The sequence below is a fragment of the Myodes glareolus genome, chromosome 1 (genome assembly GCF_982192425.1).
Source record: "Myodes glareolus chromosome 1, mMyoGla1.1, whole genome shotgun sequence".
Taxonomy (NCBI): domain Eukaryota; kingdom Metazoa; phylum Chordata; class Mammalia; order Rodentia; family Cricetidae; genus Myodes; species Myodes glareolus.
This window is the reverse complement of record NC_142026.1, coordinates 19,907,811-19,979,899: the sequence shown is the minus strand read 5'-3', so window position 1 is coordinate 19,979,899 and position 72,089 is coordinate 19,907,811. Positions and strand designations below refer to the sequence as shown.

The window sequence follows — 72,089 nt, the reverse complement described above, 5'->3', positions numbered from 1 at the left end:
ACAAATATTTTCAGTCTGCTTAAAAGCTGTCTGTGACTAGGCTAATATTGACAATGGAGGATGCTAGGTGTGTATTTGTTTAATGAATGGACAAGCCAATGAGCAAGCAAACAAAGGGGAACAATTGCAGTCAAATCAAGTAGGAAATGCTGCGCATTCATGCGCATTCCTCGAAGAAATCACTATGTTGCTAGCACCAGACGCACGATGGGAAGGATTAGAAAGAAATCAAGTTGTGTTTAGAAAGCAACAGAACATCCTGTTTAGAAAATTGATGCCTTATTTCGAAGAGAATAAAACTCTCCTAGCTCCTTAGTATATGAAACTTGAAGAAGGGAGCAAAAAAAAGAGAGAGACAGCGGTGTCTTTACATACAGTTTATTCATTATGCGAAGGGTCATGGAAATGAATTTGGGATTGATAATGTAGAACAAAGTCTTCTGTGCTGCTGTGCCTCTTGTGTGTGTGCATGTGTGCATTTGTGAGTGTGTGTGTATGTATTGTGTGTTTGTTTGTGTGTACGTTTTGAGGGGATTCGGGTAGAACCCAGAACCTTGCCCATGCCACACAGATCCCTGGCCACTAAGTAATATTCTGCAGCCCTACCTCTAATGTGAAGTCTCAAGTGAATTTTTTTCATCTATGTTACAAGAGCGTTTATCAATATTCTAGTGTTTTTAGAGTCTGTTCTCTGGATCGGAAAAGAGTTGGTATTGAGACTGCTAATGAAAACTGTAGAGATGGGACTGTTAAATTTTTCTGATCTTTGTTTCCAAATATATGGTTGAAAAGAATATACACGACTCGGTGGTGGTGATGCATGCCTTTAATTCCAGCACTCAGGGAGGTAGAGGCAGGCAGATCTCTGTGAGTTCGAGGCCCTCCTGGTATACAAAGTAAGTTCCAGGACAGCAAGCTCTACACAGAGAAACCCTGTCTTGAAAAACAAATGTATATTTATTTTTGAAGGAAAAAAACTACCTACGTCATAAAACTGTCATAGAAGCTAAATGAAGAGATTTTTACGTACTTGTACATATAATTTCTCAGCAAATTACGTCTGCTAAACTTATTAGTGTCATTGGTTCCAAAATTATATCATGTACAATTGTATGTCATGTCTAATCTATACAGTGGTTAGACCAAGGACAAATTCATTGCTATGAGAGACACAGGACCTCTACCCCTGTTCTAGGTTTGCTGCAGCAATCACTGACTCCTGACTCCTTGTTCTTCTGACAGGGGCATCAGAATCACCCTACTCTATGATACGCAGATAATTCACTGACCTCTTCCCGAAGCTACTGAATGCTAACGGCATCTGCCCTTTCACACTTCCCTGGGATATGCAGACACGGTGACATTAGAGAAGGGCTCTTCTCCTCAGCTCTCATCCCCCTTCCCACCCTTACTGATGGATGTTGCTGGGGGTAGGAGTGAGCTGTAATCATGGTAGGCTAGTCACATAATCCTTAATTCTTCGTAAGGCATCAGGTGCTTGCTTTTTCAGCTGGTGCACATGAACGTGTGTGCACGCACATGTGGATACCAGAGTCGAACATTGAGTGTTCTTCCTCAGGTTCCACCTGCCTTATTTTTTGAGCTAAGATCTCTCGCTGGACAGGAGCTCATCAGGTAGGCTAGTCTGGCTGACCAGAAAGCCCTAGACCTCTGTCTATCTCCACCTCCTCCACACAGGGATTACAAGTGCTCCCTGTGATGGGTATCTTTTGGACATGGGTCCTAGGAACCCAACACACACGTCCTTGTGCTTGAAAGGAAACCACTTTACCAATGAAGCCGTCTCTGAGCTCTGCCCACAGAGGCATTGTGAAGCTGGAGCGTTGCTTTTGCACTTCCCTCTAATCAGTGACCTAAGGGGACGTTTCTTGGGATGCTTCCAGAAACACTTTTTCACATCTCCCAACACTTCCACACTTTAGCTTCCTGCCTTTGAAAGCTCTGAGAAGCTTAGTCTCCAAAATGTGAGCTGCCTCATACAGGGAAAAAGAGTGAAGAAAGAACAATTCAATGCGGGATGGCCAAGGTCTTCCGGAATACTCCGGGGGGCGGGGGTGGGGGGGTGGACCTGGCCTGCCAGCACCTACTTCAAACGTCCTTGTTAAGGAGCCTCTGGAGTGGAAAAGGTACCTGACCCTTGACCTGGAGTGTTGGAAGGTGATCTGTAGGCACTCAAAACATGCTTGACGGAATGTCTCTATCGGATGGTGCTGGCCACCAGACAGTCCAACATTGTGATTTATATGGTAGGGCTTGGAGGTGCAGCAATAGCTGATGGGCACTAATGGTGTCTGTGCTGCCTTGCTAGGGACCGACACCAAAGATGTCAATCTAGCATCTGGAAGAGAGCGCAAGCCGTCATAAACCTCTGGATGTCAGTCACTGAGATTCCAGGAAGGTTACCTGCAACATTTCACCTCTCTCTCTCTCTCTCTCTCTCTCTCTCTCTCTCTCTCTCTCCATCTCTCTCTCTCCCCCACCCACACACTGTGGCTGGGAGAAGTTAACCCTATCAATGTCTCTGTAGGGAGAGGTTGGCTGGAAACTACACAGTTGCGAACTTCTGTACTTGGCCCCTGGCTGACTTTAATCTGAGACAAGCAGCAGTTGTGTTTGAACTACAAAACCAAGCGTGGTCTGGGGAAGTCCCTGAACTTGTCACTGCTCTCAGAGGAAAGTCTTGGGCAGAAGACCATTCCATCCAACACTTAGTTAGCAAGCAGTTCTCAGAGAGTAACATATTGAAACCCTCAAACGCTTCTCAGTTGGGCATTCTATTGTCTGGCCTAAGGCATAAAAGTGAGTTTTTTTTTTTAATGTTTTGATGCGCAGATCCCTTCACATTCTTTTTCCAAATCTAATTTTTTAATAATTAAAAATTTTTATAAAGAACTGGCGTATAATACATATCTTGCCGCAAGTCCAGCCGGACCCAAAGTCTGTCCATCTCAATGAATTTCTACAGTTAGAAGAGCCGTTCTGCAGCCGTGCAGCCTACACCGCACTTTACCCATTAGCCATAAATCATGTTTACATACTTGTGCACCACAAAAAAAAAAACCATAGAACAAAAGATCCATGACAGAGTTAAAACTAGAGAAAGACTTGGCTTCGTGTCCTCTTTTATGATCTTAAAAGTTAGTGATTTCAAGAAATAATCATGTGGGTCACGTCCACTGCTATTTACAGTGCTGAGAATTAAACTAACAAAAAAATTTAATTACACATTAAACCATTTGAAAATAATAGCAATAAATCCATTCTACATTAGCATAAACATTTATAACCATATCAACAGAAAATTTTCAGTTCTGCTCTCCCCATAAAACCTTGAGGGGAAAAAAAACAGTGTTTTGTAATTTTTAAAAACTCTGAATGGTTCCTGGCTCCACAAACCAGAGGTAGATTCTTGTACCTACGTCTCTTGGACATGGTAAAATCTTATTTTGGGTTGCACTATGAAGAAAATTCACCATCAACTATATAGTTTTTAAAAAGAAATGCTTTAATCTTTTTCAAATGGTTGTGGATTTTCTTTCATTTTTGATTTTCAATCTGTACTGAATTATATATATATTCTTGTACTGGAGTATTACATAAGGACATTCTCATTGACATCTGAATTACGCAACTCATCAGTAAAACTCAACAAGCTGCAGTAATGTAGAATCTGAAAACACATTAACTTTCTATAATTATATTGAAGCCAACTGGTCTAAGTAGCACTTTCTAGGGGCATTGTCTACACACACAGTTTGGTTATACCGTATAGCAATTATTTGTAAAGCTTTGGGCTACTGTGTTGCAAAGATTGCCCGATCTTGATGTGTTTCCTTATGGAATATTTCTAAAGCCTTATGTAATGGTTTTAATGAGAAGTGTCCCCCAGAGGTTCGGGTATTTGAACACTTGATCCCTGGTTAGTGGCACTGCTTGGGGGAAGGCAGGAATGTAGCTTTGCTGAGAGTATATCACTGGGGTGGGATTTGAGTGTGTATAGCCTCACCTCCCTTCCAGTTCACTCTCTGGACTCTGGTGTCATCCACCAGCTAGCTTCCTGTTCCATCTCTCACATCTGCCCCTATAAGCCATGGGTCAAAGTCAGTTCTTCCTTCTTCCAGTCGTCTTGTTCATGGTGCTCTGTTACAGCGACAGTAAAGAAACTAACGCACCCTTTATGTTAATGTCACCACGAATCTCAACAAGAAATTCTTTGAGAATTAAGAATCTCTGAGGATCAGTCACACAATCCTTCCCAGTATCCTTCTTTTGTCTTAGAGACTTGAATTTTATCAGTAATATTATCAATAGTTTTCCTAAGAATGGCAGGCTTATTTCAGATAACAGTTATAAAATATCCAATTTTGTCAATTAAAATGGTGCTCTGTGAAAAATGTGGCTGTTAACTATTTGTAATAGCCAGAACCTGGAAACAACCTAGGTGCACCTCAATGGAAGAATGGTTAAAGAATGTGTGGAACATATACACATTAAAGTTTTACTCAGCGGTAAAAAACAATGACATCTTGAATTTGCATGCAAATGGATGGAAATAGAAAACGCTTTGCTGAGTGAGGTAACCCAGACCCAAAAAGAGAAATATGGTATGTACTCACTCATAAGTGGATTCTAGCAATAATTAAAGGACATTGAGCCTATAATTCGTGATCCTAGAGAAGCTAAATAGGAAGGTGAACCCAAAGAAATTCATATAGCTATCCTCCTGGATATTGGAAGTAGACAAGATTGCCAGACAAAAGTTGGGTGCACGGGGGTGGGGGATGGATGTAAGGGAAGATGGGTAGAGAGAAGGGAGAAGGAGAGGATTCAAAAGAGCTTGGGGGAATGGGATGGGTGGGGTGGAGGAAGGGTGGATATGGGAGCAGGGAAGTAAATATCTTAATTAAGGGAGCCATTTTAGGGTTTGCAAGAGACTTGACTCTAGAGAGGTTCCCAGGTCCAAGGAGAGGTCCCCAAATTGTTCCCTGGGCAGCAGAGGAGAGGGTGCCTGAACTGGCCTTGTCCCATAGCCACACTGATGAATATCTTACATATCACCATAGAACCTTCATCCGACGATGGATGGAGATAGAGACAGAGACCCACATTGGAGCACTGGACTGAGCTCCCAAAGTCCAAATGAGGAGCAGAAGGAGGGAGAATATGAGCAAGGAAGTCAGGACCTTGAGGGGTACGTCCACCCACTGAGACGGTGGGACTGATCTAATGGGAGCTCACCAAGGCCAGCTGGACTGGGAGTGATGGAGCATGTGATCAAACTGGACCCTCTGAATGTGGCTGCCAATGAGCGCTGACTGAGAAGCCAAGGACAATGGCACTGGGTTTTGATTCTACTGCATGGACTGACTTTGTGGGAGCCTGGTTTGTTTAGATGCTCACCTTTATATACCTGGATGGAGCGGGGAGGACCCTGTACCTCCCACGAGGCAGGGAACCCTGACTGCTCTTAGGACTAGAGAGGGAGGGGGAGGTGGGAAGGGGGAGGAAAAAGGGAGGCGGGGAGGAGGTGGAAATTTTTAATAAATAAATAAATAAAAATTTTTTTTAAATGGCTGTTAATATAGCTATATATATACATACATACATACATACATACATACACGCACACACACACACACACACACACACGCACACATGTATATGATGACCTCGTGGGTGCTGTTCCTTCAGGAACTCATGGTGCTTTTATACACAGAAGTGGTTTTGGACAATTGCTTGACTTTATTATAAAAAAAAGTTATTAAGGGAGCTGGAGAGAGAGCTCAGAGCTTAAGAACACTGGCTGATCTTCTAGAGTTCCTAAGTTCAATTCCCCGGCAACCACATGGTGGCTCACAACCATCTGTAATGAGATCTGGTGCCCTCTTCTGGCCTGCAGGCATACATGCAGGCAGAACACTGTATACATAATAATAAACCTTCTTTAAAAAGTATTAGCTAGCTGGGATAAATGGCTCAGGATATGATGCTTACTTAGAATATATATATATATAAATATATATGTGTGTGTGTGGTATATGTATATATAGTATATGTTTATATATTGTGTATATATATGTATATATATAAATATGTTTGTGTATATGCACATGTAAAAATGGTTGAGATTTATCAAAATTTCTAGATTTTACTGCTGTGCTAAACTGCCCAATAAGTTTGTGGCAGAACTCAGTGCTATTCCTTTACTGATGGCTATCTGCCAACTGCTTGACCCATTCTTTGCTTTTATAACATCATAACCAAAGTACATGGTGAGATTACAGACAAAAGGTATTATAAAATAACTCTGACCTTGATGATGCCCTATGGAATATCAGTGTGGTGGGTTGTCAGGGGTTTGGGTGACATCAGTAGGTTTCCACCATCACACCCTCCATGACCCCAGGCTGAGCAATGAACTCTGAGGGACATGGGGAGCTCCTCAGACACCTCTGTCACACAGACCCATTATCCTGGACACCTCTGCTCCAATCAATGGGTCTGATACATATTATACTCTGGCAGGATTCAGGTACTGTTGTCTCTGCCATGTCAACTTCAGTCTTAGTCATTAACTTCTGCATCTCTGCCTTATTGAGTTTATAAAAGGATTGTGCTTGCCTGCTTATTGTGATACAGCATTCGATAATATCAAGGGCTTCCAAACTCTTCTGAGTGCTAAAACTCCCTATGCTAGCTGATATTGCTATTATGTAATAATATTCCTCTTACAGAGAGGTTTAAGTATTGACCAGGAAAATCTTGTATGGTGAAACTGAATGAGCCAGAATGGACTTTTAATCAACAGACGTCTTGTTGATTTAAAGATTTAAGGTGTGGTTTTGTGAAGCAATAGAAACTTAGAGCCCCCAAAATCTTTTAGGTAGTTCAGATTATTTATTTAGCAGTAATTGCATCTTGGATAAACCTCATTGACTACGATGTTGCCCATGTGCAGAGCTAATTTTGATTATTCATATTAAATGACCCCGGTAAGACATTATCTCTCAATGGTCTGCCAGTACTCTAATCCCAGGTGGTCTCACCGGGAGACAGCTGTGCTCTCTTTCAGTCTTTAAGTATGTGCCATATATGTCTCTACAATCAGTTAGTGATTGAAGTCTGATAAGTGTGTGTGTGTGTGTGTGTGTGTGTGTGTGTGTGGTGTGTGTGTTCCATTTACATGACAACTTCTTGGGGAAAGGCAGTCTAACAGGCATGGTTTCATAAATTTTACTGAATAAACCAAACTCTTACCACACAGGGAAAAAAATGATGATGGCTCTCACCCCCCAGAAGCACCAAGTGTGAGGGATGCTATCACTTCCCGACACCTTGGGAGACTGAAAAGGCAGCTGTTCATTGCATAATAAACATAATGGCTTAAAATGATTTCCCACAAAATACAGAGCAGGCTACAGTGTTTGTCACATTGGTCTCTCTTCCAGCGTGTATAATTGTATTGGGGGAACTCTTTTGTAGAGAGATTTATCTGTTTCTTTGCTTATCAAAGTCTATTTCTATTTTAAAATATAGACTCTCAGCAAGTGTCACCCTGAAGAACTGGGCCTACTCGATTATTTTGTTACATTTCAGAGGATAAGAAGCGTGCAGCAGTTACACTATTAAGCCCCAGCGATGGAACTGCCACTCTAAGCCACATTACTCAGTCTCTGTTTAGCTCAATTATACACCTTCACAGTGAAGGAAGACAGATGGAGGTCATTCGGGAGCTGTAAACCACGATGCCTTGAATGCAGAGCTGTGTTCTTAAACTGATTTACATCTTGTTCTCCAGCGTTCTGCAGCAGGGACTCAGGCTGAAACGCGGGGAGCCATGATTGAAAAGGCTCTTGGTTGCTTTCAGCATCATGGTCTATGCCGCTTGGCAATTATTACCTCTGCTAAATGGCAAGGGACGACAAGTATGGCCTTCAGTACTTTCATCAAAGAAGCAAAATCAAACCAAGCCACAAGGGGAAATAAACGTTCTTGGTCAGCAAATTCCTTGGGGGAACAGTAATGACAGTTCTGTCTCCTGTAAACTATAACCGATTGTGGGTATTGCTCCCACAGGAAAGACTCCGGTCACTTAAGGTAGCAAATTGCTTTTCTAAAAAATGACAAAAGCATGCTTGCAGTGTTCTGACTTAACTCACAGGAATCTCCTACTGAGGAGTATGTAAAAGGCACCAAAAGAAGTTAACTCACCATGCCTGGCGCCCCTCGCCTTTAGTTCCAGCATTCAGGAGGCAGAGATTGTTGGGTCTTTATGAGTTCAAGTCCAGCCTCATCTACATCTCAAACTCTAGGCCAACGAGGGCTACACAGTGAAACCCTATCTCAAAGCAAACAACAAAAATGAAACACAGCAATCCATATGCGATTTCTCATAGAGCAAGGACAGATTGCATATTTAAAGTAGGTGTGTTTCCCAGCTCTGCAGCTGCCAGGATTCTTCAATGCCCTGAGTTTGACTTTTGTAATCTCTGCCTTGGTTGTTTTTCCCTCTAGTGTCATTGCAGAAAATTGGCAGTGATGTATATTCAAAAACTCACTTTAAAAAGGAATTTAAAGGGGGTAGGGAGACAGCTCAAGCAGTGAAGTACTTGTGTTATGAGCCATAGGGCCTGACTTCAGTCCGTAAATCAACATTTAAAAAAACAATAAAAGTCATAGGGCTAGAGAGATGGTTCAACAGGTAAGAACACAAACTGCTCTTCCAGAGGGCCCAGGTTCTATTCCCAGCACCCACATGGTAGCTAAAAACCATCTGCAACTGCAGTCCTAAGAGACCTGATGCCCCCTTCTGGCCTCCTTTGCAACTGTACACAGATGGTGTATAGATATGCATGTACACACACACACACACACACACACACAGAGAGAGAGAGAGAGAGAGAGAGAGAGAGAGAGAGAGAGAGAGAAAGAGGTGATGGTATGTGCTTATTATCCCAATTCTGAGGAGGCAGAGTCATGTGAATGACCAGTCAATCTTGCCAACTTGGTAAGCTCCAGACCAATGAGACACTCTGTCACAATAATAATAATTAAAGTTTTTAAGCAGATCGTGCCTGAGAAACAAACCCAACTGCATCCTCTGGCTTCCACATTCACCTTCACACATGTGCAGATGTGCACACACGCACACACGTGCGTGCACACACACACACACACACACAAATGTACTTGCATGTGCACATGCAAAATAAAAACAAAAATAGACAGCAGAAAGTACATCTGATTTCCTCCCACATGTCTCAAATTGAAGGAGCAGAGAGCGTTGAGAAATATAATTTCTGCGCTCCCAGTTTTATCTGAATTGGTCACCAGGTGCTAACCAATCAAGATCTCCAGTTATAGATATTTCGGTTACACTCATGGCCGTAGTGCCAAGTGTTCCGTCAAAGTTCACTTCTGAATTACTGGTTTAAAAGAATTTTATTTCCATGAATATATTTTCGTTTGGAAAGAGAGATATTTCAAGAAAGTACTTGAGTACAGAATCCCACTCTCTTCTCACGAGAAAATAATGATTGAATTCAACTCAAATACCAGGTCTTCTGTGACTGACTTTCTCTGTGTAAATTAATCCAAAAGTTGGGCTTTTTTTTTTAATGAGATGGTATTTAAGAAGTTCCTTGAACTCCAAACAGCCTTAAAAATAGTGGACTTCTGAAGCATTTCATTAACATTTAAAGTCATGTCAGACAGGCTGCGGAACTGCTGAAAGTCTTTTTAAGAGCTAAACATTTTATGGGCATCTATCGGTGCCTTGTAAAAGAGTTAACATGCTCTAGGGGCCTCAGTCTTGAATTCAATACATCTTGTCAAATGCTGTATAAGTAGAAACTGAAATGGAGAAAACTGCACACATTCAGGTTTTTCTGTTAAAACTGTACTTACTGCTGAATAACAGAATTGACCTGTAATTATCTTTTAACATCTATTATGTGTCTCCCATTCTTTATCACGATCCTCTTCCATGACCATGGTTCAGCTATGCTAGTCATATGGCAAGCTTAGGGCAAGCTGTGTGCACCATTTGCACAGAATTCTCTTGGCAATGTATATTCATAACTCCTTCCTGGTTGTGTCTGGATCAATTTCGGAAGCCTCCAGGAAAGGACACCTGGTGTCTTCCACCCCTCTCACTTCCATTACATCACTGTGCTTGTAATTTCTTTTTCCTGTTTGTTTGGTTTTTGCTGTGCTATCTGAAATATACCTGTTTATTCATATTTGGTATCTGTATTTCAGAATTAACTTAATTTGGAGACAGGATCTCATTATGTAGCCTAGACTTCTTGGAACTCATGAGTCTCTTGCCTTAATATCCTGAGTGCTGGGACATTGTCTTAGTTGGGGTTTCTGTTGCTGTGAAGAGATACCACGACCACAGCAATCTTATTAAGGGAAACATTTGATTGGGGTGGCTTACAGTTTCAGAGGTTTAGTCCGTTATCATCACGGCAGGACATGGCAGCATGAAGGCAGACATGGTGCTGGAGAAAGAGCTGAGAGTGGAGAAGCAGTTACGTCTTGATCCTCCTGGCAGCAGGAAGTGAACTGAGACACTGGGTGTGACTTGATCATATATGAGACCTCAAAGTCCGCCCCCACAGTGACACACCTCTAACAAGGTCACACCTACTTCAGCAAGGTCACACCTCTGATAGTGCTACTGTCTATGGGTGTATTGGGTTCAATTACATTCAAACTACCAGAGACACCATACCCAGCTTATCTCTCAGAACTTTAACATGAACGTCTATATTTTCTCTTAATGGCAAATATCTAGATCACTGCATGCTAGGCATGCAACAAACATTAATAGAAATGAATAAATAACAGGTTTTGACCTTGAAGAAATCATGATGAATAAAAGGTAAACACTATTTAGTGGTCAAAAATGTAAACATTCTTTAAATGTTTTGAAACTTAGCATTGAAACTATCAATGGGAATATACATTATAAATTCTTTATTTGGAAAGGAATTCTGCCTTATTTTAAATGACATATTTATACACAAGTTAATATATGAACATAATATAGTTTAGAAAATGTGGAAACAATAATTACTAAAAGAAGCAATTGAGACTGTTTTTTATTAAATCATACTTATCTATCCTATTTCAATTTACTGTGATAAATATTTGCTTATTCAACTAATAGGTATCATCTATCCACTATGTTCCAAACTCTCATCTTGATATTAGGTTATATGTTAATGAACAAACCAAAGTCCCTTACTTCACAGGTATCCATTCTAAGTAAGGAAAGCAAACCAAACAAAAAATAAATAAACAAATACAGACTCACGTGTTTGAACACTGGTTGTTTCAAAAGGATAATCAGGAAAGACTTCTTTAATAAGACAAAATATTCAAGCAAATATCCAAATGGGATATATGCTTTGGGAGATCCTTGGCTATGATGTGACCACTCAGAACCACAAACTCTCTGTGCCTTAAACAGCAAAGAGTACCTTATTTCTTACTCACAGTGGTGTCCAATATGGGCTGGTGACCATGAAGTAACCATCATACAATAATAATAATAATAACAATATGTGCCTACTGTTTGTTCTATCATCTTCTGGCTTGTGGCCTTCCTGACCATAGTGATAAGCTGGTGAGCCAAACAGCAGTTCATCCTCACTAGGAGATGGCATAATCCTGCTGCTCACTGCACAATCACTAAAGAAACCCATCCTTAGCATAAGAAGAAGCAGGAATTATGAACTATTTATGAGATTTACCATCAGCAGTATAAATACATCTATAGAGGGAAAGGAATAGAGACAGAATCGCGAAACTATTGAGCTGTGTGTGAGCATCTTGTGCTCCCAGTGAGAAAGAAGGTAGCAGGATTACTGTAGAATAAGAAGAAAAGGGAAGGCGAGATAGGAGCGATACCCAAGTATCTGACCGTCTGGAATCTTTTGTCCATCACTCTCATCCCAAGTATGATGGCATGTGGTTTGAATGAGAAGGGTCCCCCACAAACTCACGTGTTTGAACACTTCTCCAGCTGATGGCTCTGTTTGGGGGAGGTTATGGAACTTTTAGGAGATAGAGCCTTGCTGGAGGGAGTGCACCACTGAGGGGTTGGACTTTAAAGGACTTTGAAACAGCCGGTCCCCACTTCCGGTTTGTACTCTCTGCTTCCTGTGTGAGGATGGAAAGAGATCTCTCAGCTTCCTTTTCCTATCACCTGCTGTAATGCCTTCCTTGCCATTGTGCTTGCTGCGCCTCGATCAGTGGGTCTCAATCTTTCTAACACTGTGACCCTTTAATACAGTTACCCATGTTATGGTGACCGCCAACCATAAAATTATTTTCATCGATACTTCATAACTGTAAGTTTGCTACTGTTATGAATCATAATTTAAATATCTGATATTTTGGGTGGTCTTAGGCAACTCCTGTGAAATGGTCACTGGAAACGTATCCTCCCAAGAGAAGTTGCTTTTAATCATGCTGCTTTACCATAGCAACAGAAAAGTGACTAATCCAGGTGAGGAACCACTGGGAGAAATCTGAGCTGGAGATAATACCTGGTTTATGAAAAACTGGTATCACGGAGAATGATGACTTTTCTCTTGCAGTGGTAAAACATCATGACCAGAGCAACATGTAGCCAGGGGGATTCATTTGGAATTATGGTTCCAGAGGGCTATAGTTCCTGATGATGCAGCAGAAGCAGCAGGTGGCAGGTATGGCTGATGAAGCAGGAACTAAGGACTCATGTCTCTAACCAGAGTCGCCAAGCAGAGAGAGCACACTGGGAATGGCAAACAGTTTTCAAACCTCAAAACTGCCCCCTCGTAACACACTTCCTCCAGCAAGGTCACAGCTCCTAAACCAACCTAAACAGGGCTACCAAGTAAGGATCAAATATTCAAACACCTGAGCCTGTGGGGGACATCTACGTTAAAACCACCACAGGCAGCAACATAGATACAGTTGTATAAACTAATGACAGAACATTAAAATGAATAGATTATAGGGGCAATAACAACTACTAATTCATTGCTAAATAGAAAGAAAAAAATGACCCAAATGTTTGCACGGTGCAGGAAGTTCCAAGAATTTGATTGTAGGTGAATAAATGGCTCAGGAGTACTTTTTTCTCTTTAAAACGTGGGCTGAAGCCCTAAAATGTCAAAAGGCATACCAAGGAGATGAGTTATTTTGCTATGTGTAAAGAAATTAATTGAATAAGCACAGCTGGCTGCCACGTGAAGCAGGAGGCCAGGCAGCTTCCGATTGAAGGGGCCCAGAAGCTGCTGTCATTGTCACTAGGGAAAGGAACTTGAAGGTCCTTTGAGAAGCTCTTTGCCATTTTAAAAGAATTTTGACAACACTAGGAAACACTCTGGTACATTTGCTGTATCCCTAGGTGTCTAAGTAAACCAGAACTCAATTTCCCAGGGTCATATTGCTAGATACCCTCCTTCACCAGTAGACCTTCAGGCCTACATAGGTCTAGTCTAGAAATAATTAAGAGAAATTGTAAAGGCCAGATTTTGTAATAGGAATATAAATGATCATACATGGAAGAAATCTGGCATCCTTTGGATCTGGCAGGATATGTATGGTACATTGAGAAGAAAAGCAAGAATTTCAGTATTTTAAACAGAGGTAAGAAGAATTCAACCTTGGTGTGTGAAGTGTAAGGTTGGGTTCTCTGGCTGGTTCTAGCATCTTTTCATTTCAGCACATTCTTCTTCTCCTTCCACACCCCAAAGCCAAGCCATCACCTAGTACTGAAAATTTACCTTCTAAACAATAGTCAAGAAAGTGGGTTCTTTTTAATCTCTACTCTCTCTCCTGCTGCTAAATCCTCTCCTCCTCCACTGCCAGATCTTCAAGAGACTCTGCCTCAATAGAAGGCGGGAGGTGAGAACCAGCTCCGGAAGGGTGTCCTGTGACTTTCACATAGACACTGTGGCTCGCATACACCTGTACATGCACATGCGCACACACACATGTACATGCATGCATACACACACATACATGCAGATATATATACACACACACACACAAACACAAACACAGTAGGCAAAATAAAAATACAAATGTGAATTTTTTAAAAAAAGGAATAAGTAAATAAGTGGAGAATTTGTTGTTGTGCTATTGATTTCTCCTTCCAATACTGTTTTCACTGTGATGACTTTGAGCCTGTGTTGTCAGCGTGAACAGGGAATTTCTTGTTAACAACCTGAACTGATTTTCCCAGTCTTTAACAGTGCTTCCTAAAAGATGATGCTTGTTGTTTAGCTGTAAACAACACCTGTAGGAAGCAGCTTTCTGGTCTTTTGTTGCATGAAGGATACATTTATTCTGAGAACTTAGTTTTATGTGAATAACTAAATTTCACATTGCTGCCTCAACTTCTGCTTTCGCAAGCAATCAAGAGTAAAAGAAACAACAACACCCATCCCCCTAGATCACAGATCCTGTGGCTCCTACCAGAATGCACATTCCAGAAGCAGCTGCAGTGGATTTGCATTTGCTAACAATTCTAGTGCTTAATTTTCTCTCCCTGTTGAGTACTTAGACATTTCTCTTTTCTTATTGGAAACTCATCTATATAGATAGACATATGCTCTTATGCTATGCTTCCATGTGGTCCTTTGACTATTAAAAAGAAAATCACCATGAACTAATATAAAAAGCTTTCTAAAATATATCATCAAATAATGCAATAAAGTATAAACACCCATAAAGATTACAGTATACTTTATGTAAGAAAGAAAAGAAAATTCGAACAGAAAATTTGTCTGTGTGCACCCTGCTCCTGAATATGCAAGAAGAAACACAGAAAAGTCGATTCAGATTTGAATTAAAAATGATTTGAGATAACGAGTGGTGGCCACAAGGAAACCGAGCACAGGGAGGAGGGGCGTGAGATGCCTCCGTTGACATTTTTATGGTTTTAACCTTCGAAATATGCAGATGTTTTACATGCTAAAATCTCGTAGTAAATAGGAAAAGATGAAAAGGATCAACTCAGTTGTGGTGGGCCAAACAGATCCTTGGAGCTCAGCCTTCAGCTTGAGTCATTAAGCCACTGTCCCTAGTGCCCTCCCACGAGTACAGGAGTACTGATGAAGGAAAAGGGAAGCCGACTTGAAAAACTCAGGCATACATAGACAAGCGAATCTAATTCCGTGCCAAATAATGAAAAGAAAAAAAAAGCACAGACCAACTCATTCAAATAAATTTTGCACACAATATGCAATTGCATAGCCCCGCTGAAAATCTATGCTCAAAAGGCATTACAAAACCCATCCCAGAACTTGAACCAGCAGGCCTGCATTGATAGTGTGTGAGATACTATCACCATTGTAATGTATGATAGATGAGGACATTGTGATATATATATATATAGAGAGAGAGAGAGAGAGAGATAGATATACATATCTTTGTACATATATATATATATATATATATATATATATATATATATATATTTGTTGATGATAATGACCTCTGACTCTGGTAAGTGATTGGATTTGGAATGAGGAATGAGGAAGTGAGAAAACCCCCCATGATACTAATCTAAAGGTCCCAACATGGGCTCATGATCCACGGCTGAGACTATGCTGGCTCTGTCTATAGGTAGCAACAAGATGTTCCCTAAAGGCCTCCTCACTGCTGCTTCCTGTGCTTGTCTGGATAGAGACCAAAGAGTTTGCGATGACAATGAACGAGAGAGCAGACAGTACAGTCACGAAAAGGAAGAGTCGTCTTTATTTGGTTCACTGATCCTCCCATAATGATTGAACTCAGTTTTACATTTAAGAAAAAAAAATTCAGATGAAGTTAAGTAAAAATTCTTCACACAAAATGAAAATACAAACACATATACTTTTTTTCAGCAACCATGTATAAGGAGTAAGTAAAATAAACCTTGTTCTAAGCTTATTTTAAATTTTCATTAACTCTATAACTAATATTTTAAAAAGCAATCATGTCACATATATGACAGCAGCCATTTCCCCCCTCCATTACCTTTATTCTTGTCTCTTTGAAAGCCAAGTCATAGAGCATAGCATATACCCCACATACTGTATATATGTATATACTGTATGTATAGCATATATCCCATATACTGTTGGGAGAAGCCACCCTGGTTCCTGCAGGCTGTTCTCTGTTCCCTACCCATGACATCTTACATGGTCAATTCATAACCTAACAGCTTACTTCCTCCAAGCCAGCAAGAGAAAAAAATCCGCTAGAGCCAATCTGTTAGCACACATTACCTCTATGGGGTCCTGTTTCATCACCTTTACCGTGTCCCGTTCATTAAAGGCAAATCATGGACTCTGCCCTTATTCTAAGGGAGCAGATCATTGAAAACTAGGAAAACCGTAAGTCAAGTAAGGGGCAGGCAAGACGATCGCCTTCGAGTAAGCCTGCCACACTTCCTATAGTATGATCATTTATGACCTCGATGTTTATCTTCTCACACTAATATTGGCTAACATGTCGATAAGCGGTTGACCCAGTCTGAGCTCTGGCTTATTCGGCTTTCTGCTTCAACATCCCCAACTTTGCATAACCTTAGGCAACATCCATAATGTCCGTGTCATATCGGTGATGAGTCTGGAAAGGTACGGCACAGTTCCCGTGGCATTCTTACGTTGAAGTCCCGAAGCATAGTCTTTGGCACATGTGAGGTGCTCCTAAATCTTAGTAGGTACAAAACGTAAATATATAATGGAGTCTTTAGACATATTTTAGAACGAGAATGAAGTCCTAGCAGGTATATTCCCCACCACAGAAAAATAGTTTTCTATGCTTCTTGCTTCTCACGGGCTCAACTTTGAAGACTGCCCTACAAAGCACCGCGCGTGCTGCAGAATCTTAATGAAAGTCCTATTTCTGCAGTTAAACTGACGTGCATTTACATGAAACCACAGTGCCAGAGCTAGAAGATGGCTGGGGAGCAAGTTTGCAGACCTCCCTCATCTGACAGAAAAGAAATCAGAAATTTAGAAACAGGTCAATGGTATGCCACAAGTTAAGGGGCTCCGGCACGCTAGACTGAGTCGGGGTTTAGACCTTCGATAAAAGGAATAAGGAAGACAAGACAGTCCTACTTCATCAAGAGTGCAGTGAAGCAGTCTATAACCAAGTCACAACCATCATTTTGTATCAAGGTATTCCCGACAATATTTAATCAACATTAATGATGGTCATTTTAGATACACTGCTTCTTTCATACTGGATACAGAAATTTTTTTCTAGAAAATCTAGAAAACCTATCGTGCAGAACATAAAATAAGACATGTTTATTGGGGATAATCCCCCAGAAAAGGGAATAATTAAATACTCCTTAATCATAGCGAGATGATGGATAATGTACTAATATTATGCAAGTCCGATGGGCATTGTCAGATGATTGGAGTCCCCGTTTAGGGTCCTACATAATTACCCTTCTTATCCTGGCAGAGGCTTTGGTGCCTTTTGTTAATCAGTAGCACTCCAAACCACTGTGGGACATTCAGCCAATCAGACTGCTCAATTACCCGGTTGAATGGTCTTGACCTCATGAATCTGAATAGAGGGTGTACACAATAGCGCAGTACTTTTAATAACAATGGAACTGCCATAAGGGATGAAAGAAAAGTGTGGTTTAAAAAAATAATTAAAATTGGAATGAGAAAAATCATAATTAGCTGTGAGGATTGCATATCTTTGTTCAAATGTTTCTCACTTGCCTTTTGGACAAAGAACTAGAGAGAATCCTTTTCATGTTTCCTTTCTTGCAGATCTGGATGTCCCGATTGTTGACAGCTGGACCTTGCTTGCATTTCAATAAAGTAAAGGCCCATGTAAATATTTGGGAAATAGAAGCAGGAGGAGGAGAGTTCGGAGACACTCTTACAGTGAGTGTGGTTGAGGCTCCCCTGGAGACGGGAAACGTGAAAAGGGATGAATAGGTGTGCATGGTTCAAAGGCAGCGCCAAGTGAAAGTTGTCAATCAGGACCTTCCCATCCTGGGGCTGCAGAGGATGGAGGAGGAGATTAGTGGAACATGCACTACTGACTATGGAGTTAGCAGTTTTGTTTCACACACACACACACACACACACAGAGCTATGCTGTTGCTGTACAAAAATGAAATAAAACGAAGCTTTCATAAACTAGAATCAATAAATATAAAATGAAAACTAGAGTAAGAAGGGTCATCAATGAAGACATGAATAATGTCATTTCTTCAATATGCATACTCTGGGATTATACAGGGTCCTTAGCAACTGAGTTTGTTAGCGGAACCCCAGGACTTGAAAGGGTCGTAGGAGGAGACAAGGTCTGTAGGAAATGGTTTACTAACAAGTGTCAACTTGCCAACTCCAGCACCTGTCCCCAACAGTTAGGTTCTCCACCAGGACCGCCTTACTACTGTAGCTGTACCATACAAAAGGGGCATCTCAGGGTGAAACCGTGATCTCTGGAGAAGGCACGGGGCTTCACAGAGTCAGTACGTGAAAGTCATATTAACAGAAAAAAAAAGTTTGAATCACACACCAGTGGCACATGAGGAGAGGGCTGAGGGGGGATGGTTAACAACTAAATAAGGGAAAATGGATGAGGAAGGCCCGCACTGGAGTAAGCTTCAAAAGCCTAGGATTTGAATATCAAAGGAGAAAGAAGAGCCCTTGGGAGAACTGGCAGGCTCCCTCACCATTTCTGCAAAAATAACCTTCTCTACTTCACTGGGAGAATCAAATGTGAAAGATGTCTTACTAAGCTGTCCTGTCATTTTCCCTGGAAATCTAAATAAGAAACATGATTTGGACTTTATTTGACAACTTAATGCACACTTTCTCGGCATGCTAAGAGAAAATGCTCCGTTTGTGCAATTTTATTGTGCTTTTTGAGATAAATTTTCTGCAACTCTTTCGAGCCCTACTCACACGCCCTACCCAGGCACCGTGTTGACTCACTAGAAATATTTAGCCTCTGACTTAAATTTTTTAGGTATTAATTAATGCTAATAATACCAAGCGTGTGAGAGTGAAACGCAGGAGGAAGACATATAAGACTTGTGGTGCCTGTGGGGCAAAATAAAACCAATCATCAGCGTTAGCCACACCGCAGAGATGTGAGTTCTCTCTAATTTTTTGAAGCTATTTTCATTTGCATAAATGTGTGCGTATCTATGTGGGGGTGCCTGTAGAGACCCAAAGAGAGCATCAGAGCCCCTAGAGCTGGAGTTACAGGCAGTTGTGAGCTGGCTGATATGGGTGCTGGAGACAGTACTCAAGGTCCGCTAGCAGAGCAGCAAATGATCTCAGCTGTTGAATTTTGTCTACATCCTAGAGACACATGTGGCTACAACAGGCGTGATTGTGCTCTCTGTGAGGCTACGTTTTCTGTGCTCATAGATTAATTAACCTTCTGCTCACTAGAGCCCAAATGCTAGGTACACGCATCTTCAACAAAATTGATATGTTTCTGCCTAAATGCTTTAATGAAGGACCCTGAGACCATCTTGTTGAGCCCAGTTACAGACTTGGGTTGTGTGTGTGTGTGAGTATGTGTGTGTGTGTGTGTGTGTGTGTGTTTAAGTTACTAAGGCATTGTTTCTCAGAATGTCTTCCAGTGTGTCAGTTCTTAAAAATCTCTCGAGCTACACAGCATGTGCAGAAGTGCCCCATAGTGAGTGATTCAGCTTTGAGAGTGGATGCATATCCCTTTCAGAGGCAGATGCCCAAAGCCTATTATGTCCCTAAGAACCTGGGTCAATCAATACAACAGAATGACCAAGAGCCCACATTCTAGAACTCAAGAGCCTAGGTTTTATCCTTGACTTTCACTTATAAACTGCATGACCTGGGACAGGTTTTTAAACTCCCGGTAACTCTTTCTTCATCAGCAAAATGGGAGCAATAACAAACCATCTTCTTCACAGTCCAACACCTACAATATCTGACACTATCAACTGCTGGGTGGTGTCGGTTTCAGCTAGGTCTTACTTAGGTGCCTGCTTCCAAATAGCCGATTCTAATTCATGCCATATTTGTTGACAAAAATCCCCTATCATTTTCCTGGTAACATCTCTTAATATACTAGAGATTAACTATGTGAAAACTGCACCATCATAGCTTTTAAGGAGATGAGTATGTCATAATCGCTTGTAAAATCTTTCAAAAAATAAACTAAAGGTTATGATGGTTCACCTTGATCCAAAGAACAGCTCTTGATCAAAAAAGCACAGCTCTTGATGTGTCTGTGGGTGTTTCCGGAGAGAATTAAATGAGGCAAAAAAAAAAAAAAGACCTTGGTTTTAGATTATAATCCTCTGGACTAGAGTCCTGGGCTGAATAGATGAATAAGAAGCAGAAAGCAGGAAGGTAACTGCCTTCATCTCTCCGCTTCTTGACTGAAGATGTCATGTGACCAGTTGCTTCGTCTCCTGCTGCTGTGCCTTCCCTGCCATGATGGATTGACTGTATCCTCCAATCGTAAGCCAAAATAAACCTTGCTTTTCTTCAGCTGTCATTGTCAGGTATTTTTGTCATAGCTTTGAGTAAATAACTGCTGTGACAAACCTGACTTGTGGTCCTTGAATCCTTGGAAAGAGTGTGGGAAAAGACTCTGGAAGAGTTTGGAACATGAGGCTACCGAAGCCCTAGAATGCTGTCATCAGAGATTAGCCGGCCATTCTGGTGGCTGCTTGGAAGACAAGAATGCTGAGAAAAATACAGGCGGTGTTTCAGAGTACAACAGGATGCTATTGAGGACTGGGCTAGAAGGCATTTCTGTTGCATTATGGCAAAGATAATAGGCGCCTTTCTCCCTGTGTCCTGTGAACTTGAGTGAGCCTGAATATAAAAGAAATTATTTTATTTTCATAATCACTTATTTAGCAGAGCAATTTTTCAGATAGATTGGCACTCAGGTTATGCCGCGGTATGGTGCCTGCTCACTGTCCTGCAATGAGCAGGCAGAAAGGTGTGAACAATGCAAAGTTTGATAAGGGAAAGGGTGTGAGCATATTTGAGATGTGAACAAACTGGTAATGGGCAGACCACACTTAGGTGTTAAGGAAATTATCATTCTTAAAGAAAGACACACTGCTTTCACTAGGGCAAGAGGAAGATCCCACACATTGATGGTTCAACGTGTGAAATGGTATTCATATTAAAGCAAAGGGCCTGCATAGAGAATGTCACTGAAGTGGTTCCATGATCCAAAACAACAGCAACAGCAACAACAACCTAGGAAGTTGCTTTCCTGGAGTCCGCACGCAGAGGTCACTGTGGTGTAGTCCAGAGAACCAGGCATTATCTTGAGTTACAAAAGAACTAAGCAGGACTATTCAAGTAATACTGACCTTTACAGTATGAAACATACAAGAGTTTTCTGGTCCCACTGGGCCACTGAACTATGTGTGGCAAAGTCAGGATCCTCCCCCAGAAGGCCCCGAGAGACGGCTGCTTGACGTTGTGAATGTGAAGGCCAGTTTTCAGTGGAGACTCCAGGATGTTGGAGATGAGACATTGAGACATTGCTAAGGAAAACTGGCCTAAGAGAGAGACTACATGTGCTGAAGATGGTAGGACTGGATAGGAGAAGCTACCAAAGTGTTTTGAAGTCCAGAAGATTCTGTCATGAGTCTTGGATGCCAGACATGGAGCTGCAGGATTTGATGTTTTTCCTGATGGGTTTTGGTCTTGCTTTGGTCTGGTCTTTCTTTGTTATGACCCCATTACTTCTGTGAAGGTGGAGATATTTGTTCTGTACCATTGTTACTTATGGGGGTGATGTTTTGTTTTCTTGCAAGTGATGGTTGTCTTGAGTCTCAGAAAAGACTTCGAATTTAGGGGCTTTTGAACAATACTAGAACTGGGTAAGATTTTTACTTACTCCTCCAGATAAATTAAGCACATTTTTCTTTGTGAGAGTCTATGAGCCTCTGAGGACAAAGAGTGGAGCTTTACAATTTAAAAGTTAACTGAGTATCAGGCTGACAAAGTATGGCCTTGTGATGTTAAGTCTTGATCATCAATTTTATGGAATGTAGAATCACCATGGGAACATTCCTTGGATTTGTCTATGAAGGTATATTCAAAACCATTTGAGTGAGGTGGGAAGAGCCATATGGAATGAGAGTGGCGCAACCCTACATGGGCTGGGGTACTGAGCTGTATCAAAAGAAAAACACAACAGAGATCCAATGGTATGGTAGACTGTACCCTCAAGCTGGGAGCCAAAATAAACTTTTTCTTCCTTGGTATTTTTATTAGATGCTTTGTCACAGGAAGAACAAAGTAATATCCGAATCCTCCACCCCAGGTGAAGATGCTGGCACAGTGACTGGAGTGGGCATAACCGTCTGAAGTTTAGAGAGTCCCCAGGGTGAGTCTGTCTCATACTGTTCTCCTTTGGAAGTATCCGTGGTTTTGAAGCTCTGGTTCCTGCGTCAGTGTCTGTATCACTTGAGTCTTTATGGATGTAAATTGACTTTCTGATGTGGGAGTCCCCTCTGTGTGCTGTGATTATCACTAAGGGATAAAGAAACTACTTTGGATATAAGGCAGAACTTCGGTAGGCATGGAAAACTAAACTGAATGCTGGGAGAAAGAAGGGTGGAGTCAGAAAGATGCCATGTAGCTCTGCTGGAGACAGACACTAGAACTTTAGCCGGTAAGCCACAACCACGTGGCAATACAAAGATGAACAGAAATGAGTTAAATTCAGATGAAAGAGTTAGCCAATAAGAAGCTGGAGCTAATGGCCCAAGCAGTGGTTTAATTAATACAGTTGTTGTGTGATTATTTAGGGTCTAACCTAGCCAGGCAGCTCAGAACCAACAAGCGACCTCCCTCCAACAACTTTCCTTGGTCTAGACCTAGACTTACAGGTCATAACTCTCTAGTAGGGGCCATGTATGTTTCTCTTTGAGAAATAGTGAGAAATAGTGATGGAGGGAGTAAGTGGAGTCCTCCAAGCGGTTGGCTTTTCGGCTGAGTGACAGATGTGAGGGAGTTCAGTGACTGAGATGAGTCCCCTGAAAAGAAAAAAAGAAGCTTTTGAATCACGCTACTGTAACTCAGAACCAGAGATGTCAGACATTAGCTGAACTTAAATCAAAACTTGCATTTTGAATCCAAGGACCTGAACCTAAGAAGGCAACTTGCCACCGCTCTGTGGAGGTCAGGTTAGCTAAACTGAAATCATGTAGTCAAGAGCACCCTTCTCTGTTCTGAGTTGAGTTTGTGGGAGCAAATGAGAAATATATATTATTGGGAACAGGGGGTGAAGCAAAGCAGCAACGGATGGTCTGAGTTCAGTGTAGGCACAGGTAAATACCTCGAGTGTAAGGCTGATCTATTAATTTATTTTGCCAGTTGTTTTAATTCCTAAATGTATTCCCATAGCGCATGTTCTACAAACCTTATCCCCAATTCCCTGCTTTCAAAGGCCCTGCCTTTGAGGAATTGAAGCATGGGAGCTCACACATTCACAGAAAGGTCCATAACTTCATGGGCTATTTGAAGGCATTGGGAATTTTAGAAGGTGGGGCGTAAATAGAGCAAGTAGCTCATTGGGGGCAGAAACAATGGAGCCAACTGATCACAGATTGTACCTTCAGAAACCTTAAGCCAAAGTAAACCTTTCTTCCATCAAACTGATTTGACTTCAGGCATTTTGACACAGCAATGGAAAGCTAATTAACACAGCAGTGAAGGTCAGTGACTGAGCTGAGCAGTAACTTCTCCCCCTAGCCGGATCTGCTCATTCCGCTGCCCTGAGGTCCAGGACAGGTTCCACTGTGGCTTCTTGGAGAGGGTGTCCAGCTTTTTCTGTGGGGCATCTGTACTGCTGGGGTAAAATATGATATTTCAGCTGTCCTCGATCTCACATATATTTTACATATACCTTATGGTGCTGTCTCCTTGACCTGTGGGGACCATGGGCCCCCGGCTTAGCACAGAGTCAGTTTCCTGGCCATTCATATGTCCTTGGTAGTTGTTGATTGGTCAGCTGTTCTGGCTGCTCCTCAAATCTTGCAGGGATTTATACCACCACCTCAAAATCATTGAACTCTCTAAAGGAAAGAAACTTTCTAGTTCACTAGGGTGAGGGGTAAAGGCATTTCATGCATGCTCCCCTGGAGAGGCAATGTTAGGAAAGAAGAAAAGAAGGAGGAAAGGAAGCAGCTTTCTCAGCCAGCTGGAGAAACAAATGCATACTTTGGCTTCACTGTGGAATTTTCATCCATGAATGAACTATAGTGATAGAATTATCATTCATGAATGAGCTATAGTGAATACTTGTCATCTTCTGTGATATTTGCTAGATATTTTTATTATGGTGCTTGTGTGTGTGTGCGTGTGTGTGTGTGTGCGTCTTTGTGTATGTGTTTCTGTGTGTGCGTGTGTGCGTGCATGCATGCATGCATGTGTACATACGTGTGTGTGTGGTGTGTGTGTGTGTGTGTGTGTGTGTGTGTGTGTGTGTGTGTGTGATGGAAGAGGGATAATGCACTTGCCGCAGTGCAGGTCTGGAGATCAGAGGACAAATCTGTCAAGTTAGCTCTATCCTTCGACTGACACATGGACTCTGGAGAACAAGTTCAGACTGTCAGGCTTACAGAGAAGGCCAGTACCTTACTGGCAAAGCCAGCTCACTGGCCCTCTTGCATATTTTATTTGCTTTTGGTTTCATTTTTGTTCTCAGACAACAATCTTGCTATGTAACTCAGGCTGTCTTTGAACTCACCCTCTATCCCAGGTTACCTTGAACAATGATTCTCCTGCCTTAGTCCTCATAAATGATGAGATTAAAAAGAGAAGGCATTAGGCTTCTTCTAAATACTTTAAATCATTGCAAATCTATCGGATCAATTTTTTATCAGATCAATTTTTAATTTCCCTTGTTTTACGTGTGAGGAAACTGAGGTTCAGAGAAGCACCCTGACTGACCAATGTTAGTATTACTTAGGGATGGGTTTTATTAGGCTCCCTCGCCAGAACCAGATGAGGAGAGAGCTGACTCATACAGTAAAACTCAATTGCCCCAGCTTCATATTCATTAAATAAACCTATCATGATTGGCCCGCTCTTTGACATTTTTTATTATGAAAGTAAAATATTTATTAGAGGAAAATTGAACAATTCAGATAAGTGTAAAGAAGTGAGTAAAATCACCCAGAATCCCATCAATTAGGTAATTTCTTTAAAAATAACTTTCTTCTGCTTCTACTTCCTATAAAAATAAAATCCATTTTATGGGCTTTCTGCCCCTCCTCTTCTCATTTTAAATATGTGTCTGTTTCTGTTAAACATAAGATGATTTCAATTTAAATTTTATGTAAGAAGGGACTCTTTGGTGTGAATAGAAACATCTAATATTTGAAATGCATTCATTTAGCTAATGGTTAACACGCCAAGAAAAAGGCTTAAAACACAATAAAGACGTGTTGGCGGTAGAGTTTCCCTTTGATGGTCTTCTGATCGGTTTTTACTTGCATTCTGAAAAAGTCTTTTATACTCTTTTACTGAGATGCGGCGAAGTCATAGTGGCTGAGAGTCACTGATGTTAATACGCCCTTCAGTCATGCTAAATGCCAGTATGAAAGCCTTATGTGGCTCCCCTGGGCATAAAACTCCCGTGGGTTCCTGGACTCACTACCATGAATGACTCCTTTCGTGACGGAACCAAGGATCAGGGAAGAGCAACAACTGTGTGAAATGACTTTGTTTGTCTTGGTGGCAACTCTTTCTGTCTTTCAAGTGACCCAGTGATGTAAAGATAAGTAGTTCTCCGTGCGTATATATCATCATTCATTCCAAGTTTCCGCGTCTTTGTAAATAATGTTGTGAATGATGGATTCTATAGGGTCATTGGGCCACTGTGCAATTATCTAATAGAAAAAAAATGTGAGAGTTGGTCTTTTTTTTCTCTTCTGAGCAGCACTCACTGGGTCAATTAATTAAATGAGCGCAAATGGCTTCACGCAGGAGATTCAGATACAGGCATGCAGCAGTCTCATGACACCAGACTGCCCAAAACTACAAAGTGAAGGGAGACTTGGAGGTGTAAGAGGGAGGCAAGTTTTTAAGAAGTCACATAATTCTTTCTTTTGCACATATAGTTAAAAGGCACGGTAGGTCCATATTGGTTTGATCAACATGAGGCGGTGGGATGCCTCGTACATCAGGTCTCTTCTGGGTATGCCTTCTTTCAAGTTTCTTAGAGTTGCGGGGTCTAGTCTGGACCTGTGGCATTGGGTAATTTACATACTATCTTCCGATTGGTTCAGATTGGGGCACCCCTTTGTCTAATTACTTAGCTTTCTGATCATGTAAATGTCCTGCCTGTAGGAAATTTGACTTTCATTATGATAGTCAGTGCTATGAGGGAATAAATTTAAATAATCCTGCGGATATAGGATCCTCATCAAGAAGAATTCGTCTTCCAAACATGTTGTTTAAACAGTTAAGGTACTCGTGACAGCTCATTCCCATGTTCTCAGTTACTGAGAGGTAGAGGCAGGAAGATAAAGCGTTCAAGGTCATCCTGGGGTATACAGTGAGGGTGAAGGCTGCCTGGGCTACATTACTCTGCTTCAAAAGCAACAAGAAAGCCCTGTGTGTCAATATATGTCCTTAATCCCAACACTTGGCAGGCAAAAACAGGGAAATTTCTGTGAGTCTGAGACCAGCCAGGGCTGTATAGTGAGACCTGTCTCAAAATAAACAAACCAACAAATCAGAGAAAACAAACAAACACAAACAATTGAGTAAAACCTTAAAAAAAAACATAGGGTCACATGAAAACATGATGAAGAGATAGAATGATGCATCATGGGGAACAGAATCCCAAAAGCCAGCTAAGCGCCAGGGACAGGTCCTGATCTCACTGCTAGGAACCTTACAAAGGGACCAAGATACACACAATTGTCACACACGTGCTGAGGGCCTACGGGGGTCCCATTCAGGCTCCTAACTGTTGGTCCAGATTCCATGAGTTCCTACAAGCTCAGGTCAGTTGCCTTTGTGGGTTCTCCCGCAATGACATCCCCCTCATTCAATCCCTTCTCCTTTTCTGCAAAGAGGGAACAGGAGGAGAGGACAGAGTGGAAAATGTGCTTGGTATGTATAAAAAAAAATGAAAAAATGCTATTTAAATAAGATAATAAAAAGATGTGCCAACAATTGAAGCCTTGTGAATTAACCTATTTCTTTTCTGTAGTACTTTGGACCTGAAATATACCCACAAAGTCCATGCACTTTAGAGTGTGGTCGCCAATTGGTAATGCTCTTTGGATGGGTAGTGTTTAGACAGTGGGAGTCTCACTGGAGTCACTAGAGGGAGTAGAAGCATGTTCTAGAAAATTGTATCTAGTTTGTGCTCCCCACCCCCTTTCTGGCCACCACAAAATGAGACTCACGACAAGTCAAAGTATGGAGAATAGGTGACCGTTGACTGCACAGCCATGACTGTCGATGAACAGGACACCTATGTCATCTTCTCCAAGGCTTGGGGAACATTACAAAGGAGAGGACAAAAGAACGTCAGAGTTGGAGAATGGGTTGGGAGGCATAAAATAGTGATTGCTCAATATGACACGGCCATTGCCGTCACGAACATGCTGCAGCTGTGACCATCTGCACAGAAGACCTCCTCGAAAAAGACAGGACGATAGAATTTCATCTGCTTCTCTTTTCCCTTTTTATCTGCTTTTTATTTTTGATAATTTCCTTGCCTGTATACGTGGGCTGTGGATGTTTACTCACCATCCCTCTCTTATGTCCCCCCTGTTTCTACTGGCCACTCCCTCCTCCCAATGAGTCCTCCTTCTATGTGACTCCACTGCCCCTCTCCTAAATACAGAGCAATCCCCTTTCCCCAAAGGAGATGAGGTCATTTCTTAGAAGGGATGAAAGCAGTTCCATGATTATGGTGCAACTCACAACAGTCAAGAGATAGAAACACCCCAGGTATCCATCTCTGGGTGAATGGTTATTGAGATGTTGAACCTGCAACTCAGAGACAGATATTGGGGTGCAACCTGAAGACCAGACAAGCAAAGCATCCCGTCACTGGCTCTTACCTTGACCTCAGTCCGAAAATGGTGATCTTGCCTCCAGAGAATCTCAGAATGAAATTGAGGCTGAAGTCGTCTTCGCCCGTAAGACAGTCCTTTCTAGTTCTGGGATTAAGGGCATGCACCATTATCTCTAGTTTCTATGGCAAACTAGCGCAGCTGCTGGGATTAAAGGTGGGTGTCACCACTGCCTGGTCTGTAAGGCTGGCCCATGAGGCTGTTTTACTTGTCTGATCTTCGGGCAAGCTTTATTTATTAAAACACAAATGAAATGCCGTTCCACACCTGTGTCTTAGATTTCATCCAGCAGCATTGTAGGAAACACATCTCTGTTGTTTATAAGTTGCAAAGTCTGTGGCATTTTGTTTTAGTTGCTTCAACAAAGTAAAGCTGAATTTAGACACACAGCTAGAGAAGGTGTCGGTGCTAATAGGACGGCTCAAGGAGACCTGAAACAAAGCCCACCCTGTGTTCTGTCCCTTCCGAGTTATGCACCAGCTATGATCAATGTAATGGGTTTGCTTAGGACAAAACTTAAACCGGGCTTATTTGGATCAGTTCTTTTCAGCTGTGTGTGTATATGAACTTATGTTCATAGGTGTGAATGTGGGCATGCATGTGGTCAGAGAATAACCTTGGTTATCTATCCTGACCATCCATGTTGCTGGAGATAGGTTCTCTTGTTCACTGCTGTGTACACCACATCAGGTGCCCATGGAAAATCCAAGGATTGTCTTGTCTCCACCTCCCATCTTCCCATAGGAGCTCTGGGCATCCGGCTTTTACATAGACTCTGGGAATTTGAACTTAGGTCCTTACACTTGTATGATAGGTGTTTTTACAAATTAAGCCACCTCTCTGGCACCACTAGATCAGATTCTCACTAATTCAACATGTATTGATTGATCTACATTATGTTTAGAGTAGAGAATACAGCAAAGAAAACAGAACGGACGTATTCTCTGTTCTCATGGGAGTTACAGGGCCTGAGAGTGTTCATTAAACAAGTCAACTCATACTTTAGAAATGCAAGAATTAGCAAAGAAAAGTTGACACAAAAATCCAAAGGTACTGCAGGAACAAACTAAGCTGAGGGGTGTCCATCAATGACAGGGAAAGATTTCGTGGAGGTTGGAAGCATAAGGGCATTTATGGAGTACAGGAGACACGGAATGGAGGTGGGACCTAAGGAAAAGACCAACTCACTTCCAAGTCTACACCTGTAGAGCTTGGGATCCCGAATGCCCTGCTGATTACAATCTTCCCTTCAAAGCACGGGCGCATGCTGTTTAAGCTGGTATGTGTTGGCCTATGAAGAACACACGGCTTCTGCAGTACATTTCCTGATGCACAAACAAAAGGATGGAGTGGATGTATTTAGAGGCCTTAGGCTCTGTAACGAAAGAGTCCAATTAAAATCACTTTGAAAGACATGAAAACTCTAAAGCTAAATGTAACAAAGTCCCAGAGCCCAATACCATCAGGACTAAGTGCCAATTAATATTCATTCAGGACTCCCCAGATTTCTACTAATGAATTACTGTAGAAAATTATAAAAATGGTCTGTAGCTGTTGGTTAAAATATGTTTCTTTAAAACTGCCAAAAATGCTTACCTATACTCTCTCTTTTGCTTATCTAAATAATTATCCATATTGATGTCTAGTTATTTGGAGTTTATTTATATGTATAATTTATATATTGTTCTTTTACACAAAAACTAACTACATAGAATTGTCTTTTTTTTGTTTGTTTGCTTGTTTGTTTGAGACAGAGTCTCTCTTTGTAACCCTGGATGTCCTAGAACTTGCTATCTGGAGCAGGCTGGTCATGAATTCACAGAGATCAGCTGACCTCTGCCTCCCAAGTACTGACATATCTTTCTTTTCTTCTTTTGCTCCTATCAGGTTTATCTTTTAAAGCTTCTTTGTTAGTGTGTGTGTGTCTATGCGCACACGCGTGTGCGTGTGTCTGTGCCCACGTGTGCCACAGCACCTGTACAGAGGTCAAAGGATAGCTTGAGAGCATTGATTCTCTCATTCTATCATGTAGGTCCCAGAAATTAAACTCAGGTTGTTAGGTTTGGTGTCAAGAACCTCCTTTACACACTGAACCATCTAGATAGTCTATTATCAAAGCCCTTCCATTCTTCTCCTCAGCTATAGAATGTTCCCTTCTATGACTCTAACACAAATTATTCCATTAACATTTTTGAGGACATTAATATTACTTCAATCATTTGACCTTTGCAACTATGATCCAATGAATAATCCTGAAGATGTCTGCTGCTGACTAAGGAATCTGTAATTTAACTGCAAGAAAGCATGCATGTGCACTTTACCTTCTCTAGATATCATTAAATAACCCTATTACTTAGATTATTTCTGTGTTTCTGTTTCCCCACACATTCCTATTTATGCTACAAACATTTTGTTTCGTTGTAATCTATAAATTTTTAATTTACTTTTTTATCTTTTTTTTCTTACTGAACTTGTCTATCTCATAGTATATAAGGCATTTCTGCCTTGTCATACATCCCTCCATCTTAAATTAGATCTATGATCTTTGTCTAAAGTAAAATCAATATTTTATTTTGCCATATTTGCAAAAAGAATATGCAAGGATTCCTTCCCTGGGGAGCCATACGAAATGTCTGTCCCCTCCTTACAAGGTCCCAACTAAAAATAATAAAATCTGATTCCACCAAAGTTCATCCTGAAGAACCAAGGGGTTTAATGTGCTTCTTCAGAGTGTGGGTTAGGGACTGTTTAGTGGAGCGTAGGTGATGCCAAAGTCGTTACACTGGAAAGTCTGCCCAGCATGGATGATGGCTTTTCCATGGCTACAAAACACTGAGATTCCTACGCTAGCTAGCTTTTTCTTAGCCAGTATATTTTAGTACCCCCTGAGCCCCCCTCCTCCTAGGGCCAGTGCAACAGGTTCAGGAAGAGATGTTGGAATCTCAGGTGTGCCTTCCGTGACCCTCTCCATCCTTTCTGGAAGGGAACACCAACAGCCAACAAGTTCAGTTTCGGAGTCTCTTGCAAGCTGTGGCAGATGTTCTAGTGAGGACGGCAGCTGGTACGCTCGGAGAATAGTACTCTGCACCAATGTTCTGTCTGGATGTGATGGCTGCAGTGCACACATGGATTCTGTATGCTCCAGCCTGCAATCATAGCTCTCAGAAGCTCACCTAACTGTGAACGTTGCTGAAAATAGTTGGAAACTAAAAACAAGAGCATTCTGGAAATGAGGACAAACAGCTCTTCACTTTGACATAAAATTATTTCCAAGCTCTTGAATCCATTTGAATTGTGGTTCTTCTTTGGAGGTGATGTGTGCTTTTCTTGTTAGCATTGTTTGTTTTGCGCTTTCTCTAGCACTGTTACGAAAGTATCCGTACCTCCAAAAAAAGAAAGACTATTAAAGGCACCGAAAGACTATTTAAATAAGAAAATTAGAAAATATAGAAGGCGTATTTTGACTCTGTCTCTCTCTCTCCTGTAACTTGGACTAAGAATTATCTTCTAAGTTTAGCCAGCCTGTCCTCCACATCCCAGATCAATTCAGAAGAACCTTGCATGATAGTAATTTTATGTGGGTAACTAATCTGTTTTATCTATTTGGTTTTTTGTTTGCTTGTTTGTTTGTTTTGTGTGTGTTTGTGTGTGTGTGTGTTTGTGTGTGTACATCTGACGAGAACATTGAGAGTCAACCCTCCTCTCTCCTGACATTTTGTTTGAGGCAGGGTTTCTCTTATTTCCACATCTGCTCTGTGTTCCAGGTGTGCTGGCCTACAAGCTTCCAGGAAATTTTCCTGTCTGCTTCTTGTTTCGCTGTTAGGAGTGACTAACACCATGTCAAGCTTTGTATGTACGTTCTGGGGATTGAACTTGAGTCACTGGGATTGTGTGGCCAGTGCCTTTTCTTATGGGTCTCTTTTTTTTCTGACTTCTGAGTGAATTTATGTTTTGTTTCCTATCTAATTATCTCAACATATTCTCAACATGAGTAATTTCTTGATCCCACCCTCATCTAGATGACAGATCTTTGAGCAAATGCACAGGAAAACTGATGTTCCCCTTCATTGAGAATTCTACATAGCGTATAGTCAGATTTGTTCTCTCTGTGTACCTAAGGCTTTGGCTAGAGGTCAAGACCCTGCCCTCTCAGAGGGCCAGTCTCTGCATTCTTACAACATTACTGTTTCATTCCAGATTCTGTGCTTGGCATCTCGAATCTCCTAGGCATCCTATTCAAGCACCCCCAGTCCAACTTAGAAGCTCACACAGTCGATCAATGTGTCCCTGGGCACATTCTTACTTCATTCTAATTCATTGCCATCAACATCGCACCAAACACAATCCCCTGTGTAGAGTTCAAGTCACAATTACTTTGCTTATTAGATTTATCAACACATACTGTCTTACATCTTGATGCTCATGGAGCAGGTCCTTGGAAAAAGGGAAAGTCTAGGGTTCGTTGCTTTAAAAATCACCACTATATTTACCCTTTACCATGCTTTAGGCTTCTCCCCCATGAATTCTCTGAGCTAATGAGCTCTTGGCTCTGTGAGGATGGATTTCAATTCCTTAAGTGCTCCATGACGTATCATCAGGGCTCACGAAGAGAATAGCTACGTCGAATTAATTCATGTTATCTCCATATTTTATGAAAGTTTTTGGTTCTCCAACTGCAGGTGGTTCTTGTTTTAGGTCACCTGTGATCCATTTGGGAAAAGAGTCTATTTTAAATGCCACTCTAAAATATGGGGAGCATTTTGTCTCTTTGCAATCTCATTAATTTGGGGACATTTAAAATGGATATATTAAGCACTCATCAATATACTCCTTATATATTCGGCAAAATAATAGAGGACATTATAGAGTTTAGTTGAAATACTGCGGCTCATTAGTCCATGTGGATGACGATGTCTATTTCTAGGAAAGATCTCTGATATTGAGAGCATAATGACCATCAGAAGCAAGCATCCTGCCCTCTCCCCAGCTCCCTACACTCATTTGCTTTGCTCTGTCTGTTTTGCACCCTGCACACCAAGGGAGCCCACTGCTCTTTCATTTCGCAGAAGCTGCTATAATTTTTCTTGACATGGCAATTACTTTTTAATCCGGTTAGCATAGACTATAATGGAACCAAGTTGTAAAACATCCTTTCCTCTTTTATTTTGCTTTTAATTTATTGCCTTGATTTCAATCCCTTTTATAAACCCATTAAAGCCCAATTACTCACTTTGAAGTCAATCACTAATCAATGCCATTTATTTTTGTATTATGGGATATGGAGGGGTAGTTAAATAGTCCGTCTGTATTCCAGTAAAGTTTATGATAAATATCAGACGTTGTTAGTGTTTACCAGTCTAAGGGACAAGAAGTTCAATAGAAAGAGAGGAGCATTTCCTCAGAGAGAAGGCAAGGTCTGCTGCTACTACAGCAGCTTTGCCTCCTTAAAAGGGCAGGGAAAACACACGCAGCATTTGAAGCAGGACCTAACTGTTCACAACTTAGATTGATTAATGAAGATGGATGAGGAGTTGTCACTCTCATTGATGGGGGCTTCCCAAATGAAACTGAAGCTTACTGGGAAACATGCACTCAACACACACACACACATACATGCACACACACAAATGCACACAGAGAGACACACATACATATACATATACACATTCATACACACATGCACACATACATGCATATATACACACATACATACTATATACATACATGTATGTACATTCGTATACACATATATGCACACATAATATGCACATAAATACATGCATACACATACACGCATGGAAACATACACACATGTATACATACACATGCATACACACATATGCACACTCTTACATAAACACATACATATATACACACATACACACATACGCACATACATACATGATGGAGGAGGGTTATCTGTCTATTGTGTTATTTTCATTGGTCAATAAAGAGACTGCCTTGGCCCCTTGATAGGACAGAAAATTAGGTAGGCGGAGTAAACAGAACAGAATGTTGGGAAGAGGGCTATGAGGCAGACGCCATGGAGCCAGCCACCAGGTCAGACATGCTAAATCTCTCCCGGTAAGCCACGACCTCGTGATGCTACACAGATGTTTAGAAATGGGTTAATCAAGATGTGAGAGTTAGCCAGTAACTAACTCTCTAGAGATAATGGGCCAGGCAGTGCTTAAATGAATACAATTTGTGTGTTGTTTTTTCCGGGGCTAAGCTAGCCATGCAGGAGCCAGGTGAGGCGAAAAGCAGGCCTGCCCGCAGCCCCTCACTACACATACATACATGCACACACATATCTACATCTGCACACATTCACATACACATGCATACATGCACATACATACATACATACACATGCACACATATACATACATTCATATACACGTACATACACACATAATACATATACATACATGCATATGCACACTCATACATATGCACACATACGCACACATACATACATACACTCACAGACACACACACATACACGCAGATAGCAGATGATTTTTTTGAAGTGTTTTTATATGCTTTCTACAGACAATTTTCAGTGAGGCCCTGGGATATGTAGGAGTCACCGTTATTATTTGTACTCTATAGATGATGAGGCTCACCTGAGGCTCAAGGAATTTGCTATTTGTCTCCAGCTTCTAAGTAGAACTATGTCTCATTCTATAGCACAGCATAGAATTCTGGATCTCTTATGCCTCTATGTGAGGTTTTCCCTGAAATAGTAGGTGCTGTGAAGAGTCAGAAATCACATGACTATTTTGATTGGTGACAGCAATGTGCTGGTAACTCATGCTATACAAACAAACCATGATGGGAAGCATCTGCCCATTTCTTTGATACAAATACTATCAATGTAACCAATTTCGAGTTCCCTAAAAGACATCCCTAAGCTCCATGTTGGGAAGAAATGTGCAAAGTGGTCCTCCTTCAAGTCGGGCTGGCTCCAGCATATAGCACAACTCTGCATCCTAGCTATTGAGGTACCTGTGCTGTGAATATGAGATCTGTGAGTCTGAGGCATAACTGCAGTGTGTCAGTAACTGTGGAACATCTATTTTCAACAAACATTTTAAGACTGCCAGATACGAGTCTCTGTCTCTTCGTGTGTTGGCAGCATGAAGAATATGCATGAAATTCTTACAGTGAAGCCCACCCACTTACATAATTATTAAGAGTAGTTAATGCCTGTAATAAAATAGAATTGAATAATCAAGTGAAGAGAGATGAACACATCTGCCAATAGATTGTGGAAAGTCAACTAAGTATTCTGGATTCTTCTAGATTGAGAAAAATAAAATGGAAGAAGGTACATACCACATTTTTGTCTGGGAAATGTAGTGGATTTTAATTGTATTTTAATAGATAAAGATTGCCTGAAGATCTGAGAGTAAAACAGTCCCACTAGTTAGCCTTAAAAATCAGGTTATGGTAACACACACCTTTAATCTCAATAGCCACAATGATACACACCTTTAATCCTGGTGTTGCACATCTTTAATCCCAGCCCTAGAGAGTAATAAAAGACGGGTAGATTGCTCTCAGACACTCAGGCTCATTCTGAGATTCTTGGAGGCAGGATCACTATTTCAGACTGAGGTTGAGGTAAGAGTCAGTTGCTGGTTGTTTTGTTTTTGGATCTTCAGGTTGAACCCTAATTTCTGATGCTGAGCTTTTATTAATTGTGCTTCATTTGGTGCCCAACTTTTTAGGGTATGAATTCACAAAAATGTCATTTGACTAAGGCTTTTTGCCATCAGCCCAGGCCAGGGTTGAGATTGGAATTCCAGCTCTAAAAATCGAAACCCAAACTTAGCTATCTGGGTTCAGGAGAAAAATTAACACTCTCAGCTCCAGTCTGTCCCAGTTTAGCTTCCATGTAAAGATGGAACATACACAGATAATCTGGATACTGTATGTTATTGTGTTGTCTTTGAATTGTTTGACTGCTGAGGAAGGAGCAACAGCTGCTAAAAAGACTTTTGATTATAAATGTAGCTAGATTAATCCAATTTATCTATTTTGATAATGCTTTGACTTCAAATTTTAAGGGAGAAGATATGGTTCTTTGGAGAAGAGGTTTTGCTTTTCTTTCCACAGGAAATGAGAGTTTGTGGATTCATCCTTGGTTAAGAAAAAACAAGGTTTGATTAAGAAAGACTCCCTGAAAAATCTGCAATGGGAACAGATGACCCAGATGATCCAGCATTTCAGAGTACATTTGTTGCAGTTTCCTCTGAGTTCTACATCCAGAACTGCCTCAAGACCGCTGGCTGAGATGATTCAGCCTCACAGAACACTGCAGTAAGGATTGACCATAATCTTAAATTTTCTGTGGGTCCCCATAAAATTATCAGCATCCCCAATGAGCAAGAAGTAGCCTAAAAAACTATGCCCATGTTCCCCCCAAAAATGAATTATGGATGTTTGTTTTTGTTTAATGTGTTGGTTGCAAGTTGTTATGGTTAATGGTCAGGAAAAAAGCTAAACAAAGAAAATTAGATTCAAGGTTCTTGGTTTACAAAAAAATCCAGGTAGTAGTAGCACATGACTTTAATACCAGCACTCAGGAGGCAGAAGCAGGCAGATCTTTATGAGTTTAAGTTTAGCCTGATTTACAGAGCAGTTCCAGGATGGGCTCCATAGCTACAGAGAAACCCTGTCTCGAAAAACCAAGTAAGAGAGAGAGAGAGAGAGAGAGAGAGAGAGAGAGAGAGAAGGAGAGAGAGAGAGAGAAGAAAGAAATGGAAAAAAGAAAGGAAAAGATAAAAGGGGACATAAATATGATAAGATAAAAAGGTAGATTATGGAATCTATTTTTTAAAAGCAACTATTAGCTTTAAATATTTTACATTGGTTTTACTTTTGTATATTGTTGCAAATTTTGTATATTGATACAAATTTGAGATTAATTTTGTTAAAATATATTATACATACATTTCTAATCTTGTTATACAGCTGTTTTAACAATGTAAAGCAAATTTCTGGTCCTTAAAAATTATTATTATCAACTCTTTAGGATAATAAAGAAATATAGTTAGTAGTTAATTACCTAGTATAATTGAACTTGTAATCATATTAGGGATGTTTTCAAGGACAAACAAAGATATAATTTAGATGGATAGATCATCTTCAAACACTTCAGAGATCTACAGAATATGGCATTTAAGATGTTTTAATAACCTAGGTTCTTCTTTTTATGGCAATGAGACATGTCTGCTCCTAGCAGCACCAACCTACTTCAGAGAAGACAATGGGCATCAAAGAAACTCCACATGGAGTTTATTTTCTTTGTGGCAAAAGTAAGCAGCTGGGCAAGAAAACACCTCTGCCTCAACTGCTGACATTATGTTGTCTTATTAGACAAGCAGGGCACAGAATATCCTGCTTCACAGAAAAGTCTGTCAAATATGCTAGGCCTGTAGGCTGAAGATGGATGCTCCAATGTTGCAAAGGAACTTTGGGTAACTGTCCAGGCAGTCAGCTGTTTCCATCATTACTTACATTTTTAGAAGTCACTTGTGTGTGCTTCCTGATTACTCAGTTAATATTATTCCTTCTCTGGTCTCTGAGGTAGTTGAAGATTAGATATCTACAGTTACAGTTTACCAGACACAGAAAGTAAGTTATGATAGAAAGTATATTAGGTGTAAGACTTCAGACTCACCAATATAGGATAGATTTGAAATATTTTCTTTGAATTTGCGAACCACAAATGGACTAGACATTGCCTGTATATATTGTATATAGTCATTGTACTTACTGTATATAGTTTTCTTATATTGGTTATAGTCCTTTTATTTTAGACAAATAAAGGAAATGTAGTGGATTTTAATTGTATTTTAATAAATAAAGACTGCCTGAAGATCTGAGAGTAAAACAGTCCCACTGGTCAGACTGACAGACCAGGTTATAGTGACACACACCTTTAATCCCAGTAGCCACAATGACATGCACCTTTAATCCCAGTGGTGCACACCTTTAATCCCAGCCCTAAAGAGGAATAAAAAATAGGGGTAGAGGGAGATTGTGCGCAGACAAGCTGGCTCATTCTGAGATTCCTAGAGGCAGGATTGCCATTTCAACTGAGGTGGAGGTAAGAGCCAGTGGCTTGCTGTTTTGCTTTTGGGATCTTCAGGCTGAACTCCAATTTCTGATGCTGAGCTTTTATTAATAATGCTTCAGGGAATTTTATTTTAATAATAATTTTTTCACTCTTTTAGAATTCCATGTATCTATACAATAAATGGTGAGCACACATGTGCCTCCTTATCTCTGTTGTGAAAATTGTTGAAGATCCACAGATGACTCAGTTGTACAGGAAGATTTGAATTTAAAAAATATGTGTGCAACAAATTCATAACAATCAAGGGAGATTCCTACTATGAGGAGAAAATAAAAGCAAAGCAGAGGGCTGAGTATGCCCAGCTTGAGAAAATATAGAAGCTAGGTTAGCCAAAATCAGAGGTCAAGAAATGTGCCTGAAGACACATCTCCGAGGATGCTCTGGGCTATCTGGACTGGAACTACCTCAGAGGGGGTAAAGAAACACACCGATCTCTGGGATCCACCCCATGTCTGTATTCAAAACCTCTACAGCTCATTATGCAAGGTGATATCTGAGGACCACACTATGCCATTCCTCTAGGCCTTTAGACTTTCAAAAAATGAGCAACAAAATGCTACCTCAGGGGGAAAATACTCTGGATGGAGAGTAGAGTCTGTAACAGAAAGAGCAGCCTGGAAAAGAACATCGAGAAAGATTTATGCCAGACACGATGAAATCCTGAAACTCCAGAAGATGATGGAGAACTGTGGGAATCCTTGAATTTGGAGAAGATTTAAAGGTAGGTTTCTAGCCTTGCCCTCCAGGCCATGGAGTGAGTTCCTTTGTGGGACTTGGAAGGCCAGCTTATCCCAATAATCATCCATTAAATTCAGTAGACTTGGATGCAGTATTCTTTACTAAATATTTCATGATTTCACAGTACTCAAAGGTCTATACACCATGGACAATTGGGAAACCATTTTCTTTCCAAGGAGAAAAAAGTTAGTAGTAATGCAGGGTTAACTAGCTCGCTTCAGGGAAGTGGAAGTTGAGGGGTTGGGGAAAAAAATTAAAAGTCCCATAGTCCCCATCCTGAGTCATTGGGAAGATGATGTTATTACTCAAGAAGAGGCAATGGGCAGAGCAGCTTTGCTGGAAAATATGGAAAGTTATCCTTTGTACAGAACAAATGGAGCCTATTTGCTCTTTGTCATCGCAGAGATGTCCCTCAGGCACACGGAGAGGTCACAGGACACAACAGCAAATACTAATATTTTATTCGCTGCTAAATATTTATTGGATGCTAAATTTTTTATCAGATGCTTACTAAGCCCTTTCGGTCCATTCTTATTTAGTTCTCGTGGTGACCAATTAGTAATTATTATTCTAATTTTACAGGAAGACCAAGATACAGAATACTATGTGACTTGGTTAAGGTCATAAACCTGATTTGAGGCTGGGGTAGAATTCAACCCCAGCTGGTCTTCCCACAGGCCTCCAGAGGTTACATCCTGGACTTGGATGTCATAGCTGTGACCTTAGCATCAAGCAATTGAAGATCAGATCTGCCCGAAGGACAGGATAATGACGATTGTCCAGAGAGGCAGAAAACATGTGTTCACGGGCTGGATGTCATCCCCACACTGAAGACTCACCCAGGAAAGAAATGATTGTTAAGGCTGACAGGGAGCGGATAAGAGCAACTCAGAATCATCTCACGCAATCCAGTTTGTCTTGGGAGCAACCTCTGCAACCACCCCAATGCTCTTCTTGTGTCCCTCCCTCCTATGTGTTTTTTTTTTTCTGTTCAAGGAGAGTCCTTAATTTAATTTGAAAGACAAGAATCCAAGCTCACTGCAGTCAGGAATGTTTCCTGCATGGGAAATGTTAGACCAGTGTAACGGATGAACAATTGTAATAGTAATAACAAGCAAAAGATAACGAGAACAGAAGTGTTCACATATTTAAATATGCCCTGCTACATTTATTCTAGTGTTCCAAGTGTACAGTATATTAGAGAACTCTGTAGCATAAATTCCTCTGTTCTTACTCCCTTAGATAGATCGCTTCCCTGACTTAGAGTAAAAAAAAAATTAAAATAAGCACATATGATTCTATGTTAAGTTGCTTTCTAGTTAACCAGGGCATCTACACAAGTTCAATGGGTCAAGTTCTCAGTGGGACAGTGGAGAGCTGAGAGAGATGATTAAAAACAAAGCGGACATCTGTTTGAATCTCAGTACACCGTGTGGGAAAGGGTTTGTGTAAGTGGTAGAGATGGTGAAGCTACCCAGTGAGACGGGGACGGCATTTCAATGACCAAGGTTTAGGGATTCAAGCAAGAAAGAGCTCAGTCTTGCCTTTCAATTTTGTTTCTGAAAAAATTATTCACTGGTATTGCTGCAATAAAGCATACAGTAGTCTAAAGCAGACAGTCCACAAAAGTCAGTGGCTTTTCATATTTGAAAGGAATTATTCTCAGAAATACCATTTTATCTTCCATCAGCTTTAAGAAAAATGGGAGCTGATTTTTGTTCTTTTCTATGTCTCTTTAGGGGAATCCCTAGGAACTCTTCGCTGGGGAGAGAGACAGGTGCACCTGTCCAAGACTGGGCCCGCATCCATGTGAGGGTGATGTCGTTGCAACCCTGGAGTCACTGCCAGCGATGTCCGCCCCTTCAGCCCTCAGTTTGTTAGTAGGCACTTGCTTTCCCGCTTCCTCCTCAGGAGATGTGAACACAAATACATTCTCCAAGTTAACTACTAAATCGTGTGGCATCGGTCTCATGTTCCTCGGTTACCCTCTACACGAACCCCTCTTCCAGAGCTCCACAAGAACACAGCTGCAGGTGGCTTCCAGTCCAGACTCCTGTTCCATTGACAAAGGCTTTAATCGGTTCCCTCCGCCATTCCATAATCTTGTTCTTTACTCTCCTGCACACAAATTCTGTTTTTTGTCAGAAAAACTTCCTGCTGACCCCAACCATTTCCCATCTCCCTATCTTTCTGTGCTATACCAACTTTTTGTTTATCTGTTCCCCGGATTTGAAATGCTGTCTCCTTCATCTTGAAAGGGTTATGTGATATTTAAGGCTTAAAATTCAACTTAAGGGATTGAGGATACAGCTCAGTGGTGGCATAAGAGTCTATCTCCAGCACAAAATAATAACTAAGTAAATAAATAAATGAGTTTAGGTAGACATAAAGCAGAGAAAAAACAGCCCACAATTCACAACCCCAGAAAACCTAGACAACAAAGAGGACCCGAAGAGAGACATGTGTGGGTCTAATCTACAGGGGAAGTAGAAAAGACAAGGTCTCCTGAGTAAATTGGGAGTGTGGGGATCATGGGAGAGGGTAGAAGGGGAGGGGGGAGGGAGAGAGGAAAGTAGAGAAAAATATATAGCCCAATAAAAACAATTTAAAAAGAAAAGAAAAAAACAAAAAAAAAAACCACTATTGTTCAAAGTGGTTACAGGTTGTGACTGGTAGTGTCGGGACAGGACTGCTGTTACAGTGTGACACCAAATAGTTTCTATGGCCTAAAACTTCGTGTGCTCTCCCATTTTCACCTTTGGTCCCAAGTGATACAGTTTTTATTTTCTCCAGACTTCCATTATCTCTTAACTCCGTAAACTCTAAGACCACATTTTAGTCTTCTGTTCCTCCAGGAAAATTTCCCCTCTCTTTGCTATTTCTCTGGGTGAATTAAGATTGCTGTTGCAACAAACCTTCACCTTTTTAACGTCATGTAAGACATATCACTCTTCAGTTATGACTGTCCTAGGGAATGACATATTGGTAGTAAAGAACCCAAGAAATTCCTTTTGCTTGTCTTATAATTGACAGATCCATGATTTGAACAATGCAACTGACCGTCCTCACTATGCCTAGACCACCAGGAAAAAAGGCTTTCTGAATTCTTGCACATCAGCAAGCAGCAGGTGGAAAGCAACACTGTGGCCAGGAATCTTGCTCTCCTATGTTCTGATCATTCTTAGGACACATCCAAGAACTCATGTCTTAAACTGCGAATGGTGGTAGATGCCCTTAATCTGAGCATTCTGGCGGGGTTTAGAAGATCAGGCGTTCATGGCTGCATAGTGAGTTTGCAGCCACCCTGAGCTACATGAGACCCTGCCTCAAAACAAAAATTGGGCTGGACAGATGATTAAGTGGTTTAGAACATTGGCTGCTCTTCCAGAGGACCCAAGTTCAATTCCTAGCACCCACATGGAAGCTCAGAATTATATATAACTCCAGTTCCAGGGGATTTGACAGTCTCACACAGACAAACATGCAGGCAAAACACCAATGCACAGCAGTAAAAACAAAACAGATATTTTTAAAATTAAAAAAAAAACAAGAATAAAACAAAACAAATAGTTATATCTTGCTTAGTAAAATCGTCTCCCCACTAAAGCAATGCTGAAGGGCGAGGATACTAAAGCTAGGATTTTCTATAACTTAATTCTGATGGAAAGTGGGTGATAATTGGGGAGCACCATTTCTTTTGTCTGAGATTGTTTCCAGCTTTTTCTAGATACCATTGATTCAGAGCAGTAACTCAGGGAGGAAACACTTGTTTAAGTATTGAGAATTGAGAGGAAGTCCTTATAAAATAACTAAAGAAAAATCATGGGGTAGTGGTGTGGTCAGCCAGCTGTCTTGGCCATCCTAAAGCGGAAGCCCCCGAAATGAGCCTTTTCTGCAACACAGGTGTCTTGCTAGTTCTCAAAAACACTGATCCTAGAAGCAAAATTAATGTTTGACTACAAAGGAGACGCCCAACCCTTTCTCAGCTTTCTCCCATTTTCTTTTGGAAACTCTTTTTCATTTCAATAAACAAATTAAGCATTCTGAAATTCAAAGGCCTGTACAATGGAAGCCGTCTCTTCATGATGGATTAGTCTGATGTTTAAAAAGAAGGTAGAGAAAAAATGCAAAACAAGCTGCCAGCCCCAGTTAAGGGAGAGCTAGATCACAGGTAACACGGGCTGCTGTTTCATCCGTGGGAGGTTAAGCAACATTTGCAGAAGCGTACGCGTTGCTCCGGTGTGAGCAGTGGGAGGCTGCGGGGCTGTGTTTGTATATTATTCTTCTGAGAACGTGTTTACACCCCCGGAAACTCCAAGAGCTTAGAATCTTTTTTCTTCTCGAAACTCACATCACGCTCTGACTCTTAGGAAGAAACCTCACCATCTCCTTCATCCTTAGGGCCTAAAAGACAGCACCGAGTCACTTCATTTGCAAAGGTCACCTTGGCTCAAGTCACTTGAAGTGACAAGTTCTTGCCATGCTGCTTTTGATCTTGGAAGTGAATTTATTACTTTATCATATATTAAGACTGTGCAGGTCCAAGCAATATCTCTGCAGAGTACATGTGCCTAGGCTATTGCTCTCAAATGCACAGCCTAAGAGTCTGCCACTTTAATTTAGTGTACAGTAAGTAGCACAGACACAAAACGTAAACAATGACGCCTACGGTACCAACTGTCTTCATAATGATAGATACCACTGACCCAGAACATGGATGCCTGCATCATTGATATTATCCAGTGCTGACTGGGAGCGCTATCAAGGTCCACTGCCCTGAGCATCGGTCTGGCACTTCTTGTGGTTAGAAGTAGGATCAGAGTACTGTGGTCTCCCAGAAGTTTGTCCTCTGCCAGACCCATCCTTCCAGAAAGAATTTCTACTCGTCTGCTGTGCTCTCTACTCCAAGGCCCCACTTCTCTTAGCTCTTTACTTAATCTTCACCTCCCTACTTTTGTAGGATTTCTACAAAAGTAAATATATGTAAAACGTGTAAGCAGCTGAAAAAAAAAGAAGAGAAAGGGAGAAGAGAGAGAGAGAGAGGAGGAAGGGAGGAAGAGAGAGATTCCAAGGCACCCAATGTTATATTTTAAAGGCTTGACCAACTCAAGACAATGAGGTCAAAGTTCCAAATGTCAAAGTCTGTGCTACCTTTATGGACATAAATCCTTCCTTCAGTCTCAATTCTCTCAGCTACAAAATGAGAATTATGACATTTCTACCTAGCGATCAAGCTTCATAAATGCTTTCAAGGATAAAACATGCCAATGTTGGTAACATTCTGCGCTGGAAATGTATTTGTCCTCACAGACATGTTGACCATATCAGTGTGTGTGTGTGTGTGTGTGTGTGTGTGTGTGTGTGTGTGTATACAAACAGTTGGAGAAATGTGTATGTATATATGTGAGTATGGTAGCTTGTTTTCTGGACAAGGCTACACAATCTCAGAACTGTTTATATTTTAGGTTGGACACTCCTTTGTAGTGGGACACTGTCCTATACATTGTGGAACATTTGGAATAATTCTCAGCATTTGTTCAATAATCACCCTGTGCATTGTGGCATTACAACAATGCTTCAGACATGGTCAGAAGCCCTCTTCTCTCACTGTGGATCTAGGGCAAACAGTGACTGTTAGAGGTCTATGTCACTGACTTGAAACATTGTGGGTGCCCTAGAGCGACAGAGATCCTAAACCGGGGACATTGTAAACAAGACAGAAGAGGCATCCTTAGAAATTATTCTCTCAAAGAAGTATAAAACCAAGACCTGGGAGGCACAGAAGGAACCTGTAAGATGAGTGAGCAGAAGCTACATTCAGCAGTTTGTTGTAGCATCGCTGTGGAGATCTCAGAGGCAGGTGTTGGCAAATTTCACACTAAGAAAGAATTTCAGTACAGTTGTTATCCAGAGAGGGTTCTGGAAGACAGAAGCTAACATTCCTTCAAAGAAACTGGATGAAGCACATGTAGAAAAGAGAGGAATAATCCTTGAGGAGATGGCCTAAATGGCCCATGAGGAAATGGCCTGCATGGCAGAACTCTCTTCTCTTTGATTTCTTGACCCTGTGATATTCCAACCTCTGGGAGTTCTGATAGCTCGCTCCGTTTCTTTTCTATTTCACGCTTTCCTGTTTGCAGTTCGTGCTCTTGGGATAGGGACACTCAATCCCTTCAGCTTGATGGTATCAGAGTGAGCGTGAGTTTCTGAGGCCTTCTGGTGGTCACGCCTTCCTGTCCTAGCTCAAGAACATTGCAGATCAGCACCGACGGCGCACAGGATGAGGGCAATTGGAAACACTCCGTGCATCAACGACAGGAGTTCAGCTCTGAGGCCAGCACCGCACGCGTCCAGATGGGGCCATCCATCTACTTGTCAGGGCGGGATACCAAACAGTAGAAGCTGAGGAGGGCCTGTCATATTGACAGTGCCCCTTGAGCCCCACTGGGGGGCTTTTGAGGTCAGTGCTACATGATAAACCCTTTTGTCCCACTCTGCTGAGAGAATGCTGAGAGAGCCAGCGAGATATAGATAGTGTTATGTAAAACACAATCACTGGAAATATCTCAGCATGTGTCTTGCTGACAGTGGGAAGTCCAGCTCCGAGAAAAAAACACTGTCAGCAATAGTGGTTATTTATGTGAAGGATTAAGCTAGAAAATGCTTATTCTTATTGATATTTTTGGTACTTCTCCCAGAATTGAAATTGTTTTCAATATGCTTTTTTGCTTGCTTGGACTTTCGTGCTTACAACTGATCCTCATGAATGCATCCATAAAGCTCGCATTGACCACTGTGCATTTCATCCTTAGATTATATGGAAATTGAGCTATTATCGCAGAACGTCTTGCGCCAGGTGCCTAAAACTCTCCATCCAGATCTCTGATATATCCTGCCTTAGTTCATTGACCCGGAGAGGGTCACCAATCCTCTTTGTCATCCCCAGATATTAATCTAGTGCTCTTGCCTATTTCTTAGCATTTCTACAGAAGTAAATATATGTGAAACATGTAAGCAGCTGGAAAAAAAAAGAGAAAGGGAGAAAAGAGAGAGAGGAGGAAGGGAGGAAGAGAGAGATTCCAAGGCATGCAATGTTATATTTTAAAGGCTTGACCAACTCAAAACACTCTTCACAGGAATGTAAAAATAATGACAGAACTTTTATATCCTGTTCTGGTCATCCCAAGTCAAATGTAACACTTCTTTTTTGGGTGTTTTTTTTCCCACTTCACTGTGTTATCTTTTTAATAATTGGTGAGAAGAGCTGAGCCTGATGGTGCACGCCTTTAATTCTCGAACCTGGAAGGCAGAGGAAGGTGAATCTCTGAGTTGTAGTCTAGTCTGGTCTACATAGTGAGCTCCGGGCCAAGACTACTTAGTGAAACCTCAAAACAAAAACAAATATATAAAACAAATAAATACAGTTATGTGTCTCCTTCCTCTATGCATGGTTAGTGCTGATCAGCAACATGCTACAGAATAGGAAGGCGTAGCCACCAGAGGGCTCTAGACACTTAGATTCACTCTGATACCAAGTTGAGGGAATTGAATGTCCTTTATCTCCTGAACTGCAAGCAGGAAAAAGGGAAATAGAGACAAAGAGGGCCATCAGAATTCCCAGAGAGATTCGAGTAGTACAGGGTGAGGGAAGCAAAGAGAAGAGAGAGTTCTGCATGGACCACTTGCAGCATCACCTCCTGGATCCTTCCTTAATATCTATATGTACACTGAGGAGAAAACCAGCAAGCAACTGAGCATCATTGTTTTGGTGTGTAAACAGCCTGCCTGGCTCAGAATCAAAAGTATCCAATTCAACCTAGATTTTCCTTTTGATTGATGGTCCTGCCTGATGGCCGAAGGGGTTCTGAGGATGTCAGCCCACCTGGGGAAGCCTATTGTTAGGACATTCTAAGGGTAAACAGTAGCTCCAGGCTTAGGTGAATCTCTGAATCTGACAGCAAGGGTCAGTTGTGACTGCAGACTCCTGAAAGGGGGTCACAGAGTTAATAGGACAGATTCTTTTGAGCTCCCACTGTCTTTGAGAGGAATCACTGAAAAAGGCACTTGTTGGAAACAAGCAAAGGAATGAATTATATCATATTGGCCTAGGTAAAATTGGAGATTAAGGAGTTAATAGAGTGATAAAATTGGTTGACAGCACAATGGGGTTTTACTTTGCTTGCTTTCTTGATTGACTGAGTGATTTTTTTTTTCTGATAAGCAACAGGACTTTTTTTTTTTTAACATTTTAGCTTCCCATCAGATGGATTCCTACCATCAAGCTAAGAAGAGCCAGCTGTAATGTCACTGATGAGCAAGACATCTCTGCCAACTAAATTCCTATTGATTAGCATCTGATTCTGTTTGTCAGGGAAAAAAAAAGAATGTATTCCTTAATGTTATGTTTGGTCTATAACCGATTGGGGGTAACTGAGGTGGACGTGGATAGAAGAAACCTCTTTTAGAAGCTGATGACAATATATTAGTGAGTATAAGCATTTCTGCTCCCGGCCATATAAATAACACCTGTAATCTTAGAGCCAAGCCTTTCCTGAAGACAGAAGACATGGCTGTCTAGTGATGTTCTTCTTGCGTGGGAGCTGTCGGGACCTGAGGTACTTGCCCTCCGAGACCAGTGAACTGTATTCTGCACACAGTTCCCTAGCTCTCTCTAGAAGATTGACAATGGTCATTCTCAGTAGGTGGGAAGAACACTATCCTTTATTTTACAGCTCTTCTGTGGAGATGTGGCTGCATGAAGGCAGGCCCCATGCAAGACAAGTGGGAAGTGGATTCTTGACCTAGCAAAGCTCACCAATAGATCTCTCTCTCTCTCTCTCTGTCTCTGTCTCTCTCTCTCTCTCTCTTTCTCTCTCTCTCTCTGACTATTCATTTTATTATACCTGCAATCTCCTGGGTAGTTATTACCTCTGTTTTCAAACTCTTGAAATCAAGGTCTAATAATACTTAGTGACTCACCCAATATATCACAGAACTTACACAGTAGAACTAAATACTGAATTCATGCCTAAGGCTCCAAACGCAGTGTATGTTGAACTTTCTCTCCTGGTTCACTAAGTGGGGATGGCATCCATGTTTCTAAGCAAACCCTAGGTCCTTGTTGATAATGAATCCTTTCCCTGATGAGGGCATTTTGTCACCGATCATGAAATTTTAGTAATTATTAGCACAAATAAATTTTTACATATGTGTTAAAAGAGTAGAAAAAAAATCAGGGTTGGTATTAAACCTAACACACATACCCGTTGACAAGCCAAGTTGATATCTCTAGTAACGAGGTCCCCTTCTTTTCCACCAGGTCATATGTTCTTGCCTCAAGTATGGACAGAAGAAGGATGCACAATATGACTGATTAACAGAAAAAAAAAATCCAGGAATGACCTAAATGAAATGGATTTTCTTGAGTGATTGATTGAAGATTTGCTTGTTTTCCCTCTCGCTTCCCTCCATCGTCCTCAGTGTTCCTCACCCACTGTGACCCTCAAAGAATCAGATGTCGCAATGTTCCTCGTGTCCTAAAATGATAAGCAGCGAGCGATAGAGAAATTTACATAACAATGACAGTACCTTGCCTTGTAAGCCCAGAAGTTTCTGAGAGGGCCCCCTGGACCCCAAGAGGTGATGGGAATTTGGTTACCTGAGAAGGGACAAGCCATCGGCCCCTTCAAGCAGATGAAGTGCTATCCCGTCAAGTAAAAGCATGGAGTATGCCGCGACATGGAAATATTTTAGTGATAGCATCTTTGCAAAATAGAATTTTGACTCCGAGAGACAATCCAGAAGACTACAATCCTCACTCCATCTATACTCTCTTTTATCCAGGCTGCTCTTCTAGAATCTTCTTTACTGTCCATTAAACCTTCATCCTTTTTATAAACTGAGACTATTCACAGGCACATTCATTTCCTGTGGGTCTGGACTCCTCTCGGGGGCAGCCAGTGGGACACTGTTTCCTTCTTCATGGGTTGGCTCACTACTGCTTTTTCTCTCTGTTCAGCCAGTGGTCACATTGGCAATCTTCTCTCATGCATATCTGTTTCCAGTGTGGTTAGGCCTGCAGCTAACATCCTCCTTCTCTGCCTTGCCTCTCCTTTGATGCCAGGTTTGTTTGAGCATGGCACACTACGGTGGTAAAACCTCTGGAGACGTCTAAAGAGTAGTAGCTGGTTGTGATTTTCAAACGTCTCATCTTGTTTCAAAGGGACAGCTAAGGTTCTGCATAATTTGTCTGACAGAGGAAAATTCTAATTAGGAAAAAAGTAAATTCCATATAGATGCCCATGCCTTGTCACGTCTTGTGTTTAAAGCCTTGGTTAACAGCTGGTGCAGCCGTTTGTGAAGTTTGTGGAACTTCTGGGAGACGAGACCTCAATGGAGGAAGTGTGACATGGGGAAGGGGGTGTCTGGTTTTCGAGTTTGACCCCACTTCCTGTCCCTGTTGAGTTTCTGACTCTGGCTGTCATGTGACCAGCAGCCTCCTGCTCAGATTGCTGTGACTTCCTGTCATGACGGACCATGTCCCCTTAAACTATATGCCAAAGGAACCCCTTCCTTCTTTAAGTTGCTTTTGAAAGATATTTTATCTGAGCATCAAGAAAAGTAATTAACACAACATATTATATGCAAAAGATATACATTAAATGTATTTATGTGGAATAGAAGAGATAAGAGGTATACCATAAATGAAATACTACGTTAATATGTTCTTAATATGATTCTCCAAAACAGTGCATAAAACACTTACCTCTTGCTATGGTCTGTCGTGTCACCTGGGTATCCTATCCCTTTAAGAGACAAACCCGGCCCACTCCCCCCTTCTGTGGGGCAATCAGATCTTCCTTCAGCCTCTCTCCCCACCCCTTTCCCTTCCCTTCCTTAACCCACTAAATGAACTATACCCAAACTCTCTCTGCATGGCGTGTCTATCAGTCTCTATCCCACTCGGGACACCTGCTGTGTTTGAAACCATAGCACACCTTTCCCTACAAAACTCCGTGTTTCCAGCTCACATGTCAGTAACAAATTTTATGTGAATCTCACCTTTGCATAGGTAGGAAATTGCTATTGAGACTTTTATGACCATTACTCTATATCTCAAATTTTGGATCCTATTAGTGTAAAATGAAAACAATACCTTCTGCAATTGGTCTTCAGGAAAAAAAAATAAAAATAAAGAAGTTTTCTTTAAAAAAACCCATTTTATGTGGCATGACACTCTTTTCTCTAATTGGGCAAGCTGGGCTTCATAGAGTCACATGCTACAATGACTCACAAAATATATTTAAATTCTGCTTTGAGTATTGACTTTCTTTTTTTCTTTCTCGGCTGTAGTTTTTCTAGTTGGGGAAAAACTGAAGATCAGTTTTGAAGGAGGTAAGGTGTAACTAAGTTAAGCGGATTTAAAGTATATCTTTAAAAAGTGGGAGAGAGCATTAATTACGGAATGACTCTTCAGAAATATCGAGAGCACAATCACTAAGAGAAAACCCAAGGTGTATATGCCAAAAAGATTTCAGTTTCTATGAGTAACTATGTTGGTTGCTATATAGTAAACATGTAAGCAGTGTATAATATAGGAAAAAGTAAAGGAGTAATGACAGAATATTCAATTTGATCATCTTCAGTGTCCTGACCACTTGATTGAGGAAGGCAGACTGACGTTGCAGGGAAAAGGTAAAGGAGGGAGCAGCAATATAAACTCATGCAACGATTTGTCTTGATAAGTAATCATCAATAAAGGTATGTAAATTCAATACAATTCTAATTATAAAACTCAGCATGTCTTCTTTGTGTATGTAGACAAGGTAATTCTGAACTGGACTGTAAATGGTGGGGAATGGAACTGCAATAGCCAAAAGAATTCTAAAAACAAAGAAATCCAGAGTACACCGAATTTAATACTTCCTTAGGGCTGGAGAGATGCCTCAGTGGTTGAGGCCGCACATTGCTTTTGCAGAAGATCTGAATTTGGTTCTCAGTTAGCAGACTTACAGCCACCTGTAATTCCAGTTCCAGGGGATCCAGTGCCCCCTGCTGGCCTTTTGGGTAGTGCACTCATACCATATGCACATACTCACACACTGATACACATAATTATTTTAAGGGCTTCTTAGAAATGTACAGATTATAATCATAGGAAAAATTGATAGGCACTAGAAGACTCAGGAGTTCTATAGTAAACCCTCAAAACTTATATCTAATTTTTATTGCAAAAATAAAAGGATCAGTGCAATAGGTGTCTAGTATGTCTCCCTCCACCATCATGAAATTTTTCCTATGATTATAATCTGCTGAAATTTCAAACACGCTGCCACTGTGAACTTCTTTTAGATTCTCTCATTAATATCTATGTGATTTGAACGGTATAAATTCGACCCAGAGTGAGGAATGGTGAGCTAAAGAAATAGAATGTACACTGGGTTGGAGATCGCACACCTGTAACAGAGTTATCGATTTCCCAGTTTATGTCCAGGACATCCTAGGAACACCCTGGGATCCTTCTCAATCCAAACAGTCATCAGACCCATAAAGCAACAGCAAAAGGATAAACAAGTAATCACTGGTCCAGAGGAGAAAACCAAGAAATAAACACACACATACATGTGCAAACCCATTCATTTCAAAGGTAAAAGAACGAGTAAGTGGAAAAGAGGTGCTTTCGGTAAATGCTGCTAAAATAAATAGCTACCCTTGTGTAAACTCAAATTTTGATTCATATCTTGTAGTCTACACAGGAAAGGTAACTCCAAATACGTCACAGATAATATGAAACCTGAAACTGAAAGTTCTAGAAGAAAATGGGGGAAAAAATTCTTGTTCAAACATCTCTATATCTCCAAAAACAAGGGAGATGTTCTGCCCATCTAACCCAGTAAGCACAAAGTGGTGTTTCTGGGTGGCCCCTCTAACTATGGAAATCGTGTGGCGTAAGTTTTATGCAAACACGTTTCTGCTGTTATGATTCAGCTGCAAATGAGCAAAGTCCTATAATGGCCTTGCTTCTTCCATTCCTGCAAATGGCCCCACCAGGTCCAGGTGACTGTTTGGCGCCAACCTATTTTTCAAGCTCTGCCTTAAAAGAGAGCGCACTTCTGGCCCGGTGGTGGAAGCAACCCGCGGTGTGCCACATCCTCTCCACCGCTGATGACTGGCTCCCCCAGTTCTCCCTCCACAGGGCACTGCAGCAACTACTCCTTCCCCTTGTGTGTCCATGTCTCCTTTTTAATCTTGCAAGACAGGGCAGTTTCTCTGAAATAAGGTCCCTTTCTCCGCTGTAAGTGACCTGGAGTCGTTCAACGCTGTCGTTTCCCAGCTGTATTAGTGACTCCAAATTCAATTTCAAGGTCCGTGAAAGCTTTCGCTTGTCCACCTTGCTGCCTTTCTTTCCGTGTCCTGTGAGGCAATTACTTTGGGATCCTTGTCTCCATTTTAGCATGCATCTAACTTAGCCGGAGAGAACTGCGGCGCGCATGGCTATGGTGCCTGGGGTCTGGCAGTGATCCAGGCCACCGGAGCGGGGGTTTCTGTCACATCTTTGGATGCTGTGAATAGCCAGTAATGAGAATAGAGGGAAATGTCATGCTAGGGACTTGCAGTCTACATCATGCAAATCATCTATCAATATAGTGGAGATGCCATTATTCACAGTATATAGGACCACGGGTGCTTTTCCAACAGTAAACTCTAATAATAAGCAATTATGGGCATATTTTAAAATGCAGATGCATGCTTCTGATTGATGGGTGGGACGGTGTTCACCGTGATGCCATTGAAGCGTGCTATTTATGGTTGTCGTCAATTAGATCCAAGTTTGTCAGGGAACGGCCTTGTGAAACTTAGCTTCCTCGTTTGTAAAATTTATGTCGAAGGCATCTTTCAGTTCAGACCCTTTAGGCCACCTGCCTGGTGAGAATTCGGAAATATTTTCCATTCAGTGATCCATGGTTTCTTGGCCTCTCATCACATAAATTCTGCACCCCCATAATGAGAAATAGATTTCCTTTCTGGTGTTCAGGATAATTGAGTGGTCATGGCTGTAGGGTTTTCACAGAATGTCCTGGATGCAAGTTGGGGAATCTATAGTAACTACATTACAGGTGTGTGTTTTTGTCTTCCCCATCCCAGTGTACACTCTATTTCTTTATCTCCCCAATCCTCACTCTTGGTCAAATTTATACCCTTCAAATCATATATAATAAGGAATCTAAAAGAAGTTCACAGTGCCAGTGTGATTGAAATTTCAACAAATTATAATCATAGGAAAAACTGATAGGCACTATGAGACTTAGGAGTTCAATTGTATAGCCTCAAAACTAACTTATATCTAATCTTCATTGCAAAATTAAACAAATTAGTGCAATAGGTGTCTAGTATGTCTCCCTCCGCCTTCATGAAAGAGTAATGCTCCTCTATTTTCATCCGTTGTGTGTCCTTATATTCTGCTGAAAAGAAACATCCATGTTTACTATCAGCATTTCCTGGACTCCCAAAATAATATTAATAAATAGATTATTCAAAGGTTACTCCATGAAGTCTGCATTCAAAAGAGGTTCATTTATATCAAGGGCAAAACTAGGACTCCAATAACTTTTTCTCCTACCACAATCTTCGGCTCCTGTCTGAGAACAGGAAAAGATCTACTGCTTTCCTTTCTGGAAAATGTATTGAACTCAATCCTAAATAGTAATGGGCCTGCGGGTACAGGCTTGTAGGTCCAGCTCCTTAGGAGATCAAGGCAAGAGGATTGCAATTTTAAGGCTAGCCTCGGCTGCATAGTGAGTTGAAGACCAGGCTGGTTAATTTACTGACACCCTGTTTCTAAGTAGAAGGTAAAAAGAGGCCTGGAGTATACTTTAGAATAGAAGACTTGCCTAGCATGCATGAGCCCCTCAGTTCAGTTGCCTACACTGTCAATCAAACAAATAAACAAGTAAATAAATAAACAAAAAAGTTACTGTGTGTATGCACAAAACATCGTTAGTTCCCAGCACTGTAAAATAAATAAATAAGTAGCTAAACAAAAAAGAGTTTTTATGTGTGCACAAAATAGCGTTTTCAATTAAAAATTATCAGACAAAATAGAAACCAAGATTTCTAAGCAAGTGTAACTCTCATTGATGGGAGTCATTTTTGACTACCTGTCATGGTCAGCATTAATTTTCAACTTAATAAATCTAGAGTCCCTTGGAGAGACCTCTGGTCATACCTGCAAGGGTGATGGTAACATTTCGGTTATGTTAACTAATAGATGCCCCATCTTCATTGTGGGCAGGGTCACTTCCTGTGCAGCAGATCCTGGAATGGATGAAAGAGAGGAAGCAGGCAGAGTGTTAGCATGCATTCAGGGCTCTCTGCTTCCTGGCTGACCGTGGATGCCATGTGACCTGCTGCCTCAAGCTCCTCCTGCTTTGACTCAGCCATGATGGACCCTATGCCTGAACTCTACCACAGGATAAATCTTTTCCCCACTAAGTTGCACTTGTCAGTGTATCATAGCATCAGGAGAAGACACGACCACGCTCCCCTTGCCCCATCCTTACCCATGGTCTGTTAAGTCACCGGGTCAACTCACAGCAATTCGGTCACCTTAGTCTGAGAAGTGTTGACCTCTCTTCGGGGCTTCCCTAGAGACAGCTTGTCTTTTTCTGGTAGGGGAAACCCATGCTGAATGCACATTGATTATGCGTGTGTGAGATGATGGTGCCTGGTACCATGAGTGTAGCCAGCCCTAGGCACACACAGAACAAGTGTTAGAAGAGGTCTTAAGTGAGCCTGAGTTTGCCCTGCCTCCATCAACAGAAACAGGAGACTCACACTAAGAGAAACTTATCTTTAAGCCTTAATAAAATAAAAGGAAAATTGCATGAAACACCATCTCAAGATAAAAAGCAATCTGCATGCAGAGTGAAGGTACACTAAGTCCTGCTGAGTTCCCTACCCTCTCTCTCCTTAATTCAACACCTCATTACAGCCTAGTGCCACCTTCCCATACTCTTGGGGATGTTTATATATGGCTGGAATATACAGTGGCTCAGAGATATTCTTTCATGAAAACAGTCTGTGTTCTAGAAAAAATGTGAGAACGGCTATTGCACAGAGACTTTACTTTGCACCCTATTACACTAAAGGCATCCTTTCCTCGAATCTCAGTATCATTTGGGCTCCGGATCTTAATGCTCTCGTGGAAAAAAGCCCACAGAAGATCTCCCCTCTGAGGTTGTGGCATTTAGGCCACTGCTACCTTACTGTCAAATTGAGATAATGGAAATGAAAGGTAATCTTTATTTTAAAAATGCTTATTTGACCTGCTATCCTAAGTCTAACTGCCTTATGAGGGACTGGGTCAATATATCTGGCATACAAAATTCAGAAGTCCTGGGTAAAGGCATCAAGGAATTAGCTTTGTTTAAATTCTGCGTTTTCCCTAGAGAATTCTACCTTCTGTCAAGATTAAGCTGTTCAGGCCTTAATATTTGCTGTGAAATAAATGCCTTTGAACTCACAGATGCCATGGCAACAGGGTGCAGGAGCCCATTACTCAGAGAGAAAACAAATTTCACGGGGTTGCCGTCATATGCTCTGAGTGTCAAGTCTGGACACCGTAGCCATTTTTGAACTAGAAATCGAAAGACCGATACAGAAATGTTTGTTTGCCTAAGACGTAGCTAATTCTTCTTGGAAGGAATGAAAGTTTAACATCTGTGTGGTCAAATGAGGTTTTCCTAATCCAAGGTCATTGTTGCGGAATGGCTTAAGATCCGTGTCCACCACCAAATGTCGCCTTAGGCATGTCTGGGAGAAGGCAGCTATTTAAGGCCAAAGCTCGATCCTCCTTAGCTTTTCTGCAAAGTCCTGGCACATACCCAGTGCTCAGCAGAAATATCCAGAGTGAAGAAATTCACAGCCAACAGAATTGGAACGGGGAGGAAGTTTTCATAGTGATGTGATTTCACCTTTTTTCCACAAGGGGGCGCCGAGCAGAGTATGGAGACACGGTTGTTACAATATGGGACTTGTGCTATTATGGACTACAGGGTGAAAGCTAGGGGTGGCCCATCCATAATCTGTGATACACAGGGTGTCTCCACAACGAAAGACTGACTATGAGATCCAGACTGCCAGTGGTATTATTGTTGAGAAATAATAATAATGTCGTGTGAGCCATTAGAATGAAGCTGATCTCTCTCACTCTGTGGGCTTTCTCTGGACATGGCTGCATTCGCTTAAAACCATGGGCTGGGTCCTGCTTGCTAAAGTCATACCCCAGACTTTACAACTCAAGGTCCAGGGAGGGCGGAGGAGGTCTTGTCCAGCACCGACCGGAGCAGGCAGGTCTGTATAATTTGAAAGGTCACTTCTGGAGGCCCCTTCCTTTCTCCGCATCTGAAGCATGTTATATAAGCTTCTTCAAGAGTGGAGGAAATAAGCTCCCTTTCAAGACATCCGGGGCCCCCAAATAGGCCAAGTTTTATGTTCACTGAAAGTCCTCAATTTGTTTAGTTAGGAACGCCTGGGGTGTGGCACCCTTTGGATCTGCAGAACTTCCTTTTCTTTCACTTTGTTTTTCTCAAGGGACAGTAATTTCGAGGCGCTGACCTCATCGGAGAAGATTCTCCATGATACATCTCAATATTCTAAAATGGAGTCTCTGTTTTAGCAGTCATGGAGTTTACAGGTATGTCCTGAGCCACTGTCCAGCCGTCGTCACGTGACGGTTGTCCTACGGACGTGAGTACATCCGGGAAGGTTTCTGCACAAACATCTGGTCATGCTTTTCAGCACAGAGGGTGTGGCCCTCACTGCGTGGAAGCAGAAAATGTGGTGAAGGACAGCCAGCAACCGTCCTTCTCAGGGCATGGTACCCTGACTTCTCTCTTGCCTTGACAACGGAGCCGTTTTCATGAGATGTTCCATGAAACATCAGTCTTCTGTAGGAATCTTCTGAAAATGTGTTTGCCAAGATGAAGATAGAATCTTGGCTTCAGGGACTTGCATTTCTTTGAGCCTCGTTTGCCGTCGCTTGCTATTTTTTGGTACTACTGTTTAGTGTATAACATCGCTGCTTATATCTGATTCCTCATTAACTCAAAAATATGATAAGACATGTAATGTCTGTGTAATACTTAGATTTAGGGGAAAATATCCCGGACTTCTTGTTAACATTACACTCTTTTGGTGGCATGAAAGCTCTCTGTCTTATACTCTTTATTCGCTGGGGTAAAGTTGGTATTTGATGTCTAGCAAAGATATTCATTTCAGAAATGCCTTCTCCCCCATTCTTTACTGCTAATTTGCTTTCTAATTCTTTCACGCTTTCTTGCAGTTGTTAAGATTCAGCTACCGTCAACACTCCAGGTTATCATCGCTATGGCAACAGCATCCATTTCTTGAGCATCTCTTTTGGCAAATGGTGGGGCTTATTTTGCATAATATTTCCTTAAGTTTCGTGATAGCTACATGAAGTGAGGTTCACAGCCTAGATTTTTGCAGAGAAGTGTAAGACGCTCACTTAAAGTTACATAACTATCCACAACTGGCTTACAAACACGGGTGCCCTTGGTGATAAAATCCAACCATGCAGGAGATGGATGATAATCAGAAAGCTTCTTTTTTTAACCCTGTGCAGCTATTCAAAACTACGTCTCCGATTTTTTTTTTAAAAAAACTGAATCTCTGGTTTGTGTAGTGGCAGACACACAAGCACATGCATAATAAACATTATGTAGACTCGAATACAGATCAGTATGGCAAAAAATTGAGAAACCCATGAAAGGTCAGAAGATCGTATCAACCTTCATATCTAATTATAATAGCGTGCTGTGATTATGCAATGTGTTGCAATGGTGAGTTGGTGAGCTGCTTTGGGGAATTAAGTGATGCTGTCCAAACCTGGTGTCCTGACTTTGCTCTCCAGGAGCCATGGTGAAAGGAGAGAACCAGCTCCCAAAAGTCATCCACTGACTTCCACATACAAGCTACGGCACACGTGTGCCCACACTCACATGCACACATATACACACTCTAAGAAAAACTGTTACCACTGTTGGAAGCTTGTAGACGTACACTACAATTTGAATGATTTCCTCCAAAGCCTATGTTCATCCATTCATGCTTTGATGGCCATCGCGGCTGGTTCCAGGTCTTGGCTGTTTGAATGATATTTTACTCAGCTCTAATGAATTGAAATTAGGTCATCTGCAAGGAAGTATATGGAACTTGAATCATCATAGTAGGTGAAATAAGGCAGACATATAGAGACAAGTATGCTTTCTGCCATATACAGAATCTAGATCTAGATTTAAACATGAAAATAAATGTAGGTATGTGTATATGTGTGTTTGTGTGTGTGTGCGTATGTGAATGAGTGTGTGGAAACAGAAAGACGGGAAAGATCTAATGAGAAGAGGGAGGGGGTAACAGGAGGGAGAGAAAGACAAATACAACCTTCTCTTGAGAATCTAGATTTACATGTCTGCATGCATCTGCTATGAAAGTAGAAAGGGAAGTACCGGGATGAGACAAGAAGGGGAGAGAGACGAGAGGAACAGGGGAATGGCTTCTGCATCAAGACACGATAATATTTATGTATGAAAATGCCGTAATGAAACCTACAATTCGTAGGCTAACTAAAAATGTTAGCAACATTAACAAAGAAGCGACAAAACCTGGTTCTCAGGAGTGAGAACGATGCCCTTTAGTAAGTGACTGAGGCGTAATTTCACCCTCATAAATGGGCCGAGGACCATTATAAAAGGGCTCAATCTGAAATTATAAAAGGGCTCTTGATCTTCCATCCCTGCTGCCATATAAGGGTTCAGGGTTCACCCCCTAGGGTGGATGCAGTACTAAATGAAAGGTAGACTGTACCCCTACCACACCGTGGTCCTTACAGCTTATCCAGTAGCAAGAACTACGAGAAAGAACTATCGTGCACAAACTAACCACTGTTAAGTCTTGGGTATGAGGTGTGCCTCAGTAGGGCTCATATGTTGAAAAATGGTTCCTAGTTTGTGTTATAATTGTAATTATGCTGGCCTGCCCTGTCACCTCGGTACCCTGACCCTTTAAGAGACAAGCTCCTCCCACTCCCAATCTACCCCTTCCCACTGAGGCATGCTGATCTCCTGTGTCTTTCTTTCACTCTCTGTCTCTTCTGAGGAGGCAGCCTCTGCCTCCCTTCCCCCTGCTCGCTCTCTCTCTCTCTCTCTCTCTCTCTCTCTCTCTCTCTCTCTCTCTCCCCCTTGATTCATATCCCCTACCTTTCCATACCCTCCTGTACCCACTAAAATAAACTCTCCTACCCAAGCTCTCTACCCATGATGCATCTGTCTGCCTCCCACCCTCTGCGGGCTTGCTTCCACCGTTTTGGGACCTGCCAGGGTCACTCACCCCATAAATTATAGCAGTTTATGATGTTAGTTTGAGAGTTTCTGGACACTTCCAGAGGTGAGACCTAACTAGATGTGAGTCACTGGGTACATGAACTCTCTATTTTAGCGATTCTCAACCTGTGGATTGCGATCATTGGAAAACTCATTTCTGATGGTCTTAGGAATGGAGACACCACTCAGTAGCAAATCTGCAACGATGAAGCAGCAACAAAAATAAATTTATGGTTGGAGTTCTTGGGACATCGGAAATACGTGTTTTTCCATGGTCGCCACCCATAGGTTGAGAACCGCTGCCCTATTTCGTTAGTTATGAGTATCTCACAATGTGTGTTTGTATTGGTCAGTATTCTCTAAGAAACGGAACGGATATAAAATATTTATCAAATTTGGAGAAAGTGGCGAAACTCATGCCTAGAGGGCTAGAATCGCGGGACATGAACTGGGGTTCTTGAGGAGTCGCCATCCTAGAAGGTGGCTGGAGGTGGACCGGAAAGGGAAGGCAGAAACGGGGAGAAGAAGGAACAGAGCGAGGAAAGGAAGGAAACCCTGGAAAACACAGCAAGAGTCTAGAGTCCATTCCAGAGAACTCAGCCCCCACTGGGGACACTTTACTCAGAAACTGGCCCGAGCGCTCCTGCTGAGACTGGGAACCACGGCTTGAGACAATGAGACGCCAGAAACCGTAGACAATACCTGCAGTTTCAGGTCGTTTAAAAGGACAGAGAGAGGTAGAAGGAAGACAAAAGCCACCTAAGCAGCTGAGCCAGCAAAGGGAGGAGCCCTGCTGGGTAAACCTTTTCTCGGCCAGACCCGTGGCAAGAAGTCACTTTCAAAAGCCCCCTGCTGAACTGGTGCCCGGACCTCTCTGGAGGGAACCGTGCCCCCTACTTCCCCCCCCCCCCCCACACACACCAAATGGCTTGGGGGGGGGGGCAGCACAAGTGTCACAGAGTCGTACTTTGAGATCTGACCTAAAAAAAAAAAAGAAAAGAAAAGAAATACTTGTGGCTAGAGGGCTAAAACTTTGAATCAGGGCTATGCAGTATCCCCCTGGAGGTAGAACTCTGGTCTAAACGACAGACTGGTGTAGATCTGCAGAGGAAAGAGAGCCCTATACCGTCCTCGTGTGTGCACAAGGACGCATGAAACCATCTCTATACTAATGCCTGTTCATGAAGGTGAGCTTGGCATGCAGGCTCTGCCCTCATAACTGACCACACAAAGGCAAAACCTTCACCGGTCCCCGTGCTCACACATACTAGGGTGTGCATCCATAGTCTGTCCTTGTGAAAGGTTCCCTGAACCCACCCTGGGAAAAGACAGGACTGAGGAAGGCCTGGGAAGAGGTTGCACCCCACACTCTGTTCTTTCCTTCCCTTCTCTGCTTCCTTTGCTGTCTCATTACAAAACAGCAGTATGAGAGGAACAAGTACCTACCTCTCAACAATTCCTTTGAATATTAATGCTCTCAATTTTCTTATCAAGAGACACAGCCTGGGTTTAGAAACAGGATTCATCTACTCGTTGGCCTTAAGAAAAACAGAATGCGCTTTTCTGGCAAAGAAAATCCCAGCCTGAGAGAGAAAAGTAGGGAACGAATTCCAGGCAGCCAGGTGTGGTTGCCTGTGCCTTTAATCCCAGCACTCAGGAGCCAGAGGCAGGGGATCTCCTCCGCCTGCCTGGGGACAGCTGGGCCTGCATCGTGAGTTTCAGATCAGCTAGAGCCACATAGTAAAACCCTGTCTCGAGCAAAACAAAAGACACACATATACAAATATTCTAGGCAAATGGAAATAGAAATCACACAGGTTGGCCATACTAGTGTCTGAGGAATCAGACTTTAAAACAAAGTTAGAAAAGACAAAGGCGGTAACTTCGTGTTGATTCAGGGGGTAATCCATCAAGTCATCTTGAGAACCGTGAACATTTATGCACTGAACAGTGCACACCAGACTTCATCAAATGAACCCTCCTAGATGGGACGTCACAGACAGACCTCAACACAGTAGCAGTGACTGATATAGAGCCGCTGTCACAATACAGTCCACCCACACAGAGAAACCGGGTTAAGTGGCATTTACACCAGGACCAACATCCGGAGAATATTCCATCCAAAGACTGAAGAATACATGTTTCTTTTTCAGAAACCCAGGCACCATTTGAGGACACACAAAACATCTTAACACATACAAAAGAAAGAAAGAAAGAAAGAAAGAAAGAAAGAAAGAAAGAAAGAAAGAAAGAAAGGGAAGACATTTCATTTGTGTATACTATATGGTCACAATGTAATAAGACTGGAACTCGACAGTGAGAGAAACTGCAGTGTTGAACAACACACCATGGAACGAACACTGTCATAAACAGGCAAACTGGTCTTCGGTTGACTTCTTGGCCTCTCTACCTTCCACCTTATGAGGGTAAAGCATTTATGCTTCCAAGGGGTATGGTGGTCAAAGTACCATTTAGGAATCAGAAACTAGGAATTACTAGCTAGTAAATTTATTGATTCCTTCATCTTGGACTTCCCAGCATCTACAACTATGAGAATTAATCTCTGTTGTTTGAAAGTTGTTCTGTCTCAGGAACACACTAAAATACACTGCAGAAGCCGGGATCTCTAAACACAGGAGGAGAATTCACGATTCTATTCAAAGCAATCAAGAGACTGGCATTTTCTCCTGCTTTGCCTTTCTGCTCTATTTAGAATCTTCATGAATTCTTTTCACTACCATCTAGATATTTAAGTATGGGAGAAGAAAAGCTAGTTTAGTCCTTAAGAGCACTTGCTGCTCTTCTGGGGGGCCCAAGTTCAGTTTTCAGTATCCATGTTTAGAGCCTGGCATCCAGCTCTAGGAAATCAGATGCCCTCTTCTAGTCTCCTCAGGTACACACACACACACACACACACACACACAGATACTAAGACATAGATACACAGAGAGAGAGAGACGCGCACACACGGCATAGGCATACATACATAAATGCACACAGAATAGACACACAAGGTACACACAGAGAGACACAGATACACACACCTACAGATACACAGTTACACACATGACATACATACATGGCATACATGGAATACACACACAGGCACACAAATAAAAATAAAATAGCCCCCACCCCCAGACGGGGTTTCTCTGTGTAGCTTTGGAACCATCATGGAACTCACTCTGTAGACCAGGCTATTCTTGAACTCACGGAGACCTACCTACTTCCGCTTCCAAGTGCACCACCACTGCTCAGCTAATAGACCTTTTTTAAAGGCAAAATAGATAGATAGATAGATAGATAGATAGATAGATAGATAGATAGATAGATATGATCTTGTGGTTACTAAGTCATATCCTTAAAATGGCCCAAATCTCTTCAGTTACTCTGAACCTGCCCAAAGCCTACAGTGAACATCATTCAACTTGATCCATTGTTTTTTTGTTTTTCGAGACAGAGTTTCTCTGTAGCTTTGGAGCCTGTCCTGTAACTAGTTCTTGTAGACCAGGTTGGCCTCCAACTCACAGAGATCCGCCTGCCTCTGCCTCCTGAGTGCTGGGATTAAAGGTGTGTGCCACCACAGCCTGGATGATCCTTTGTTTTTGGGGTTTTTTGTTTTGACTTTGTTTTGTTTTACAACCCAAGGATCCTTCGGTTCTAGATACTCAGTCTGCATGGGATCTAGACAACCATAGTCTCTACAGCTTAGATGCCCCAGCCCCTCTGTTAGCCATTCCCTGGACTTGGGGTTCTTCCTGTTTCTCCTATCTATCAGGAGCCCTTGCTCAGAGCTTCCTGATTCCTATTCTAGGTCAAATTCTCCACTATTCATGGGTGGTCCTTTAGAAATCCACTTCACTTCACGATTCATCCTGGCAATTTTTATTTGACAGTTTCTAGATTTCTCTGTGTTGAGAAAAGAAACAGCTCTATCACAGATATCCAATCACATAAAGTGGGAATGGAATGGTTCCCACTTCTTTCCTCAGACTTCAGCAATTCGCAGCAAGTGGCTCATTTTATCGTTTCTCTTGTCCCCTCCTCAGGACCACATTTTAGCCCTAGACATCTCGGTCTACATCCCTGAAAGGTAAAAACTCATTCTGAAATTCAAAACTCACACATTTCCCCATTGCCGTGCTTCTAGAGCTGAATGAATGTCTTAACATAATCTGTCCAGGTTAAAATCTTATATAATATTTGAATCTATGTGTGACTTATACTGAGAAAAGGGACAAAAGAACCAAAAATTCCTGATTAGTAAGTGACAGTGGATGTCTGCTCAATAAATATTGCTGAACTGAACATGGGAACTCAAGTATACCAAGGGAATAGGACTCAGAAACACAAATAAAATTAAACTACTGTTCCTTGCTTTACTCCACGTGAGACACCTCCTCTTTGGTAACATTTGGACCCTGGAACTTAGGTTGTACAGTGGAACAAATTCAAGAGCCCTGCAAAGTTTTTGAAAGTCTTCCCTTGACCCCACTCTTGTGTTATCCTATTCTTGCCCACAAATAGGACCAAGATTGACAATGAACTTCTCATTACTGGGTATCTCTCCACATTGTCTCCTACTTTCCATTCCTATAGACCTGTGAACACCAACAAGTACTATAAACCAGACAGAACTTGACATAAACTTAAGCCACTGGAAGAGGGACCCTCAGTTGAGAAATTACCTCCACCAGGTTAGCCCTTGGGATAATTGTAGGTCATTGTTTTGATGAGCAATTCATGTGGGAGGACCCAGTTCACTGCAGGTGGTGCCACCCCTGGGTTATGTGATAAGACACTCCCAGGAAACCTTGGGGAGCAAGCCAGTAAGTACTGTCCCTCTGATCTCAGAATCTGGAAGACAAATAAACCCTTTTCTTCCCTCAAATTGCCTTTGGTCGTGATGTTTTTCATAGAGATAGACAGCAAACTCAAACAGAAGTTGAATATGGGGTGGGGCACTGGAGAGATGGCTCCGCGGTTAAGAGCACTGACTGCTCTTCCAGAGGACCCGGGTTCAATTCCCAGCACCCACATGGCAGTTCACAACTGTCTGAAAATCCAGTTCCAAGGACCTGACACCTTCACACCAATGCACATAAAATAAAAGATAAATAAATCATAAAAATTTTTTAAAAATAAATAAAAAAATAAAGAGTGTGGGACATTGCTGTAACAGTCCTGATTGAAAAGTTTCTGTACCCCAATAAGCCTCTCTGCCCATGCAATAATCCGAATCAGAAAAAATCAAACCGAATTAGAAAAAGCCCAGATTTAATGGATACAAACGCTGGCTTTCCAGCCCCCTAGAGAGGAGATGAGGAGGGAAGACCAGAAAACCATGTTTTTATCTAGGGGGACAGTTTAAACACCCTGTGGGAATGGTCTTGAGCATTTCTGGGGAGGGGTCATTGTTTGGTGGGCTTTCTCGGAAGCAGAGTCTGGGAGTCTGGAGCAAGGCAACTCCCAGGGGAGGGGGCTTGGGGTGGAACTTCTACCCGAATCTTCCAGACCCTTTGGATAGAAGGATGTCAGGGGCGAGATGTGGCTTCCGCCCAAACATTCTAGACTCATTGGATATATGGATGCCAGCGGCTGGGGTGAAGCCTCCGTTCAAACACTGATCATTGGCTTTCATGTCTTGATTGAAATGGAGACTCCAGGACAGAAAGGGTCATGGAGAGAAGCAAAGGCTCGGCACCATGTGGCAGGGTTGGAGTTCCTGAGGAGGCTAGGAGAAGGCCACTGGTAGCAGCGCAGCCTAGCCTGCAATGAAGAGCCCAGCATGTCAGAGCTGCCAGGACTGGAGGATTTAACCTACTGCGTGAGCTCTCTGTGTGTTTTGGCACCAGTGCTGGAGAATTTGACTGCCCAGGCCCTTTGGAGTCCAAAAGGTGCTAAGTGAGTCCCAGATGTCAAATACTGAGCTATTTATACTATTGGGATTTGGTTTTGCTTTGATCTGGTTATTGCTATACTCTTGGTCAGAAGTACTTACCTTTATTTTAATTTTATAGGAGCCCACAGTTAGGAAACAAGATATTTTAGAAAGACATTGAAATTTCAAAGTGTTTGAATTTTTAAAGACTGGAACTTTTAAAGTTATCTTAGTATTAACATCTTTTTTATTTTAATATTAACATCAACATGTTTTGGGGTACAAACAAAAAGGAAAAGTTGTGGTTGAAAAGTAATGCATTTGTGTGCCAAGCAGAGCAGGGGTAAATTGTGCTTTTAGTTTCTGTCAGTTTGATATAAACCAGAGTCCCCTAGGAAGAGGGAATCTCAACTGAAGAATTTCTTCCACCAGGTTAGTCCTTTGGGCAAGTCTGTGGGTTCCACGGAATAATTTTGTACAATGTGAATATGTTTCACTCTCATTGATTAATAAAAGGCTGACTTGCCAATTGCTCGGCAGGATTTCTGGGGCAGGGAATTGCTGGGAAGAAGAAGGGCAGAGTCTGAGGTGTCTTGAGCTAAACGCAGAAGCAACGTGGGAAGTTCATAGATGAGGTAAACAAGTCTCAGGGTAGCACATGGATCAATAGAAACGGGTTAAGTTGTAAGAGCTAACTGGAGATAGGCCTAAGCTATTGGCTGAACATTTCCAATGAATAATAAGCATCTCTGTGGTTACTTGGGAGTACCTGGTGGAACACAGAGAAACTCTGCCTACATGTAGGGGAATTTTCTTTATTAATGATTGATGTGAGAGGACCCCTTGGGCTCTGGACTATGACACATCCCATCCCTTCTTCCCTGCAGGTAGACTTGCATGGTGTAAGAAATCAAACTGAATTAGTCTTAGGGACTGAGCCAGAGATCACTCCTCTTACAAGGTCTCTGCTTCAGTTCCTGCCTTGAGTTCCTCCTGCCTTGGCTTCTCTTGATGATGAACTCTAACCTGTAAGCCAAATAAACCCTTTTCTTCCCCAGGTTGTTTTCAGTCATGGTTACCACAGCAACGGACAGGAAACTAGAACACCTGGGTACTGCAAGAGTTGGTGGCTTGTACAAGAACTACATCTGTACAGACAGGCATTTGAATTTGGCCTTCATATATTAAGTATCTCAAGTCTTGTCTGACCTCATCATGAAGAAGCAAAAGTTTATATTTACCAAGAAATGGGGAAGGGGTGCTTTAATGTTCGTTGCTTCCTTTTTCCCCCCGGAGTCTTATGTAGCCTATCTTGGCCTAGAACTCCTATGTCTGCAAAGACAACCTGGAATTCCAGCCTTTTCATACTTGTGACATAAAACATACCAGGTTTATATAGAACTGTGGATCAAACCCAAGGCCCAAGCATCCTACTGACTGAGTCGCATCCCCAGTGCTTTTCCTTTATGTTTGTATCTTTTAAATACATAGTTTGGGGCCTATGGGATGGCTCAATGGATGAAGGTACTTGTTGCCAAGACGACCCGAGTTCCATTCTGTGCATCCACATGGTAGAATGAGGTGTGGGCTCCTGTAAGTTGTCCTCTAGTTCTATATGTGCACCATCACACACACAGACACATGCACATTTTTAAAATGTAAAAGAATTAAGTACACAATTTATATAAATTTTATCACACAGATAATGCTTACCTGTAATTGTGGTTCTTCACTTTTTAACATTTTTTTCTCACTGCTTTCAAACACTTATATACTTTACCTTTAACTACCTAATATTTTAAGAAATGGAATCTTTAGACTTCGTTAAATGTTGATTTCAATTCTGAATTGTTATAAATAAAACTTTGATAAGAAACTTTCTACACAAAGGTTTTGGTGCCATCAAAGACAGTGTTTTAGGGCTAGTTCCCCCAGGCACAATGACGAAGTCAGAGTATGAATAATTTTAAAGCTTATGTCTGCACATCACCCATTTGCTCAAGAAGCATTATTGTTCATGTATAAAATTAATTTGCCTGTAAATTAAATTTAATTTCAAAGTACTTTTTTATTGTTTTTCTATTCCATAAATTTTATAAGGTCATTACAGAAAAGTTGGACAATATAGGCATGTACTAAGAATGAAATAAAGATGGCAGGCAGCTTTACTCTGCACAATGAACCAAGCAGTACCTCATTGCAAAGACTTCCAGAGAGATTACCATGGATACAGGCAATAGTATAGTACAGTGTGTGTGTGTGTGTGTGTGTATCTTATACACACATATATGTATAAAAAACTCTACAAGGTCTCACTAAAAGGTTGCCAATTGTTATCAAGATTGGAGGTTCATTTATTTCCAGGATGCATATAATTATTGGGTGATGCTAGTTCAATGTGGACCAAAGGTTTCTATAAAGGGCTTTATAAAACCAAATGCAGAAGACTGGTCTTATCTTGGTACATGCAATTCAAGTTCATTGAATGCTTTAGGCATCTTTACTTCTCTAAAGAGAGATCCCGTTGGATTTGCTTGCTGTGTTCCATCTAAGATAGTTCTAGACCACTGTTGCAAAGAAAATGATGTGTCTCCTGTAAGACTCTTGCCCTCCTTGGTATTCTGCTTGTCTGCTTCTGTGCCATCTATTTCTTTATCTGTAAGTTGCTGCATGTTCTTCCCAGAAGAGCCCCCATTCTCTATGAAGACAGGGGTGTGATGGCTTCATTCCTACCAAGTTGAATATAAGGCAAAAAAAAAAATCTGACTCAGGACACTTTAAGATCTGGTTTTGTATAGAAGATCATTTTATATCCACTTCAGGGAGCTCAAATTATTCTTTTTTTCAGAGTCTGAGGCCTCATAAGGGCACTGTGCATGTTCAGCTAAAGGGAAAGGAAAATTGACATTCGTGGCATGTGCTGTAGATTGTATGTGAGTGTGTGTGTGTGTGTGTGTGTGCGTGTGTGTGTGTGTGTGTGTTATTGTGTATGTGTACAACAGTTTTCTAAAATGAGAGTTCAGTTGCGGTTGGGGCAATACTAGTTTCATGTGGACCCAAGGTAAGATCTATGTGAAACATGTTTGACTAATACTTTGGCTCATTTCATTTTTGTGGGCTTTTGTCTTTTACATTTTTTCATTCCAAATTCATCGAGGTATTCTTTAAGTAGTCTTGCTCCACTGTAACACTTGCTTATGTAGTACCTTCATATCTTCATAGGCTCAAATCCGTCCGTTTCTAAATGAAAAAATAATGCATTTCTTGATTTTCATGGGAAAACCCTCTCCCCTCTACCTCAAACTTGAACAGATAGTCTCTTGCAGTCTCCTGTGATGTGTAGATAATTTGGTGTATGCTGTGAGGCAGAGCCCTTTATGAGTTTTCCTTTTAGTTGGCTAGTCAGTTGTTTCCATGCTGTATTGAATAATCCATCATCATTTTCTCACTGGCCTGTGGATAATGTATGTCTCCTTATTTTCTGTCCTGCCTATTTTAGTGATGGCCAACAGTATTAGACTTCAAAGCACTGTTGGGGGGGGTGTGCGCGCGCAGTGTTTTGGATATGAACTTTCCCTACAGATTCATGTTTTGAGTTTTTGGTCTCTGGCCAGTGGCACTATTTGTGGGAACGTAGGAAGTGGGACTCACCTGGAAGAAGCCACTGAAGTCAGAACAAAAGTCTACAAAAATACCATTGAGTTTGTTTTGTGTTGGCTAACTTCTCCAAGACATGGTACTTACCCTGACCTGCAGTTAACATATAACCAATGAAATTCCATTAGAGAAAACCTTTTATTTTTCCAATCAAGTATCAATTGCAGATAGTGTCTTGGTTATAAGAAAGAGCCTGTGTTCACTTCTCTTTCTCAGTGCTGGGACCTTGTCTGGCTTGAACCTGTGCTGGCCTTGTAAATGCTACCACAGTCTCTGGGAGTTCACATGTTGTTGTTGGAGGCCGCTTGTTTGTACCCGGCTGTCTAGACTACAAAGTAATCACTCAGAAACTATATTAATTACAACACAGCTTGACCTATTCGCTTATGCATATTTATTTCTAGCTTACTCTTATATCTTAAATTAACCCATTTCTATAATCTGTGTATCGCCGCATGGCTGTGGCTTACTGGCAAGGTTCTGTCTGGCATCCGTCTTCAGGCAGGGCTACATGACTTCTTACTGACCCCCGCCTTCTTTCTCCCAGCATTCAGTTTAGTTTTCCCCTTCTACCTCTATTTTGCCTTGTCTATAGTCCCAAAACAGCTTCTTTATTAACCAATGGTATTCACAGCATTCAGAGGGGAATCCTACATCAATATATGATTTCTACATGCTGCCACAGTCTCCGGGAGTTCATATGTGCCCTGTGTGAGCTGCTATAGCATCAGGGAGTTCCCATGTGCCCTGAGCATGCTGTCACAGTATCAGGGAGTTCCCATGTGCCCTGTGCATGCTGCCACAATGTCAGGGAGTTCACATGTGACTCAGTCCTTTTGTGTCTGGAGGGCAGATTGTAAGAGTTCAGACGTTGATGGATGATTCGAAGTTATCTGTGTCCTATAATTGCTTTTATTCACAATATTATAATTGTTTCTCTCTTAAAGGATATATATTATTTTATAAAAATGAATTTTAGCAGGTACTGTAATCTGCCACTTATGATCCATATAAGTTCTAAATTTTACATTTTATTGTTTATGATTGCTGCTTATATGGCTTGAATGTTTCCTGGGCCTTGTTATGGGGATGAAGTAACTCCTTAGGACTCTTAAGGTCTTTGATGCCATATTTCCTGAATGACTACATATATGAGCATGCTTGACTCTTCTCCCTTAGGTGAAAACTCTCTTCAGCAGTTTTAGAAATCTGGGGTCTTCAAGCGTACTAGCGTGTGTGCTCTCACGATCATGTCAGCCATGTTTCTAAAAAATGACATCTGAGGGGCTGGAGAGATGGCTCAGTGGTTAAGTGCCCTGGCTGCTCTTCCAGAGGTCCTGAGTTCAATTTCTGGCACCCACTCACAACCATCTGTAATGAGATCTGTCACCCTCTTCTGGCATGCGGGCATACAGGGAGGCAGAATATTGTATACATAATAAATAAATAAAATCTTTAAAAAATGGCATCCGATATTTCTCCTTTGTTATTTTCTAAAGAACCAGCCATTCTTTCATTGACTTTGCATTGTTGCTCTACTAACTTCTTACACACATAAGTCATGGCAGGCTGCTTCTTCAAATACTTTAATTGGGGCATAGCCATTGCCCATTCACTTACATGCTGTGGATTACGGTCTTCATGTGCTACAGTGGCAGGTCCAGTAACCGCAACAAGGACTAAAAGCCTCCCTCCCCGCCCAAGCCTGAATGCCTGAACTAGTTACTGTCTCTCCCTTTACATAGAACATTTGCCCACCTCTGCCCTAGCCTAGCCCAGAAGAAGAGGGTTCCAGTGAGGGCATTTCAAACCTATGAAGAGCAGTGGCAGAGCCATTTCCCAGTCTGACAATCATTGAGTACGTTCCCTAATATCACACCACCCATGTGAGCTCCCGGAAGTTCGTGAGATAAATTTGAAAACACTGTTCTGAATTGGTGGGCACACCAATACCCTCTGCAAAGTCAGGTCTACTACCACCCATGTTACAAACCAACCTGCTGGTGTCAATATCACCCTCTCTGAGTGAGGTAGGAGCAGGGGAGAGCAGAAGATGCTCTTTCTGGGTAGCTGCGTAAGTTCGGTACTGGATCCACCTGTCATATTATTGAAGTTGCTTAGTTCCTCAAAGCAAAACTTCCTTTAGGGCAGAGCAATCTTGCTAGTGGAAGAGGTTTAATTTATCAACAGTCTAATTTAATTTTCTCTGTTTGGACAGAGTGTAATTCGGAGCTGGTGAGCAGCCCTGAGAACAGTTCTGTTGCTTTGGCTGACAATTATGTGACTTTAGTTGCTCTCTCTCTGAGCCACGCTGCTCACACATACATGACAGATTTATTTTCTCTTCCTCTGTAGGTGCTGTTTCAAATCAATGCTTTGGTGAGAGCAACTTAGGCAGACAAGGTAGCTCACCTAATTCAGCTTATGCCAAATTACGTTCAGTATTGAGGGTGAAACATTTGAAATCAGAGAATCAAAAAATACAAGTTCTTTTGCGGTTCCTAATTGGAAAAGGTAACGTGTTCAGCAGTGCCCTGGGCCTGCTCTGGAGGTAATTCACCTCCCCCGATGGAGCGGCTCCCTCTCATCACACAGGACCAAACACACAGGAAGGACTCCCCGCTTCTTGACAATATGGAGTGTCATCTAAATTTGCTTTCTCTTCCATCTACAGGCATTTAGCTTGCATAAATCACTGAGCAAGCAACATGAATTTAAGGCCATTCTGTAGTTGGCTGTTTTCATATGTATCTAGAAATAGTCGCACAATCTTAGCAGGGGAAGAAATTAAACCCATCTGTTCCGAAGATGTGAGAAGAAAAGAAAAAGCTCCCTTTGCCATCACAGGCTGAAAGCTTTATACAGATTTGCAAAATTGTGGACTTCTGTGGGTCAGGCCAGGTACTCCAGTCCCCAGTTGTTTCATTGGCAAACTGAGACACCATGTTCAGACTAGAGGCTAGACCCTGTGAAATATTAAAATGTTTATTAAAATGTTTCATTCTTATATCAACTCCAGATGGGCAGGTATTATTATTAAAAATCCAGTTGACAGGTAAGAAAACTGAGTCCGCTTCAATTAGCCTGGCTTAGGGGCCAAACTCCTAAATATTAAGCTACTATGCTTTTATTCCATATCTA

General features: G+C 41.6%; 1 long non-coding RNA gene across 2 annotated transcripts; it reads left to right on the top strand.

The window, feature by feature from the left end:
* Window positions 1–16,928: 16,928 nt before the first annotated feature.
* Window positions 16,929–41,241, top strand: LOC125416398 (uncharacterized). Of its 2 annotated transcripts, none has more exons than XR_007236878.3 (6): window positions 16,929–17,195; window positions 17,808–17,924; window positions 22,293–22,404; window positions 36,245–36,448; window positions 38,368–38,991; window positions 40,748–41,241. It is a non-coding gene; the product is annotated as an uncharacterized LOC125416398 (long non-coding RNA). The 2 variants fall into 2 exon arrangements; XR_007236877.3 differs by having other exon boundaries at window positions 36,196–36,448.
* Window positions 41,242–72,089: the final 30,848 nt, after the last annotated feature.